The sequence below is a fragment of the Ruditapes philippinarum genome, unplaced genomic scaffold (assembly GCF_026571515.1).
Source record: "Ruditapes philippinarum isolate M1 unplaced genomic scaffold, ASM2657151v2 ctg7183_1_1_1_1, whole genome shotgun sequence".
Lineage (NCBI taxonomy): Eukaryota > Metazoa > Mollusca > Bivalvia > Venerida > Veneridae > Ruditapes > Ruditapes philippinarum.
Genome location: NW_026857026.1, coordinates 1 through 56,133, shown reverse-complemented (window position 1 = coordinate 56,133; position 56,133 = coordinate 1). Strand labels below are relative to the sequence as shown.

Sequence of the window (56,133 nt, the reverse complement as noted above, 5' to 3'; positions counted from 1 at the left end):
TACTCCTAACTGTGTAATGAAATTATCCTAAGTGTGTCTATCTATGACTCTGGTTAACTCATTTACGAAGAAAATTTACCAATTTGTAGCTTTTTGTAAAATTATAGATGAAGTAATAGAAAGAGCATCGAAACACGAAGCTATCTGATTTGTACGAGAGGGGAAGGTGTATGTATACGATTTGACTCTGACAGATTCTCAACAGAAAACTATGATACAAACATCTGTTTATGCGTAAGCAAATGATAAGAACAAATACATTTTACGATTCATCTTTATCCGTATAAGTATATATACATTGTTCAAAGAGCCTCTACTAACATTGTACTTATAATTAATAACCACATTAATTCTTATTAACATGAAAAGGAAATTTGTCTTGACTTTCACATTTAGAAACAAGCTTATGTCCATGTAGCTGACGGTATTTTAGTCAACAAGAACAGATTATCTAGTGTGTTTATCTATTATACAAATACGAGAAGTTTGTCAAACAATCAATATTCAACAATAATGTTTACTTTTGTCGGAATTTTATTATAAGCTTAGTTACCCCGATTTATTGCGACATAAACTTTCTACAACATTCTTGTTGCAATAATTGAATTTAAGTAAAACAGTTACTTTATTATATCAATGTTTAACAACAGATAATTCACTAGCAATTCAAACATTTCACAGAAATATATAAACAGAACAATATTGATTTTGTATATATTAGATCCACACAATGAATATAATATTATATACAAAGGTTTATTATTAGTAATTTGGCACTATGTGTTATAATAACAACACCAATATTGCATGATGACTTAAAATAGACACTAAATTTACAAGCAATATAAAATTTATTGTAGCACATTATTTCAGTATTTGATATCAATTATACTCGTACTTGAGTCTATTTACGTTGTAGCACATTATTTCAGCATTTGATATCAATTATACTTGAGTCTATTTACATAGAAGCATATTATTTAATTAATGATAACAATTGTATTTGAGTCTATTTACATTGTAGCGCATTATTTCAACATTTGATATCAATTGTACTTCAGTCTATTCAAATTGTAGCACATTATTTCAGCATTTGATATCAATTATACTTCAGTCTATTTACGTTGTAGCACATTATTTCAGCATTTGATATCAATTATACTTGAGTCTATTTACGTTGTAGCACATTATTTCAGTATTTGATATCAATTATACTTGAGTCTATTTACGTTGTAGCACATTATTTCAGTATTTGATATCAATTATACTTGAGTCTATTTACGTTGTAGCACATTATTTCAGCATTTGATATCAATTATACTTGAGTCTATTTACATAGAAGCATATTATTTAAGTAATTGATAACAATTGTATTTGAGTCTATTTACATTGTAGCGCATTATTTCAACATTTGATATCAATTATACTTGAGTCTATTTACATTGTAGCACTTAATATCACTTTATATATGATACTGTTTATAACGATATTTTTGTTTGTATGATGTCATTATATATAATAACACATTGTATAGATATCTATGTTGATATCATTATAGAATATCAATTATAAGATATCTGTTTAGTTACACACCATTAACGCTGTCCAAACTATCAGCGTAACTGTATTTTCTCGGCATTTCTCCTAGATTATAATTCATCTTTCTCGATGACAATGGTGTATCGGATGTGACAATACTGTCCTCATTAACCCCAGGTAACCAAGAGAACATCGACTTTAAGCTTCCGCGAAACTTTTCAGACATAAATCCATAAATAAACGGATTGATGAAATTGTTAATAAGAAATAAGCAATCCGCGATTTCACCGAAATGAGTTCGAAAATCACTAGGTGGATATACATCTCGTCCAGCAAGTTTTAGGCATTTATGTATAAGTCTTGGTAATGGAAGAACAGCCGCCATTACAATAACAACAACAACTATTTTTGACATGCGCTGTATCGACTTCCGGGTGGCGTCTGTTGTCGTGAAAGAAATAGACCCTTTGACCATACATATTTTCAAAATATGAAGGACGCACGTTATAACTAACGGCAGAAAGTACACCGATAACCATAAATACAGCAAAAATTCCTGGGATCGTCCGGCCAGAATAATTTTTGCATTTATAAGTGCTGTTAGACTTCCTGTTATTATCATTCCAATTATCCACACAACTATAGACGATATTATCACCTTTTTAATTGTTAGATAGGCATTAGCTCTTAACGGATAAGCCAACGTGATATACCTCAAAACAGCTAACAAAGCCACGTGTGTATTTGCTGAGAACCAGAAAATGGATTTCAGAATATAATATGGTGAACTTATTATAACTGGAGATGAGCACGTGACAGATAAGATAACTCTTTCAAATGATGTTGTCAGGTTTAGAGTAAGAAACAATAAATCAGCAATAGCTAAAGCAGCTATAGCAACGAATGTCGGGTCATGCAAGTTCCGGTCACGAATGACTCGTGTTATTACAAACATGTTGGCCACTATTCCAATGATAAACAATGTCTCAATGGCGCTGTATATGCATGCTGTGTCGCAGTAACCACATGAAAATTTTTGATAACTACCGTAACTTCTCCAGTTACCACCAGCACGTGAAGAATTTCCCACAGTGACGTCATCTTGTGTTAAATTTCCACGTGAAGAATTTCCCACAGTGACGTCATCTTGTGTTAAATTTCCACACGAAGAATTTAATACATCCATCGCGTTCTCATTCATTGCCAAAGTAACATTGTCCAAGAAACTGTTTGTTTCACACATTGTTTGTTAAATGTCTGTGGACAAGTATGTTAATACATAGATATATACTAGTTACACATGTAACAGTCACCCACTTATAACCCTTCCCTAATGCAGTATAGGTCCACTTAAGATTGTTTATACCAAACCTTATATAGACAAGGCATCTATGTTGTCTTCGTAAACAAACATTTTTAATCCAAAACAATTTTTAAACTTTTTTTTTAAAGCATCTCCGTCTTCCGACAACATTTATAAACAACAAACTAAACAACCTCCACCATTTTTTAACACCGTTATATCTCAATTAATGTAAATACTACATTAATTAACGAAATGTATATACTGTTCATTGACCGTATAAAACATTTGCATAAAAACATAAGAAAATAGGCCAGAAATATTCTCCTTGTTACTCTTTATAAAACACGCGTAACAAGTTCAACTACTGACAGATAAGAATGTGAGATCTATCTAACGCGCTGTAAAATCTTGTTCAATTTGCGAATTATTGTAACGATATAAATGTTTAAACAACAAAAAAGTTCCAGATAAGTTCAAACATCTGGAAGTGTAATAAAGCAGCATATTGCTGGTAAATTAACATAGATCTCTACTACTTGAAACTGAAGGTAATTGTTGCACTACAGCTGACGTTAACTCATCAAATGTGCAACAACATGTTGATAGTAGAAGATTCGTTTACTGCCTAAAATTTAATCATTTGTTTTATGTTAAGATTTCTCATCTTATCGCTACATGGATTGTTTATACCAAGCCTTATATAGACAAGTCATCTATGTTGTCTTCGTAAACAAACATTTTTAATCCAAAACAATTTTTAAACTTTTTTTCGAAAGCATCTCCGTTTTCCGACAACATTTATAAACAACAAACTAAACAACCTCCACCATTTTTAACACCGTTATATCTCAATTAATGTAAATACTACATTAATTAACGAATTGTATATACTGTTCATTGACCGTATAAAACATTTGCATAAAAACATAAGAAAATAGGCCAGAAATATTCTCCTTGTTACTCTTCATAAAACAGTCAAGAACTACTAAAAAAATTTTAAATCAAAGGTGTAAAATCGTTAAATTTTGCGAATTTTTGTAACATATAAATGTTTAACCCCCAAAAAGTTCCGATAAGTTCAAAAAATCGGAAAAGTGTAAAAAAAGAGAAAATTTGTGGTAAATTAACTAATTCTCTATTTTTAAAACTGAAGGTAATTGTTGCACTACAGCTGATGTTAACTCATCATATGTGCAGCAACATGTTGATAGTAGAAGATTCGTTTACTGCCTAGAATTAATCATAAGTTTTATGTTAAGATTGCTCATCTTATCGCTACATGATAATTAGCAGTAAAATTTGTAATCATTAAATAGTTGTTTGAATCTCGAGCCAACTGCAATCCTCAAATCCTCACTGCTAAAAATTTATTCTATTTTTGACCTGTAAATAGGGGCTGTTTTGTCCATTCGTGTTTTGCCCCGACCCCCCAAAGCGAAAAGTGAAAATTAAAATTTAAAATGGGGGGCAGGGAGCGAAAAAAGCAAATTTAAAGGGAAAACCGGGGGGAAAAAGAAAAAAACTTCGCCCGCGGGTGCGCGGAGCGATATTAAAGAAATAAAAGGCGGGAGCTCGGAGCGGAAACACGATAATTAGCGACCCGCCATTTAACTTATTTATTATCGACTTTTCGCCTGGCGGGGTTGCGGGACGAAAACATGATTATAAGCGAGTTCTCGTGGCGAAGTTTTAATTATTAAACTTAGCCCCGCGCCTCCGCAAATAAGCCTGTTTTCGTCCCGCGACACCACCGTTTTATTTCTTAAACTTCGCCCCGCACCCTTGCTAACTAGAGTGTTTTCGCTCCACGCCCCCGCCATTTTAAATTTTTGGCTTGGGGGGGTCCGAACAAAACACGAAGGCACAAATCAGAAAGTTTTAAGTTTTTAAGAAACACATTCAGGTCTTTCCCTAGGCCCAAACGAGTCTGTTTTGAAGTAAATTTTATTAAGAAAAAAAGGATAATTGTTTAAAAACTTTATCTTAAATACGTAAATATACCAAATTATTTTGGGGCAAAAATATTTATTTACAGGATCTTCAGTATTCTTTAATAAAAATAATTTTACAGAAACATGCAATATATTTTGATCAAATACCCCCCTTTTTTTTTTTTTGTATTTCGTTTTTTTTTTAACCTATAAAAGAAACCCTTCCCCCCAGTTTTTCACAGTGTTTCTCCCAATATATGTCAGTATTGGGATAAAACTATATCAATTAGTTTTTTTCCATTTTGTCAGTAAAAAAATCCCATAAAACCCATTATCGTACTCCATCTGCCAAAAAAAAATTCTTTTTCAAAAATTTATTGTACTCGAAGAATCAAAGTTTGTCAAATTTAAAAATTTTAGGTTTTGGAAAAAAATATTTTTAAAATGCATTTTTGTTTTCTATATGGCTTTTAAAAGCTGACAATATTTTTGAACTGCCCTAACCCTCGTCCAATATATTGGACAGCTGTTTTTCCGTCCAATAGAATACTATTGACTTCAAAAAATTAAAAATTTTTAACCAAAAATAACTTATTTTTAAAAAAAAAGTTTATTCCGTAATTTTTTATTATCTGAAAGGCCCCTTATTTTACTTTTTTTTCTTAGAAAATGAACGTTAAAACATCAGTTTTTTAAAAAACCATTTGATGTTAAAAGATAAAAACAAAAAAAAGCATAAAAATTGGCAACACTTCCATCCTTAATCTAATAGATCTAAGTTAGATATTTTTAAAGATAAAAAAGGCAAAAAAATATAATGTAAAAACTTAATAAAAACACTGTTGTAAACAAAAATTGTATAGTTATTTTTGGGAAAGTTATTTTGGGAAGTAAATATTGAAGCTTTATAATGCAGTTTTACAGGGCCCTTTTTTCTCGTTCTGTAATAAATTCAACAAATTTTCAGGCCGTTTTTGAATAACATTAAAATAAAACTTTAAAAGGGCCGTGTTCTTAAAAACTTTACATTTATAATTTTAAATGGCCGTGTTTTTTAAAATATCAGATAACTTTAACATGGGGTTTCTGAATAACTTTACATTATAATTTTAAAAATTCCGTTCTGTAATAAATTAAAAAACTTAACAGGGCGGTTTGTAAACTTTAAATTCAAAACTTTAAAGGCGTGTTCTGTAAAAAACTTTAAACTAATTTTAACATCCGTGTTCTGAAAAAAACTTTTTAGATTTTAAAAACATCCGTGTTCTTTTTAAAACATTAAGTACAAACTTTTTTAAACTGGCCCTTTTTCGTAATAACATTACGTACCAAAATTTAAAAAAGGGCCTTTTCTGTTAAATTAGAGTATAATTTTAAACATGCCGTTTTTTTAAAAACCATCTAAACAAATTAAAAACCCTTTTTTTGAAACATTAATTTTAATAACTGTAAGGGTCGTGTTTTGTAAAACTTTTTCAAAAAAACTTTTCCACTTTGAAAGTTTTTTCCCATTTTTACTAAAAAGTTGAGTAAGTTTTAAATTAATTTTATTTTAAAAATTTTTTTTACGCCCAATTGTTTCCAAATACTCTCCGGGCCATTCGAATTTAATTTTTCCCACATATAATTACGTGAGGTTATTTTTCAGATTTTTCCAAAAAAGCTAGTTTTCAAAGAAATTATATATATAAATTTTTTTATTTATTGTAAAATACTGACTATAAAAAATTCTTTTTGATACTTTATAGAAATATAAAATCATATCTAGCCACGATAATTATGTTTAAAAACATTTCGAAAAATGTTTAAAAAAAATATTTAAAATTTTTGTAAAACAAATTTATTTTTTTTTTTTTCTTTCGTTACACTTTATAGAAACAATAAAAAATTAAGGTAAGAATAATTTGCCAAAGAAATTTTTATGATCTTAAATCACATAAAAAAAATCTTAATATGTAAATTTCATAAAAAAATAATTCTATAAAAAATAAATAACACTGGCCTTAACAAATATTTTCAGAGAACTTTCCTTTTGGTTTTTAAGTAGAAAAATTAAAACAATAAAACACGGAAAATAAAAAGATGATCCAATTTCCCGTAAAAAAAAAAAAACCCCTTCTCCCCCATCTAAATTTTAAATACAAGAAGTTAAAAAATCATTTTGAATGAACGGAAACAAACCATTTAAGTAGTCATACTTGAGAATTTGCGATAAAAAACCCAGATTTATTAATCATAAATGTATAACCTGTTGACGATTATACATATGTATTTGCGACTATAAAATGAAAAAATTATAAAATCTAAATTAAGGAAGGGAGCAAGTGAGTAAAATAAACAGTCTAAGCCCTGAGTTTTTAGGGTTTCAAATCCTAAATAAAAATTAATAAGTAATAGTCAAAACATCATCTCATATCATGTTCATCATAAATTTATCAAATTCATCATCATCATCGTTTATCAATGTTTTTTCACATCAACATCTCACATTATTCATTTTATCATCAGTTCATTTAAAACATCAAATCCTATCATTATCATCATGTTTTTATTTTATCAATTTCATCATCATCATGTTCCATCATCAGTTCTTATCATTAAAAATCTCATCATCATTTCCATTTCTCATCATGTTTACATCATCATCATGTCATCACAAAAAATTTTTTAAATTTCATTTCAATTTAATGTCATATCATTTCATCAGTTTATCATAATGTTCATCATCATACCATGTTCTTTTCCCTCATCAAAGTTCCCTCATCATCATATCATCATCATCATCATCATTTTTCATTATCATCATTTCTCATCATCATCAAAAGTCATCACAATTTTATCATGTTACATATTTCTATCATATCTTTTTCATCATCATATGTTCATATCATATGTTCATATCCACCCCAAATTTTTATTCATCATCATCAATTTTTCTCACATTTTATTAACATCATGTTTATCATTTCATCTTTTAATTAAAAGTCAAATCATCATCATGTTCATCATCTTTCATCATCAACAGCAACAAACCCAAAAAAACAACCGCAACACAAGAGTCGAAACACTATTTTTTACGAATCAAAAGTTGTCCCAAACGCTGTATCACGTTTCTTTACACCCCTTTTTTTCATTTTTTTTATTTCTTCCTTATTGAAGGATGGTATCTGTCCTTATATTTTTTCCATAATATAATTGAGACATGTTGATACTTGTTCACTAAAATGATAATATATTCTTTTTTTTTTTAAATTTTATTTTTACGTTTTCCTTTTAAAAATTGGGGGTAAAAAAAAAAAATTTTTGGTAAACTTAATTTATAATTTTGTGTTTAAAATTTTAAAAATTTTGGGGGGGGGGGCCCCTTTGGGAAACCCCATTTTTTTTTGGGGAAAAATTTTTTTTTAGCCTTTTTTGTTTTATGCATGGGCATATTGCCCGAATGTACTTGAAATAAACCTTAAAAAATCTTGGGGAATTTATGTTTGTCTTAAGCATAAAGGGAAAAAATAGAATAAAAAGAGCGCTATAACATTTTTTTTTAAATATAAATTAAAAAAATCTATCTTGCAATCAACGATACTTATATAACCGCAAAATATTTAAATGGAAACAACATTTTTATTATAAGCGATTACTCAAAAAACTGAAAATTAAATATGTAAAAACATATAATAAGTTAAAAATAGATTTTAAAATTTTGAAAAAACATAATTTAAAAAAAGGGGGAAAAAACCATTTTTTTAAATCCTTTTTGGTTTTGTACAATTATTGTAAATTTTTCGTTCAGGGTATTATTTTCCCATAATAAATATAATTTAAAACCCAACGAAAACCATTACAATGTCTTTTATTTATTTAAACCCCTTTTTAAATTTATTTGAACAAACGAATCGAAAGGTCCATTAACCCCCCCCAAAAATGCCCCTTATTTTATTTTTTGGGGACAGAAAAAAAAAGGGAAAACCGTGCCGGATTTTTGAAAACCGGGAAAATGCCTTTTTTTAAAATACCCGGGAAAAAACCAAAAGGCCCCTTTAGGGGGAGCCCCCCAAAAAGTGTTGTTTTTGCTTTTACATTTTTTCCCCTTAAATAAAAGTAAAAAGCAAGTTTTTCCAAAAAAAATTTTTTAACACTGCTATTAATTTTGAAAAAATAAAAAAAATAAACCCTAAAGAAAGTCCCCAAAACGGGGAAAAAAGAAAAAGGTGCAGGGTCGGTTGATTTACCTTTTTGCAAAGAAACTACATCCACCCTAACCCTGACATTTTCAACTTTTATAGGGGGTTTGATAAAAAGATAAATTAAAAATATACTGATTATCAGAAAGTGTTCCCACCTAATTTTTAAAATTTTGTGGCATAGAAAAAAAACCATAAAATTAAACCCGGGAATAATTCGTGATATAAAATTTGGGAAAATTGGTATAATTAATCTGGCTAATAAGTTTATTTACCATTTAAAGTTTTTGAAAAAAATAATTAACATCAATTTTTCTTTTTCCCGACTTTTTTCTGCAAAAAAAGTCATTAAAGGGAATTAAAAATAATGATATAAATTTGAAAAATAACATACATATACATGTTTAAAATTTTTATATACAGTTTTTATATAAATTATCATATAGAAAAAATTCAAGTTTTTTTTTAAAAACGGGGTTTATTTTCCCTCGAGTGGGATGAAAAAAATAGTTCATGGTGGTGGTAAATGGAAAAATGTAATTTTTATATCCAAATGAAAATAAATTTGTATGTAAAGAAAAAAAAAAAGAATTTTCTGTTAATTATACATTTTTTGCATTTTTGAATCACAGTTTGAAAGATATTCCCTTAAAGTTTGTAATTTTGGGTAATTTTTCAGAAAAAAAGTTCCGGCAAAAAACACCAGTGAAAATACGGGAAAATATGTTTTTACTGCAGTTGAAATACGGAAATAATAAAAAAACAATATTATTTTTATCAATATTTCTGAATATTTCATTTATAGATATTTAAAAATACAGTCATCATATACAATTAAAAAAGGACAAACACATTGATATATCTTACAAAACACGTAGTTAGAAATCGTAAGCTATTGAAAAAACAGTGTTTATTCATTATTTGACACCATAATATGTTCTTAATTTTCGCTAAATAACAAACTTGGGCAGTTAAAAAGTCAACACAACCGTTGAATATTCGCCACCATTTGCCCCATGTGAACACGACGTTGAAATGTTGGCACGACTTTCCCCTGTCAACACAACCGTTGAATGAGGTACGGTTTTCCCCTGACAACACAACCGTTGAATGTGGCACGATTTTCCCCTGTCAACACAACCGCTGAATGTGGCACGATTTAACCCTGTCAACACAACCGTTGAATGCGGCACGATTTACCCCTGTGAACACAACCGTTAAATGTGGCACGGTTTTCCCCTTTCAACACAACCGTTGAATGTCGCACAATTTTCCCCTGTCAACACAACCGTTGAATGTGGCACGATTTTCCCTGTGAAACACGACTGAATGTGCACGATTTCCCCCTGTAACACAACCGTTGAATGCGGCACGGTTTTCCCCTGACAACACAACCGTTGAATGTGGCACAATTTTCCCCTGTCAACACAACCGCTGAATGTGGCACGATTTACCCTGTCAAAACAACCGTTGAATGCGGCACGATTTAACCCTGTCAAAACAACCGTTGAATGCGGCACGATTGTACCCCTGTCAACACAACCGCTGAATGTGGCACGATTTTAACCCTGTCAACACAACCGTTGAATGCGGCTCGATTTTCCCCTGTCAACACAACCGTTGAATGTGGCACGATTTTCCCCTGTGAACACAACCTTTACATGTGGCACGGTTTTTTCCCCTGTTGAAACACAACCATTGAAATGTGGCAACGATTTTCCCCTGTAACCACAACGTTAAATGTGGGCACGATTTTCCCCCTGTGAAAACAACCGTTGAATGTGACACGTTTCCCCTGTGAACACAACCAGTTGAATGTGGCACGATTTTCCCCTGTGAACACAACCGTCATTGAATGCTTGACATGATGATTTCCCCTGTCAACACACCGTTGAATGTGGCACTATTTTCGCCCTGCCACACAACCGTTGAATGTTGGCACGATTTTACCCCTGTGACCACAACCGTTGAATGTGGCACGGTTTTCCCCTGTCAACACAACCGCTGAATGTGGCACGATTTCCCCCTGTGAACACAACCATTGAATGTGGCACGATTTTCCCCTGTGAACACAACTGTTAAATGTGACACGGTTTTCCCCTTTCAACACAACCGTTGAATGTCGCACGGTTTTCCCCTTTCAACACAACCCGTTCAATTGTTGCACGATTTTACCCCTGTCGTCAAAATGCCGCAACACGCACCATGTTATGTTGTTGCAAGATGATATAAAAAGACAAAAAAGTAACTGGCAAATAAGATTGTCTATGAATTGTAATTTGTTTGTTGTTATTCGCATTACCAGCAAAAGAAAAAGTAACTCTTGATCGGATTGTTAATGTCGTTCTTAGTTTAAATTTTGGTAAACATGTTAATTTTATTTCATTGAGATGGCTTAATCAGCTTTATACACGGAACTTACCGAATGCTCAGTCAGCTTGATACACGGAACTAATTAAATAATGGTTTTAGAGCACGTAAGATTCTTGGAGAATGTAGCTGTAAATATGAAATTATTTGTCATAAAAGTAGGAATAGTACTTTGACTTCCATACAAAGTACTAAATTCTTTATTAGACTAATTTCCAAAATGCCACAGAAGACAAAGTAAGGTTAGATAATTGGCAATTAAGTAACATTTTGGAACGTAAAAAGTATAAAAGTTCACCAGAAACAAAAACCTTTTTAGAAAATAGAGCATTTCTGGGTCATTAGGGGCCTAATGATATGTCAATTTGTAAATAAAATATGTATGTGTTCGCGTATTTTATATAGATCCTCGTAGACCGCCAATGCTGCGACATTTAACAGCACGTGCGATTTTTGGCGACATTGTGACATTTAACGTTGCAACATTCAATCATGTGAAAGACTATGATAAAGTGGATCTAATAGCAGACGACAAGTTTGCCTTTGGTATTCACGACACTGGCATTAATTTGAATTCATCAGGCTGGAATTGTCTTTGGAAAAAGTTACAATTTACCGAAGCTTTCATAGATAATAGAAATTTACTAACAATTTCAAACTAACAAACCTTTTATCTGACTAATACATAATATTTTATTTACAACGGTGGGCACACTGAAAAAAAAGCATAAGGTCGTTACTAATATATTTTTGAATATACATTTTACAATTGTAGTATATATATCATACATTGTATTCTGCACAAAATAACTCATACAAGAGGAATAACTGTAACAATTATAAAAAGCGACGGTTATAAGGATTTGCTTCCCTTTGATTTAAAATAACATGACGTATGTTTTTATTAACATGTTCTAGCTTGTATATATATAAACCAAAACGCTTTGCGATGGTTATATTGCAAACAACCATTTTACGTAAGGCCATATAACCTGTCAAGAGTCTTAATACTGAATTCAGTACTAACTAACTTGGTATGAAATAAATGGTTTTAAGAATTTAAGAAAAACATTAAAAGGTTTACACGCAACTAAGAAAGAAAATAAGAATGAAAGAAAGAAAACAAAAAGAAAGAAAGAAAGAAAGAAAGAAAGAAAGAAAGACAGAAAATTATCTAAACATATGCTATATTGCGTGTTATATGTGCTGTCGCACTTCTAGAAACTGTTATCCCGGTCTCCACACCCGGATAGGGCGAGGAACCGGGTCAATGTTGTGGTATTGTTTTTGCGCCGCAACAGTGGGGGTTTGTCCACTGGGGGTTTGTCCAGCGACGATTTGTCCAAAGAGGTATTTTAACATCTGACTATCATGTAAAAGAGCAAGGCCTTTACAGGGGAACTAAAAATGTAACAGCTAAAGTCCCTATTATTTCATGTTGGTAGGGCGGGTTACAGTTCAATATTTCATTGTAAGTATCATCAAATTTCAGAGATTTTCCAAACTTAATACTCAACCATTACTATAATGTGAGGCTAACCTGAACTCACACACCAGTCAGTACGGGTTTATTGCGGAAAATAATTATGCCAAGCTAGCTTTTACATTCTGTCTATCCCCACAGTACCAGATCAATGTTGTGTGTGAGGAGTGCGTGTGTATGTGTGTACATTTAAATAGCGGAAGGTGTTTTCAACTTGCATTACGGAAGTGTTTATTAAAGAAAATTTAGATACAAAATATAAATAACTCAAAATGTTTCTAAGAATTACAATTTAGAACTTATATTTTTGTGTTTAACCTTTTCCCTCATACGGCTTTTTGTCCTTTAGGCCCCATACACTGTTTTTCGTTTAAAAAATGTTGTTAAAAAGTGACCACTTTTTCGGCGCCGCCCCCCATCCAAATGTTACATCAGGGGGTTGCCAGAAGGGGTATGTGCCCCCTTCTGTTTGGGGGGTTTGAAGGGGGCGGTAGTCCCCCTCATCGCCAAGAAAATTTTGGACATGTGACAGGCAGAAAATGGCCTCATGTCGATCTTAGGGTAACTAGTAAGGATAACTAGTAACCGACGCTGAAAAGCCTTTTACTCTATCTCAATTCATTGAGAAGTTGCAGCACTATGAAATCCGTTTTGATGGAAAAAACAATGCAAAAATAGTGATTTTTGGCAATTTTGAGACGTCCCCCGTTGTCATGGTGTAATAGGGGTGGTTCGGCGCAATTTAAAATATAACTATCCGAGCCCCTGAGGGTCAAGTAAGTTCGGGATTATTAAATCATTTCAACAAACAGCTTTACAGTTATATCATTTATATATTCCAATCCATTCTTCAATTACTGTATGGTGGTTACATCAAGTTAAGGTACAAACCAACAACACTCTGAAATAAGTATATAACAATATGTAAATATAAAGTAAAATAAAGTAGAAACAATGCATTAATTATTATCATATCTTACATAATCAATTACATGTCTAGTGGCCAATTTAGTTCGTTACACTCAGCAACAGTCCTTAAATATCATATCATAGCTTATGGAATTATACACACAATTAACATATTTTATCTTTTAAACAATTCACAATACATCACACATGTAACTTACCATCTGAGGGATGAGTGTAGTACATCAATCTATAACTAATACCTTCTCTTACTTTCACACCAGTGACTGTTAACTGCAAGGTTAAATATTAATAGTGAATAAAAGATGAAAGGTGATTTGATAGATACATGTCATTCTGAAACTCATACTTATTTACAAATTTCACAATCAATGGACTGATCCAAAATACAACAGAATCACAATAATGCAATTCTACATATTTACAATAAAGCATTTAGCAGCAGTCAGGATAAATACATACCAACTTAGGAAATAAAGAACTTGACCACAAACACTAATTCTTCTGACCTCTCTTTTACAACATAACAAAGACACAATGACTTTTTCCCACCAATAAGTCACATGACATAAAAATAACTTAAAACCAACGATCCGTGAACCAATCATTTGAATTCTTAGAATACTGACCAATGTAAACATAAGATAAAATCAGTTAAAACCAATAGAGTAGTCTCCCTTGAAAAGTATCAGACAAGACCGACGGATTTGTCTCCCTTTGCTAAATTATAAAATCCAACAGTAAAGCAAGAGTATTGTCCCTTGGACCTGATCCTAAAAATAAGACCCTGTTACATACTTCCCTGGTCTGAAAAAATGACGTCCCGTCATTGGTCATAAATGTCTTCAGTCTTCAGTCTGGTCTTTCTTTTAAATTTACAAACAATAATAAACATACAAAGAAAGTTTTTATCTCGAAAAAATCTGTCAGTGTGTTACACAATAATTGTTACATTACAATTACCTTTCTATTTTACAAATGTATAGTTATATATACATTATAACATTATTGTCATAAGCATTTAATATCTGAAATAATCAGATATCAAGTGACACTCATTACTTTAATGTTTACTTGTTTGTATAACATTATGTAGCATTTAATATCTGACATAATCAGATATTAAGTAACATTCAATACTTTTAATGTTTATTTGTTTGTATATTTATTTATATTATAGTTAATCATGTTCCATGTTTAACTATTATATATCTCTCCTCCCCTCTTTTTTATAATGAAGACATTAATATACATTAAAACAATGGTTTTCATTTTAAAATACATAAAATCAGAATTAAATGTTATAACATTTCAATACAATGAAGTAATACAACAATTCAATTCAAATCATTTCATGATGGCTTCTAGTAGTTTATGAGCAACGGCTGTGTCCACTTGATTTAAAATACCAGATTTCATCAAAACATCCACAGCTTGTATTTTAGAATCATATGGTCTTGGTACCACAGCATTCATATAGTAGTCTTCATATTTTGATGGAGGCTTCTTATCTCTAGTAGACCTTCTTGGTGCTGGTTTAGGTGCTGCAGGTACCTCTGGTGTACATTCTGCACCTTTATTTTGATTTGTCTGTACTGTGACTAAATCTGTCTCGTCTGTTGTTATATGTGTCTCTCCTGTGTCTATTACATGTGTCTCTCCTGTGTCTACTATATGTGTCTCTCCAGTGTCTACTATATGTGTCTCTCCTGTGTCTACTACATGCGTCTCTCCTGTGTCTACTATATGTGTCTCTCCAGTGTCTACTATATGTGTCTCTCCTGTGTCTACTACATGTGTCTCTCCTGTGTCTACTATATGTGTCTCTCCTGTGTTTGTTACATGTGTCTCTTCTGTGTTTGTTACATGTGTCTCTTCTGTTGTAATATCTGTCTCTTCCGTTGTTATATGCATCTCCTCTATTGTTTTCTCTGTCCCTTCTGCTTTATCTGTCTCCTCAATGTTTGTTCCTGTATCCATATTTGTATTCACTGAATCTATCATATTGATGTCTTCTTCCTGTCCAAGCTCATGAGCAATATCTTCCTCATTCATTTCTATGTCGTCATCAATAATAACTGTTTCGTCATCATTTATATCTGACTCCGGTTGAACATGTTCATGAATTTCATCTTGATTTATTATTTCAATTTGTTCACTGTTCTCACTATGAACACTATTTCCGCTTGATTCAATACTATTACTTCCTTCACTGTTTCCACTTGTTCCACTGATTACACTTGTTTCACTTGCTTCACTTTCTCCACTTGCTCCAGAGACATGTTTCACAGTAGGAAAATGGGCGTCCCCACTATCATTTGTATGTAATACAAATTCCTCTTCCTCTGCTTCATTCTCCGAATCATTTCCGACGTCGGCTTTCTCTTTTCTCTCTTTCTTTTCTCTTATAACTCTATTTTTGTCTCCTTTCTCTTGTATGTATTGCTCTCTATGATCTTCTTTCTCTTGTGTGTATTCCTCTGTGTCAGCATCATCTGTTATTTTCCTATAATTAACAGGATGTAGATGATTTCTGTGCAGAGTTTTTTCCTTCTTGGACTTTACCGATCTTAACTTGAATACAGGGACATCTGGTATTGGTTGGTCAATGACTTCGTAGACTTCTTCTTCAAATTTGTCAGCTATTTTATGCTTCCCTTCATATCTTAAAATTTTAACCAAGACTGTATCGCCAATGTTGATTCTTGCTGCTTTAGCTTTGATGTCGTACTGTTCTTTTTGTTTAGCTCTAGCTTTGTCATTGAATTCTTTTACTATTTCTCTTGTTGATGCCATTCTTGTCTTTAAATCTTCTATGTATTCGTTTACACTTTTTGTTGTTTCTTCTTCTTCTGTCACTTGTTCAAACATAGAGTCTATCGGAAGCTTAGGTTTTCTACCAAACATGAGTTCAAATGGTGAAACGTTTGTAGACTCATGTGGTGTACTATTGTATGCATATACTAGTGATGGTACATATTTCTTCCAGTCTTGCTTCTGAGATGCATTGAGTGTTCCTAGCATGTTGAGTAGTGATCTATTAAATCGCTCAGGCGTGGAATTTCCCATAGGATGGTATATCGTGGTGCGACTTTTCTTTGTGTTTAGTAGATGACAGAGTTCTTGAATAATATCTGACTCAAAATTTGCTCCTTGGTCTGAGTGTAATCTGGTCGGAATACCATAATGAACAATGAAATTGTTGAATAAAGTTTCAGCTGTTGTTTTTGCTGTCTGGTTACGAGTTGGAATTGCTAAGGCATACTTGGTGAAGTGATCTGTTATAACTAAGATGTTTGATATTCCTCCTTTTGATTCTTCCAGAGTTAAAAAGTCCATGCACACTTATTCAAGTGGATAAGTTGTAGTTACATTCACTAATGGTGCTCTGTCATTGGTTTTACTTTTTCTCCATATGCATCTCTCACATTTGCTGATATATTCTTCTGTATCGGTGAACATGCCTGGCCAAAAATATCTTTCGCGAAGTAGCCTAAGAGTTCTATCTCTGCCAGGATGACCAACATCTGTATGAAGACCTTTTAGTATTTCCTTTCTGTACTTTTCTGGTATAATAAGTTGTTCTCTTTCTGTATCTCCATCAATAGTTTTCCTGTATAGTACACCTCTTTTCATTGTAAAATTCTTAAAATATCTTTTCATGATTATGTCTTCTTTGGATAAGGTTTTTGGAATTCTTTGATCTAAGTAGGCACGTCTCCATCTATCTATGAGGATATCTTCTCTTTGACTTTTTCTTAGTTCTCTTAATTCTACTTGTGCTATAGGTTGTGTCAAGTCTTCTGTGGCTTCAAGAATATTTAAGTTTTCACAAGGGATTGTCTCAATGTATGGTGGTATAACAGTTGTTCGACAAATGACCTTGACCTCGTTGTTGTTAATCTTTCCCATGTTATCAGGTGTTTTCTCTTTGTCAAATGGATATCTGCTAAGACTGTCTGCATCTGCATTGTTAATTCCAGCACGATAGTAGATATCAAAACTGTATTGTCCCAATGCTGAAGCCCACCTTTGACCTGTGGCGTCAAGTTTAGCTGATGTAAGAACATAGGTCAAAGGGTTGTTGTCTGTTAATACCGTGAAATGGTTCATTTGTAGATAGTCAGAAAATTTCTCTGTTACCGCCCATTTAAGTGCTAAAAATTCTAACTTGTATGCACTGTAATTCTTTTCAGATTTGCTGAGGGATCTACTAGCATATGCCACTGCATGTTTGTTGTTGTCATCTACCTGGTATAAGACTGCTCCAAGTCCTTTTGTCGAGGCATCCGTGTGTAATTCGAAAGGTTTTGTGAAGTCTGGATAAACTAATATGGGAGGCTTTGAAAGTATTTCCTTTAAATCATCAAAAATCTTTTGTTCATTATCTGTCCAATTCCATTCTTTTGTTATCTTCTTTTGCCTTTTCTTTGTTGATGTTGGAGGAAGTAAGTCTGCTAGAGGTCTTGTAATTTTACTAAAGTCTTTTATGAATCTTCGGTAGTATCCAGCGAAAGCCAAAAATGATCTTAATTCATCAGAATTTGAAGGAGTAGGCCAGTTTTTAATTTTCTCAATTTTAGCTGGATCTGTCTCAATGCCATCCTCTGATACCACATGTCCTAAAAAGTGTACTCTTGGTTGGATGAAGAAACATTTCTCTGGTGACAATTTCAGTTTACATTCATGAAGGCGTGTGAGAATCAAATCAAGTCTTCTTATGTGTTCTTCAAAAGTTTCGGCAAAAACAATGAGGTCATCCAGATAAATAACACAAATAGTCATATTGTAATCTCCAAGGCACTCCTCCATAAGTCTTTGGTATGTTGCTGGGGAGTTACTAAGACCAAAAGGCATTTTCACATACTCGAAGAAACCGAAGGAGCCTACTGTGAATGCCGTCCTTTCTTTATGACTGTCTTCAATTTCAACTTGGTGATAACCAGCTTTCATGTCAATAGTTGAGAAATATTTGCTGCCTTTCAATATATCAAAAACTTCTTCAATCCTTGGAAGAGCATAAGCGTCTTTAACACTTCTGTCATTCAGCATCCTATAATCCACACACATGCGTAGTTTACCATTTTTCTTTCTTACTAAAACAACATTGCTTGCCCATGGTGATTTTGATTTCCTTATTATTCCAGATGTCAAAAGTTGATCTAAATGTTGTCTAACTTCTTCGATCATCATTGGTGGAATCCTGCGATGCCTTTGTTTGAATGGTGTTTCATATCCCGGAAGTAAATCAATTCTATGTTTAATTTTATCACATTGTCCTATATCTGTGTCAGAAGTAGAGAAGATTGACCTATGTTTTTGAAGTAGTTCCATTAATGTTTCTTTTTGTTTATCACTCAATGTTCCACTATTGTCTACATGTACTTGATCTAAGACATCTGTTTTGTTTAACTCCTCTGAAAGTTTATTCATGCTGTCATGGTCTATTGTTACTGGCTGAAGTTCACAGAGTATAGATTTTGGCTGAATGGTGATTGTATTTGTTGTTAAGTTTGATAAGTTCACAGTAATGTCTGAATTTTCTCTGTACTTGTAATTTATAACTGATGGAGCAATATCAATGAAGGCAGGAAGTGTAGATTCTTCACATTCATGAACAATGGCTAATGTGTCATGGTATCTCAATTCTCTATCCGAATATCCTTTTACATTTATCGATTCATTTGGTCTTAAGATGATTTTGTCTGGCACAGCACTTCTTACAATTGCAATCCTATCTTTGTTCTTCTTTAATTCCTTTTCTCTAATAACAAAACATCTAAATGTCAAAAACCAAGGTGTACTTATTCCATTTCTCTGAGCTTTTTGTAAAAATTGTTCTCCGTATTGTTCTTTGTAATCACTTAAAAGTTCCATCAGTATGTTAGTTCCAAGAATCACTGGAGTTGTTGTAGAGAATTTGGTATCTGGACTCACTAGAAAAAGACCTAAGTATGTTTTAGAATGTGGTAGTCCATCTGTAATGCTTATTTCAAGATCAATGTAGCCATCATAAGGTAGTTTGTTGCCATCCGCACACTCAATGTTAATATCTGTCAAAGGTTTAAGTCCTAAAGTTCTAAAGTTTTCTTCATAAAATGTTCTGGAAATGATGCTTACACAACTGCCGGTATCTAATAATGCTTTGCTTGGTATGTTGTTTAATAGAATTTCTGTTTCGTTGGTGTTACCAATAAGCATGGGATCTTTCTGTGTGCCCTTGTTCAATCCCACAACAGGAGCACTTACACGTTTTTTGGGCAAAATCTTGCGATGTGTCCTTTTTGATGACAGTTAAAGCATTCTGGTGCCATTGTAGTTTGTCCAATTGGTCTTCTTGGTCTATAAGTTCCTCGACCTCTGCCTCTATCACCATAACCTCTAGTGGTGTCTCCATAACCTCTACCTCCAAATCCATTATAACTTTGTCTTGGCCAAGGTGGTTGGTAATACCCTTGGTTGGATGGTCTGTTTGCCTCATCTTGCTTCTTTTCTAAATTATTAATCCTTTCGTTTAGCTTCTTTAACAAGTCTTTTACTTCAGACATCTCAGTGTTTTCTTTCTTTTCCAGGTTTACAGCAGCATTGCACTTTCTAACTTCCTTCTCACTATCTTTCAGTTCTGCCTCGATCTTTCTTAATTCTATCTTGAACTTATCATAATCAGTGACCATTTCATTCTTAAATGCAGCGTGATGTTTAATTTCTGCCTTTAAACCTTCATATAAAACTCTTTTTAATTGTTCAGTGTCTGAATGATGAAGTCCTTTTAGTTCCACAGCTTGCGAAAAGAGTTCTTCCAATCTTGAAGTATATGCTGCGATAGATTCAGTTGGTTTCTGTTTACATGAATAGAATTTACACAAAATGCTTTCTTTAGTTTCGATGTTGCCAAAAGTACTCTCTAGTTTGTCTAACACTTGTTTCACGGTAACACCTGTCCCTAATCGCCGAACAACATCACTTGCATTCCCCTTTAATGCTCTTCGTATTCCCAATAATATCTGCTCATCCCTGTAAGCCTTCTCCACAATTAATGCTTCAACCTCAAACTTAAACGTAGCCCAACTCACATCACCTTTGTTGTCTTCACCTTGAAAACTAGGAAGTTTTGGAAAAGGGAATGACACTGAATATTTTGTTGATGAAGATGTATCAGCACTAGTAGTAATTCCAGGAGTAGAAATACTAGCAGTAGTTTCAGAAGTTGAAATGCTAGCAGTAGCTCCAAATGTAGGGGGTGTTGGTAACTTCAAACTATAAGTTTCCTTCTCTGTCTTTATTGGTGGTTCCATAATTCCGAATGATGAGGCTTTGCTTTTGATTATATGAATCAAATCATCTGAGTTTTCGACTCCAAGTGTCTTTAAAGCTGACAATAAAGTCTCCTCCTCCTCTGTTATAAGTCTAGGACCTTTTGCAGCTTCATAAGTTTTTCCTTCCTCTCCGTCCGACATCTTTGGGTAATTTCACAAAGAATGTTTGTGACACTATATAAAGGTATTCACCTTTTTTGTAGAAATATTCAAATTCACAAAGAATGTTTGTGACAATTGTTCTCCGTATATGTCAGAAACTGCAGTTATGAATAAATACAAGTGACAATACTATAATATATAGTCTATCTGTACTTTACAACAGTAAATGAAAAGAAATTATATCAATTCAGTCTTACATCAATTTATGAAATAAATTTAGATAGTTTTAACTGCAATTTATGAACATATAACAAAAATTTGTACTCACACTCTGTTGAAATGTATATTCTGTTACAACAAAACCTTTGGCCACTAGCACAATTCAGTTAAAACAACAATATCCACATGGATTACGAATGTAAAGTCCTAAATGTCTTGGATGTCAATCACTTCTACAAATAATATGGTAATGTTAACAAGTCCTAATTCTCCTCACTCCTCCTCCTTGGAAAATCTGTCCTCAGATGTTGATATAATCGAACGGTTTGATCGGAAGCTTCCTCGTCTACCAGCCTAGTATGATGATGGTTCTACTCCAGAGTATATCCTCGTGCCTTCGATGATTTCACCTTAATATATTGATTACGGTAAAATCCATGTACACATGTAAAGTTAAAATGATGGACACATGTAGATGTGTACAAATAAATATAATTGTACACAAAGTAAATCCCAAATTAATATATTCCACATATTAGTAAACAATCCTGTTGCACACAGAAATAAACCACAATTTTAAATAAATCCTTTTTGTTCCAAATTATGAAACAAAATAAAACTGGTGTGTGTCACTATTCACTGGTTGTAAATTCACTTGCTGTTGACAATAGTTGAAATATCCGTTGGGCGCCAGATGTAATAGGGGTGGTTCGGCGCAATTATATATAAAGCTATCCGAGCCCCTAAGGGTCAAATGAGTTCGGGATTGTTAAATCAATTCAACAAACAGCTTTAAAGTTATATCGTTTATATATTCCAATCCATTCTTCAATTACTGTATGGTGGTTACATCAAGTTAAGGTACAAACCAACAACACTCTGAAATAAGTATATAACAATATGTAAATATAAAGTAAAATAAAGTAGAAACAATGCATTAATTATTATCATATCTTACATAATCAATTACATGTCTAGTGGCCAATTTAGTTCTTTACACTCAGCAACAGTCCTTAAATATCATATCATAGCTTATGGAATTATACACACAATTAACATATTTTATCTTTTAAACAATACACAATACATCACACATGTAACTTACCATCTGAGGGATGAGTGTAGTACATCAATCTATAATCTAATACCTTCTCTTACTTTCACACCAGTGACTGTTAACTGCAAGGTTAAATATTAATAGTGAATAAAAGATGAAAGGTGATTTGATAGATACATGTCATTCTGAAACTCATACTTATTTACAAATTTCACAATCAATGGACTGATCCAAAATACAACAGAATCACAATAATGCAATTCTACATATTTACAATAAAGCATTTAGCAGCAGTCAGGATAAATACATACCAACTTAGGAAATAAAGAACTTGACCACAAACACTAATTCTTCTGACCTCTCTTTTACAACATAACAAAGACACAATGACTTTTTCCCACCAATAAGTCACATGACATAAAAATAACTTAAAACCAACGATCCGTGAACCAATCATTTGAATTCTTAGAATACTGACCAATGTAAACATAAGATAAAATCAGTTAAAACCAATAGAGTAGTCTCCCTTGAAAAGTATCAGACAAGACCGACGGATTTGTCTCCCTTTGCTAAATTATAAAATCCAACAGTAAAGCAAGAGTATTGTCCCTTGGACCTGATCCTAAAAATAAGACCCTGTTACAATGGTAACAGGAAATTTACGATTTAGCATGCTGTAACAGTAGTCAAAATATATTGACGTGCCAAAGCTTGATTCTGAGATATTTTCGTTCTGGGGCAGAATCTCGCTTTAAAGGCGAGATATTGCCCAGACACGAAAATAGCACAATATCTCGTCGCGCAGTACAATTAGTTGGACTAGCTGTAACAGAGGCTATGGTCTAGTCAACACTTGTGCCAAATTTCATCAGTATTGAAGCATTTTTTTTTAAAGTTTCATAGCAGTTTGAACTTGTTACAGGAGGCTTTTCAATGAAAACGGCCATTTTTTGCAATATGCTCATGGGGTAAAAGTTTATAGAAGAGTACATAACTAAACGTTTCTTGTACGGGAAATGTTGATTTTTATGCTAGTGATTTTTGTAGAAATTGACCATGGAAATGGTTTTTTATGTGTAAACGCGGAAAAAAGAAAGTCAACATTTTAAGAAGACATCCTGCAATCCTGGATCTTGGGAAATTCGAACATTTAAGATATTTAGGTACTAGTATAGTGTGTTTGGTGGCCGAGGGCATTAATTACGACCGCGTGCTGCTAATAAGCCATCTGTTTATCCAGGTAAACCCCAACCCCCTCCACCTATACCCCCGGAGCAGGGGACAATATAACATTAAAGGTGAGCGTTACCTAGTTCCTCTCTTAACCCAGGGATCTTGGGTTCGAGCCCTAATCGGGTCACCACCATGATTCTTCATATGACACCAGTACTGGTTGGTTCCAGGAAACGGACTTGAAAGGGATTTATATAAGTTGCAAGAACTTGTTTCGCAATCGACCTTTAATAGATTTGTTTAAACTATATAACATTAACTAGAGCTTTGTCAGTGCGTTTTTTACAAGTGCGTATGCTCACACTGGTCATACTTTCGCATTGTAACATCGCCAGCGATTGGCTGAAAAAAGTGCAGGGAAAACCGTAAGATTCAATGGGACGTGAGGTGATTGGAAGAAAATTGAATGTTTTTAAGTTTTCATGTATGAAAACTAATTTAGAAACTAACACTACTAGTATATTGTTTTCTAAAGAAAATGAAATATTTCCTAAGTCTCTATTTATAAACAGTGTATGTTTGTTCAGTGATCAGCAGAAAATTTCAATGAAAAGAGTGGTAACGCTCTTTTAAAGTTATTTTTCCAAAAAATGGTCGGCTACCCCTATATAAGAAGATCATTTTTATGTGCCAGGCATTTCATTCTCCTAGAGGAAAACTCAATTTTAAGGTAGGATAAGGGACCATTTCTCATAATGTAAGTCTATTGGAAATCAATACGAGCGTGTGACCGGTACAGTTTTAATTTAGTGCTGTAATACCTTTATGATAACGTGTAACACTGGTTCCCGAAACGTAAATTAAAGGATAGAAACCAGTCCAGCTGATAACATCTCTATTTCTTTATTTTGTTTGTTTATTTGTTGTTTTTGCATTGCAGGATTCTTGCAAAAAAGTTGCAGCGCATGATATGTTCTACGTACATACTAAAAAATAATTTGTTTGTTGACACTGAAAGCGGCGTCTAACATAAACGGAGCAAAGTGTTGAAAATGAAAGTACCGTAAAATCTCGCGAGATAAAAACTTGCCAACAAACTGGGACGAAACAATTTGACAGCCGTATGCAGCTCGGAAGATCTAGCAATTTTGGAGGTAATATATGTTAAATTTAAACTTTTATTTTATTAAGCAAAGATATTTATCAAAATTGATTCTTATTTTTTGGTCGATTGCTCATGATAATTGGTTTTTATCTGCGCAAGAATGCTAATTTCTCACCAAGTTTCGTACTCACACATGTTCGGTCCAATTTCAATGTACACAGAAATGAAAATTTGTAACTTGATATTTGTGTTTATTTGGAAAAAAATGTCAAATATAGTCTCTTTAAATTATAATGAAAACATGGAACAGAACTTAAAAAGTTTTCTTGTGGTAATCTGGTTATTTAAAGAATAAATACTTAAAATTTATTTTGGACAAAGTTAGAAAAAGTCTACACCCAAGTCTAGCCACTTCCAAATGTCTAAGTTTGTTAAAACCGAAACTTTTTTTTTGCGCAAATGCTTACCCTAACCCTTGATGCTAACACATGATGCTTAATCCTTAACTGAACCCCTAATCCTTGATCTAACAAAAATGGTTGCGAAAGTCTGAGAAAACAACAGTGTCTATTGGGTAAACAGAAATGGTGTGGACTGTAGGACAGGTTCAAAAAAAGGACACCCAACACTTTATCTTGTAGAATAAAATGATTTTTATTTTTTAATTGCCATTTTTATCATGGCATGGATGTGACATAATGTTGTACTGGGGTAAATTTGCCTTAATCTTGAACAATCTTTGTATGTTATTTGGTACTGAACCACAACCAGAAACTTTACTGAACCACAACCAGAAAGTTCAGATAAATTGTTTTGCTTAAAATGTGTTCAGTAGCAGTAATCTGACCTATTATGTACCAAGTATTTCAAACTGTCAAGAGGTTTAGTTTTCTGACGTATGATTAGGAATAGTACTGTGACTGCTGTAAGATGGCGTACCTGCCAACACTGCAAGAATGACATATTTTCTAAACGTAAAAAACAACAACATGATATATGTGCCAACTAGGGTTTGATACCGATAACCGGTACTTAACCGTACCGAAAACCGTTTCATAATTTACCAGTAAATACCATTTCAAAAAGTAACTTATTTTAAACGGTATTTTAAAAATTAAAAGCAAAGAATATATACAAAAATAGAAAGGAAAACAAATGAATTCAACGATTATTTACATCAATAATATCACAAAAAGAATGTGAAATGGTCTTGGTCTTGGTCCGAAATATCCGTAACCCAAATCAAGGGAGATCACTACCTTAGAAGTAGCAGTAGCGGGGATATTTGTATTTATGAAAAACTTTACTAATAACATGCTGCATAGATTTAAATACTTAAAACATACATGTCGTTGCTGATGTCAACATCATGGTGGGCTCTATAGAAGAAAGCATTTCTCTCGTAAAGACGGAGGTGGAGTTTGTATATATTGTCAAACTTTCTGTCTTAGCCAGAGCAATTTGTTGAAATATCTTAGACTGATAAGTTGATAATAAAACAAATAGAAATAAGATTCCTATAGAAATATTAATGAGTACATAATGAATAATGCTGCTCAAACAACTTAAAAAGTATCCAGTATCAGTAACGATAAAATACCTAATGAAATACCGTATCGTTTCACAAGGACCGATATCGTATGATTTCGTTCTTATCCAAACCTAGTGCAGACTTAAATATGATAGAAATTTTATGGGATTAAGAAATTTTATGGGATTAATTTAACAGCTGAGTGGGCAAGTCTGCTCTAAAATACATTATGTACAAGTTTATATCAAATCCATGCAATGACAGCTTCTATCAATAGTCAGGCTTTGAATAAATGTTTTAAATAATAATCACTGATGCAGTGTAAGAAATTAGGATTTGAATCGACTAGGCTGGTCGGACTACCAGATTAGAATATTCACTAGCCCAAAAGACATTTCACTAGCACGATTCATTTGTTCAAAACAGTTGTTTATATTGCCTCTGAAAATACAGTAGCCTGGTCGGGCTTGTTACTGTGAAAAGTTGGTAGCCCGAGGAGAAATTTAGTAGTCAGGGGCTATCGGACTACTGCTAATTTCAAACACTGCTGATGTTGTTATTTTGCAACATTAACTTTAAACACACCATCACATTTATAGAGCATTTGTGTAAAATTTGTGCTTTTTATGAAATTAAACAAGCAGGACAAAATATCGTGTCTCTGAGCTAAATACATTGTTGTATATTAAAAATTTCAGCATGATCTGCCTAGCCTATATTGATATAATTATAAGACCATTTTTACATGCACATTAGAATATAGGATTCGTTAAGTGTATTGTAAATCTATCCCGTATTTGACAAATTCTATGATAATGTAAAGTAGATATATAATTATATTCTTATTTTAAGATAATGTTAAGTAGATTTATCCCGAATTGACAAAACTGGGCAGATAATTATTTTCCCATTTGCAAAGCAACACTAATAGATAGGAAGACCTTAAAACAAAATGTTTGAATCTAGAAATTATATTAATTTTGTATCCTGAAAAAGCCTCTTGTAAAAAAAAATTATTTTTTTTAACCTCTGAACTACAACAAAATTGTTATTTTGAAATTCTACTGGCATCGATAATGCGTAACAGTTACTGGCGGTCAATGGTCTTGGTCAAGGGTCCTTAATTTGAATTGTGAAAATTAGCATTATGCATGCCACTAATGATTTATTTATAATACTATTATATACTGTTTTAATTTTAAAAAATGGAATATTATATACATGTAGTCTTCGTGTTGGAAAATGCATTGATTGATGATGAATATTTTATTTAACAAAGTCTCATATGTTTAATCTGTTTCTCATATATTTTAGGTATTATCATTTATAACATTTTTGTCAATGACTTCAACTTGACATTTGTAAACTTTTATAAAACAATAATTTTGAAAAAAAAAGGGATACATTTTGGCTTTGTGAGTGGAACCCTATTCCGGCTCAAAAACAGTGATTCTTTGTCAAATGTCAAAAACATAAATTGGCAACTTTGATTTAATGTGAACCGAAAATATGATACAGTTTTTGCTGTTGTGCCCAGGTATTTTATAGGTTAAAACCATATGCATTGATGCATAGTTAAGTAGGAGAAGAGAGGGGATTGCATGGGGTGGAGAAAAAATTGGGAAGGGCATCAGGGGAGGAGAAGAGAGCAAGCCATAAAAAAGTGAATATACTAGTATTTAGCTTAATTTCCCTTCTCTTCCATTAACTTTGTGATTACGAGAAGTTCAATATGTAAACATATACCATTGATTTTTTATTGGAAAAGCAATATATATAATAAATAAATTAAGCTTTAATAAGGCATGATCATTACTTATTTACAGAATTTATCTTTTACATTTATTTATAGAGTCTGTTGTATATGTTCAGGATTTCACATAAATTTTATTTATACATTGTGTTCAGTTTTTCTTAGATAAAAATATTTTGTCCATATGTTAGATATTAGGGCGACGATTCTCATAATTAGTTATCAATTTAAGGGTGAGGATCCTCATAATAAGTTATAGATATAAGGGCAAGGATTCCCATAATTAGTTATAGATATTAGGTTGAGGATCCTCATAATTAGTTATACAGTACAGCTCAAGCATTTTTTCCTCTTTCCACTCAGTCACGGCGGACACTTTTAACGGCGAACAGAAAATCGCGGGGGACATACTATAGTATGCCACGGCGACAAATCACCACGGACGGGTAGTAAAAAAACCCTGCAATCCGCGGTGGAAAATCACAGAGATTTGCAGTGATTAATTTGCATATACACGTAAATGTTCATGTAAATGTACAACGTAGTCTTCTTTTAAAAAATCAAAAAGACTTACAATGTGACTGATGATTTAAATCATTCAATAAAATTATTTAATTAACTCGGCGATATTAATGTACATTTACCGGGGAAAATCACATCACAAAACAGTTCAATGAAAAAAGTTTCAAGAAAACGGATTAACAAAATCGGTCAACACTTTCAAGAAAATTAAACGCTGTGATGTTTCTGTGTAAAAAGTTGAAACGATAGCTAGAACACTTAAAATATTTTTTTTCATAAAATTCATATTTATACTTGAAACAATAAAGCCACTTACTATATAATATACATGTACATATAATAGCGGCCAATCTTTAGAATTTGTATGAAGTTATATTTAATTCCAACTATTAGTCTTCAAGTTATGCTCCGGACAAGGAAAATGCAACGGAATGCTGGACCGACCGACCAACCACCTGGTGACTCCTATATACCCCCCCCCCCCAACTTCGTTTTTGGGGGTATAATTAAGCAATTAGCACATACACCTAATAGTGCAGCCGTGGACTAGTTCATGTACGTAATTATATATAATAGTTTAACAAACCTTTCCTTAACATAATTATGTTTTTACGTAAACTTTGCAAGATGTCATCAAAAGCCACATTTTTTAGCTGTTAAATACGACTGTGATGGGAAAATGCAATTAAGAAGTTGAGGATTACTTCAAAATGCAATTAAGAAGTTGAGGATTACTTCTCCATAATGGTGAGGTGAGTGTCGTAGAAATAAATTAGAATCTATCTCATTACTTATTAAATAACTACAGTATTCCACGGTATGCGCTATCTAAAAATTTAGATCTGTGATCATGATGAAATAAACATATTTGTTACATTTTTTTTTTCAGATCATAACCGTAAATGCGACATTAAATATTTAAAATAGAGAAATGTTTAGTTCAAAAGTAAATTTGTGTGTATTATATGCTATGACCCACTTAAACTTTAGTTCTCGTCAATATTTGGAGGGAAGGTAATTTACACACATAAATTTAACAGAAAAAATCATTTAAATGGATCAAAGAAATAATTGAAAATTCTTATATGATTGTAGCACTGTAAAATCAGAAAGGTTAAAATGGCTTAAAGCAGTTGAAATTAATTATGATCAAAGTTACTACATATTAGGGTTTTAATTTCAAACGCAAATCATTAAATTTTGTAATTATTTGCATACGACAGGTGTTACGTCTTTTAAATACATAACATAAAGATTTTCTTCTATAAAAAATGTGTTTGAGTTCATTATATTTTACAGACATACAGTAATAGTAATAAATGTCCCCGTGTTATAAATAAACTAATGGTCACCCGAGAGAGCGAAATACCGCTGCAATATTTCACAGTGATCCACGGTGACAATATCCCGCAGTGCAAATTTCCCCCCTATCGAGTAGACGAGCGGAAAGTCACAACTATCGCAGGGACATCGCGGTGACAGTCCACCCATAAACAAATCGCGGGGATCGGCGGACTTTGGAAAAATTGCTTGAGCTGTACTGTAGATATAAGGGTAAGGATTCTCATAATTAGTTATAGATATTAGGGCGAGGATTCTCATAATTAGTTATCAATTTAAGGGTGAGGATCCTCATAATTAGTTATAAATATAAGGGCAAGGATTCTCATAATTAGTTATAGATATTAGGTTGAGGATCCTCATAATTAGTTATAGATTTTAGGGTGAGGATCCTCATAATTAGTTATAGATATTAGGGCTAGGATTCTCATAATAAGTTATATATATTAGGGCAAGGATTCTCATAATTAGTTATAGATATTAGGGTGAGGACCCTTATAATTAGTTATAGATATTAGGGTGAGGATTCTCATAATTAGTTATAGATATTAGGGTGAGGATTCTCATAATTAGTTATAGATATTAGGGTGAGGATTCTCATAATTAGTTATAGATATTAGGGTGAGGTTTCTCATAATTAGTTATAGATATTAGGGTTAGGATTCTCATAATTAGTTATAAATATTAGGGTTAGGATTATCATAATTAGTTATAGATATAAGGGCGACTAGGACCCTCATAATTAGTTATAGATATATGTATTAGGGCTTGGATCCTCATAGTTATTGATAGATATTTGGTTGAGGATCCTCATAATTAGTTATAGATATTAGGGCGAGGATTCTCATAATTAGTCATAGATTTTAGGGCTAGGATCCTCATAATTAGTTATAGATATTAGGGCTAGGATTCTCATAATCAGTTATAGATATTAGGGCGATGATTCTCATAATTAGTTATAGATATTAGGGTGAGGATTCTCATAGTTAGTTATAGATATTAGGGTGAGGATTCTCATAATTAGTTATAGATTTAAGGGCTAGGATTCTCATAATTAGTTATAGATATTAGGGCGATGATTCTCATAATTAGTTATAGATATTAGGGTTAGGATTCTCATAATTAGTTATAGATTTAAGGGCAAGGACCCTCATAATTAGTTATATATATTTAAGGGCGAGGATCCTCATAACTAGTTATATTTATTAGGGTAAGGATCCTCATAATTAGTTATGGATATTAGGGCGAGGACCCTCATAATTAGTTATATATATTTAAGGGCGAGGATCCTCATAACTAGTTATATTTATTAGGGTAAGGATCCTCATAATTAGTTATACAATGTAGATATTAGGGTGAGGACCCTTATAATTAGTAATTTCTATTTTAAATGCTTTAAAATTACTCTTGTATTTTAAAGCTCTATACTGTACAACAGTGTCGAGTGGATAATAGCCATAGTATATAAACATATAAAAAAACTGACTTTAGGTTCACTGTGAATGTCCAAGCATTCAGATATTAAGGAAACAAGTAATTATTTTTAATTGTCCCTGGGCTATATTTGTATAATTATGTAAATGATTTAAAGTTTTAACTTGACTGGACATGTATCATGTTTTGACAGTTGTTTCTTGTAATTAAACATGCATATATAGTACATCTTACAGGTGTAAACTTATGTCATTGTTATAATATGTAACATTATAACTGTACAGTAATACATTTAAATGATGTGATTTATTTTGTTATATGAACGGAGTATAAAATGTTTAAAAGGTTTGTTTTAATAAACAGCATATTTATTAAAGAAAGCTAAGTTTGCACAAATGGAGGGGTATGATAAGTACATTTATAGGTTAAAATCGCGCGACCAATTTAATTTTGTAAATAGGTACTAGTAAATTTTAACCGGCTTAGTGTTTTAAATTATTTTTTATAAACAGTCAATTTACTAGAATGATTAACAGTTTGCTGATTCACCAAAGTAAATGTGTTACGATTCATTTGAAATACTGCAATCCTATTGGACAAAACATAATTTCAAACACTAATATGAGGTTAAACCTGGCTCAGTGTACAATACTGAATTCTGTTGAACAAGTACACAACTGTTAAGACATTATAATATTCCACGAGGCGTTGAGTAATTTGGGATTGGGACATCCCATAGATTTGGCTTCAGTCCTGAAGACTTTAGTCTGACTCTCTTCAAACATTATGTTTACGTTAACTTTTAGTCTGAATTGTTCCGGAATTTTATTCGTCGCTCACATTATCAGGTGATAATTTGGAAATCTGTCAATTGTCACCGTGGGAGTTCTGCGCACAAAGAATAACAAAAAAAGAACATGTTCAATCCTGTAAATCTAGTGTTTAGGCCTCTCTGGCATGGGTTCGATCCCCAGGAGATGCTTAGGTACTTTAGCACGGAGGAAGGTTAAGTCTAGTACTGGTGCAACTCTCCTGAGGAACGATGGTTAGGAAACTACCTGCCTATATGACTGAAATACTGTTGGATAAAGGCGTAAAATGAAACAAACAAACGTCATAGTATTAAGGTTTATGAATCAAAGAAATAGTAGCTTTCACACATTAAGATTTGCTTGTACATTTAAGATTTAAGTTGTGTTTGTACATAATAATCTTGCTATCTATTGAGGTCTACTGAGTATTTTCCTAGTTTAACATGGTCACTTGTTATATGAACAAATTGATTACAAATATTTGTTAATTAAGTAACATAATATTTAAAGAATACCAATTAAGAGAGCAGTATATTGGAAATTGAAAAATCAATTAAGTTATTGATTTCAACATATAGCGTATACTATAATAAATTACTGTGTGTAGTTGAAACTGTATACGGATTATACCTTTGTATGCTGGTCATTTCTTATTAAATGACACATGGCCTCTTTTATTTTGAAACAGAAAAAAGCAGAAGAATTTTACTTTAATGTACTATATAGATATAAAAGATATCATGTATATAATATGTACAAAGATGATTCGATTATAGTTGTATGGTTGTACCAACACAGTTTATAATTATCATATAACGACTTTCTACCTTTACTGATGGAGAAAGACCTTAGGTGCCACTCTGTGTGTTATGAGTTTAAAAATTATCTGTTAAACCCCTGTCAGACTAGGGCGTGTTCTCACGGCATCCAGTGAAAATCCAGAAAGCTGAGGTGAGCGCAGTAAGATCGCAAACAGCCACAGCATCGTAGTGGCATCGCATAGAATGCCGACTGACAGGGTGCATTCTGAGCATGCTTAAAAAAACACTGTCGGTCAACGTTCTGGTAAAAGCTCAGTCGAGTTGCAGTTAGGAGTGGTAGCAAGTTAGTGGCATTTCCCACAACGCAACAGGAGGGCTGTGAAAGCGTTAAAGGAACGCCAAAATGAACGCCGTGGTTTAAGCCACGGTGCTTGTACGGATATTGTGCGGCGTCCATACCACGCTTAAACTATGTGTGCATCGCGCTTTTACAGAACTTTTTAATAACTCTCGAGTTGTTTACAATTTGATAACCCTTGAATTGTATACTATTTAATTTAAAGTCCTGTTTAAAATTATAGCCCTTTAATGTTGTATTACTGTAATAAACCTGTCTACTCCTACACAAACATATGATATAAAGAATATTGACAAAATTGTTCACAATGTTCTGTAACTGTAAAGTTATCAATTATGTAGTATTCTAAAACAATTTGTTTACTATATTTTTTTAAATTAATGTTAAAACAGATAATGTCACATGCATTATAAGTTTATCATGATTTACAATTTTAACAGATTTGTTGCTGAAATTGCCACATTAAAAGTATATTGATTTACAAAGAAGAGTTACAACCACAAATAGTGTAGTTGGGCTGTATATATACCAAGATATAAGTATGTTCACCGAAATATAAGTATGTTTTCACCGAGATACAAGTTTGTGTTCACCAAGATATAAGTATGTGTTCACTGAGATATGAGTATGTGTTCACTGAAATATAAGTACATGTATGTTTTCACCGAGATACAAGTTTGTGTTCACCAAAAGCATATGTTCTGTGTATATAATATGAGATAAAAGCATATGTACTGTGTATATAATATGAGATATAATCATATGTTCTCTGTATATTAATATGAGATATAATCATATGTACTGTGTATATAATATGAGATAAAAGCATATGTTCTGTGTATATAATATGAGATATAATCATATGTTCTGTGTATATAATATGAGAAATAATCATATGTTCTGTGTATATAATATGAGATATAAGCATATGTTCTGTGTATATAATATGAGATAAAAGCATATGTTTCTGTGTATATAATATGAGATATAATCATATGTACTGTGTATATAATATGAGATAAAAGCATATGTTTCTGTGTATATAATATGAGATAAAATCATATGTACTGTGGTATATAATATGAGATAAAAGCATATGTTCTGTGTATATAATATGAGATATAAGCATATGTTCTGTGTATATAATATGAGATAAAAGCATATGTTCTGTGTATATAATATGAGATAAAAGCATATGTTCTGTGTATATAATATGAGATAAAAGCATATGTTCTGTGTATATAATATGAGATATAAGCATATGTTCTGTGTATATAATATGAGATATAAGCATATGTTCTGTGTATATAATATGAGATATAAGCATATGTTCTGTGTATATAATATGAGATAAAAGCATAATTATGTTCTGTGTATATAATATGAGATAAAAGCATATGTTCTGTGTATATAATATGAGATAAAAGCATTTGTTCTGTGTATATAATATGAGATATAAGCATATGTTCTGTGTATATAATATGAGATAAAAGCATATGTTCTGTGTATATAATATGAGATATAAGCATATGTTCTCGTGTATATTAATATGAGATATAAGCATATGTTCTGTGTATATAATATGAGATAAAAGCATATGTTCTGTGTATATAATATGAGATATAAGCATATGTTCTGTGTATATAATATGAGATAAAAGCATATGTTCTGTGTATATAATATGAGATATAAGCATATGTTCTGTGTATATAATATGAGATATAAGCATATGTTCTGTGTATATAATATAAGATAAAAGCATATGTTCTGTGTATATAATATGAGATATAATCATATGTTCTGTGTATATAATATGAGATATAAGCATATGTTCTGTGTATATAATATGTATAATTTATATTTCACAGATTTATTCATCAATGGCTAGATGATTGTAAAAGTGGTGGTTCTAGTGTGTACAGACAGACGGACAGAATGCGTCGCAAACATGTTATCTTCTTTGTTGTGGTGATGTTTCTCACGTGGAACATGTTGATGTATGTTACCCTGGTAACGAAGTCACCTAATGCACTGGTACATATTTTATAATAGTATATAGAGGATATTCAAGTTTTTTCTATAAATACATGATTTATTTTCATCGAGTGGTATGAAAATAAATATTTCATGAGTGGCAGTAGCCACGAGTGAAATATGGTAATTTTTATGCCACAAGATGGAATTAAATCGTGTATTTAAAGAAAAAACTTGAATTTTCTGTTTATTATATACATTTTTCTCTTTTTTTGACATTAAAATTTGAAAGACTTTCCCTTAAATTGTGTGTACTGGTAGAATTTAAAAGAAAGTAGTCCGGCAAGACACCAGTGAAAATATGGAAAATATGTTTCACTGCAGTGAAAAATAAATTTTTACAGTGAAAATACGGAAAATGAAAATACGCATTTTATTTCATCAATATTTCTCAATATTTCATTTATAAGTATATAATAAATTATACTTACTTTTCTACCAATGCAGGCAGAGAATTCTTTTTAAATTTTCTACATTAAAACACTATTTTAAATTATATAGAGGATATTGAATGAGTGTAGTTTAATACTAAATTTATTGAATGAGTTGAAGAAAATAATATTGTTTTATTCAACAATTCAATAAATTTAGTATTTAATCTACACAAATATAATATTCTATTTATCACATATATAAAATAAGAACAGTGAAACTGTTAAAATGAGTCTTTTTTTTCAATGACGCACCTATAGTGTAACACTTACATTAGCGCGCTTTAACGCTATGTTTCTATATTGCGCAAATGATGTCACGTCAAAGTGTTTATTAACTAGTTGTAATATCGTTTTTATTAACTTTAGATAAGTTTAAACAAGATTTCTCATAGAGTAGACAATACAACATAAATTAAGGGACTAGTAAAAAGTGCAAGACATTAAATTATTTCACAAATTGTTTAAACTGCTCCATTCATTTTTTGTTATTTATGAGCTAGTAATGTATTTTAATTAGTTTGTTCCTATTTATCACAAAGTTTTATAACTAAAGTAAATATTCAGGTATTTTATTAGATAGTATATTCACCAACTTCAAAGTTATCTAGGTAGATATTTAAATCTGTCTTTTAGTTGATTTAATGTTAAGCAGTGTCTATTTTTAGGATTCGAAAAACAGGGGATTTTTTTTGAAAAGTGATAACTTAATACATTAGATTTGCTTTTTTTTTTTCTTTCTCTATGTAATCTATGTAAACTCCCCCCCCCCCCCCGGGCTCTGAAAAAAAAGAAAAAAAAGGGGGTGGGGGATTCTCAAAAAAATGAGTGAATCCCCACCCCCATCCACCTTCCTAGAATAGACACTGGTTTAGATACTATGATATATTTTATCATCTTTAACTCGCTAATCAATAAGTTTAAAACTTATAGATATAAAACAGGAACATATATTGAGGAATGATTCTCGTTAATATACAGTGACATTATCATATATTATATATATATATATATATTTCTTCTTTACCTTGTGTCATATCTACATAAATATCTGAGCTGTTCTCACCATTACCAGACATGACAAAAAAAACAAAAAACATGTTTGAGTTTGAATTATGTGTTTTGTATAACATTGCTGTTATATTTTTTGGTGGAAAATTAATGATAAAATGAGTGTTATCTGCCTTTAAGATAAATTCATCCTGCATGTAGTGAATCTTATATGATCAATCTTTCTTTTCCAGTTTTTCCAAAATCATCGTTATTCAAGTTATTTTTTTAAAACTTCCAGCAATGGTATACACACATTGCACTAAATACATACACAACTTTGATACACTAATGTTAAGTATGCCTGACATTACATAGATAAATTTTCTTGTTTTTATTTATTTTTACAGCAACATCACCATGGAGATGTCAAGGTCAAACTTAATGACCTTCAAGAGCAAATTGTTCTTCAGATTCAAGAAAATGAGAAAATTTTACACGATCTTCGTAAGTTGAGGAGTGAGACAGGTAGAGTAAATGTTGTATATAGAGAAAGGTCAAAGGTCATTAATTATAATGTTGTATATAGTGAAAGGTCAAAGGTCATTAATTATAATGTTGTATATAGAAAGAAAGGTCAAAGGTCACTAATTATAATGTTGTATATAGAGAAAGGTCAAAGGTCACTAATTATAATGTTGTATATAGAGAAAGGTCAAAGGTCACTAATTATAATGTTGTATATAGAGAAAGGTCAAAGGTCATTAATTATAAAGTTGTATATAGAGAAAGGTCAAAGGTCATTAATTATAATGTTGTATATAGAGAAAGGTCAAAGGTCATTAATTATAATGTTGTATAAAGAGAAAGGTCAAAAGTCATTAATTATAAAGTTGTATATAGAGAAAGGTCAAAGGTCATTAATTATAATGTTGTATATAAAGAGAAAGGTCAAAAGTCATTAATTATAAAGTTGTATATAGAGAAAGGTCAAAGGTCATTAATTATAATGTTGTATATAAAGAGAAAGGTCAAAAGTCATTAATTATAAAGTTGTATATAGAGAAAGGTCAAAGGTCATTAATTATAATGTTGTATATAGAGAAAGGTCAAAGGTCACTAATTATAATGTTGTATATAGAGAAAGGTCAAGGGTCATTAATTATTATGTTGTATATAGAGAAAGGTCAAAGGTCATTGATTATATTGTTGTATATAGAGAAAGGTCAAAGGTCATTTATTATATGACATATAGTAAAAACTTAAAAAATCTTCTTTTAAAGAACTCAAAGAGCTAGAGCTAAAATATTTAGTATGAAACATCTTCTAGTGAGTGTCTACCAAGTTTGTTCAAATTAAAGCCCTGGGGTCAAAATTGGCCCCGCCCCGGGGGTCATTGATTTTCCTTACATCTGTATAGCAAAAACTTAAAAATCATCTTTGAAAAAAACCCAAATAGCTAGAGTTTAGATATTAAGCATGAAACATCTTCTAGTAAGTGTCTACAAAGTTTGTTCAAATGAAAGCCCTGGGGTCAAAATTGGCCCGGCCCCAGGGGTGTCATTTATTAACTATATGTGTATAGTATAAACTTAAAAAAACTGCTTTTAAGAAACCCAATGAGCTAGAGCTTAGATGTTTAGCATGAAACATCTTCTTATGGGTGTCTACCAAGTTTGTTCAAATAAAAGCCTTGGGTTAAAAATTGGCCCTGCCAGGGTGGGGGGGGGGGGGCTATATACAGGTGAGCGACTTCAGGGCCATCATGGCCCTCTTGTTGCATCTTGAAATATGAAAGTGGTCACTTAATGTCTATTAGAGTTATTTTATCAATATTGAGGAAAATTTCATAATGACAAAAATGAAATATTATTACATAGAATTTGAAGAGAAGCATGCTTGTTTTATCTTGTTCTCATTTATTATAAAAATCAAAAGATTATGTACGCTGATTAATTATACTTCCTCTTTATTTAGATTATTTTATCAAATGACTCAAGATAACCAAATTGAACAAATACCTTGCTATATTCTTTCAGTGTTGGCAAATGATAAAATTTCTTCAATCTATTTAAACATTTAAAGACTTTGTAGATTTAGTTTTTCAGTGATATTACAATCAGTTTAAATAGAAAAAAAACATGTTCTATTGCATTGATAAGATACATGTACAATATTAAAACTGTTTTGTTACTTTCAGATTGCATTATTTTGAAGTTGTTGTTAGCTCACCTGTCACAAGGTGACATGATGAGCTTTTGTGATCTCTTGTCATCCGTCGTCCATCCATCATCCGTTCGTCAACTTTTTCTATAAACAACATCTCATAAACCGTTTAGCCAATTTCATCCAAACTTGACAGGAATGTTCCTGTGGTAATCAACTTTAAAATTTTTTCAAAGTATTTAATTCCATGCAGAACTCTGGTTGCCATGGCAATCGAAAGAAAAAACTTAAAAAATCTTCTTTTAAAAAAACGAAAGAGCTAGAGCTTAAATATTTAGCATGAAACATCATCTGGCAGTGTCTACTAACTTTGTTCAAATAAAAGCCCTGGGGTCAAAATTTGCCCCGCCCCAGGGGGTCATTGATTTTCCTTATTGGTTTATAGTAAAAACTAAAAAAAAATGTTCTTTTAAAAACCCAAATAGCTAGAGCTTAGATATTAAGCATGAAACATCTTCTAGTGGGTGTCTACCAAGTTTGTTAAAAAAAAGCCCTGGGGTCAAAATTTGCCACGCCCCAGGGGTCATTGTTTCCCTTAATGTATAAAACTTTTGTATAAACTTTTCCAAAGCAGGGCAAAGTCATTATCTCATTTTAGCAGGTTAAGTGTTAAAGAGTTATGGCCCCTGTATTTATTTTACTGCAATGTATAATGATAATTCAAACAATATTATTGAAAAATTTAAAAGAAAAAAGATTGAGCATTAATTTGCTAACATTAGTTGTTGTAATATGTGGACACATTGGCTGGGTTGTGTTTATAACAATTATAAATGTTAGATGATGTAGACATGCCCATTTTTAACAGTCTTTTAATAATAGACTATCAGTACCAGTAGTAGCAAAATTTTGTAAGAGTAATTCAGTATCAGTACCAGTACTTGCAAAATTGCTGCAGTACCAGTACCAGTAATGCAGCTCTGTCTATTATACATGTATCATCACTAAACTGGGAAGAGGCCTAAATAGCCACTTTTTTTTGGGGGGGGGGGGGGGGACTTATTGTTAAAATTGTTAATTTGGGAAGTAAAAACTCAGGTTTGTTTTACATTTTTGGGAAAACTGCATGATTTTAAAGAAAAAATCAATTGGGAAGAGGCCTTTTATTGGAGTCTGTTATATAAGCAGAAAAATCACTGATCATAGATATCATATATTTGTATATGAATTATTTTCAGAACAAAAGCAGAAGCAGCCAAGTAATGAAGTAGTCAGTCAAGCTGTCCCTAAGATTGTAAAACCTAATAACACAGGTGGTCTAGAGAATAAACTCAGTTATAACAAAGTGAAAGCTGATAATGTTATACTTCCTATCTTAATGATTGCCTGTAACAGAGCTGATGCAATACAACGAAGTTTAGATCTTGTACTGAAGTAAGTGAACATATAGTATTAAAGTGAACATATGGTATTAAAGTGAACATGTAGTTTTAAAGTGAACATGTAGTATTAAAGTGAACATGTAGTCTTAAAGGGAACATGTAGTCTTGAAGTGAACATGTAGTCTTAAAGTGAACATGTAGCATTAAAGTGAACATGCAGTCTTGAAGTGAACATGTAGTCTTGAAGTGAACATGTAGTATTAAAGTGAAAATGTAGTTTTAAAGTGAACATGTAGTCTTGAAGTGAACATGTAGTATTAAAGTGAGCATGTAGTATTAAAGTGAGCATGTAGTATTAAAGTGAACATGTAGTCTCGAAGTGAACATGTAGTCTTGAAGTGAACATGTAGTCTTGAAGTGAACATGCAGTCTTAAAGTGAACATGTAGCATTAAAGTGAACATGCAGTCTTGAAGTGAACATGTAGTCTTGAAGTGAACATGTAGTATTAATGTGTGCATGTAGTATTAAAGTGAGCATGTAGTATTAAAGTGAACATGTAGTCTTGAAGTGAAATGTAGTCATAAAGTGAACATGTGGTCTTAAAGTGAACATGTAGTATTAAAGTGAACATGTAGTCATAAAGTGAACATGTGGTCTTAAAGTGAACATGTAGGATTAAAGTGAAATGTAGTCTTGAAGTGAAATGTAGTCTTAAAGTGAACATGTTGTCTTAAAGTGAACATGTAGTATTAAGGTGAACATGTAGGATTAAAGTGAACATGTAGGATTAAAGTGAACATGTAGTATTAAAGTAAGTGTTAATATATAGTAAGTGTGAACATATGGTATTTAAGTAAGTGTAAACATAGTCTTAGTGTGAACATATAGACTCGAATCAACCTCATGATACAATTCACTGTGAAATAAGAAAATATTTATTTTAGATATTACTGAGATGCTACAATTCTTTATATAGATAATGCACGGATGCTACAATTTTTTCTCTGAAATAAGATGATATTTATTGTAGATATCGACCAGATGCTAAAAGATTCCCTATTATTGTAAGTCAAGACTGTGGCCATGAAGAGACTGCAAATATGATACAGAAATACGTCACAGAACATGATGTCATACATATTAAAGTAAGTTTCTATGTCACAGAAAATGATATGAAATCTATTTCACCACCAGGAAAGGTAGGCAATCTTTTTTCACCACCAGGAAAGGTAGGCAATCTATTTACCACCAGGAAAGGTAGGCAATCTATTTCACCACCAGGAAAGGTAGGCAATCTTTTTTCACCACCAGGAAAGGTAGGCAATCTATTTCACCACCAGGAAAGGTAGGCAATCTATTTCACCACCAGGGAAAGGTAGGCAATCTTTTTTTCACCACCAGGAAAGGTAGGCAATCTATTTTCTACCCACCAGGAAAGGTAGGCAATCTATTTCACCACAAGGAAAGGTAGGCAATCTATTTCACCACAAGGAAAGGTAAGCAATCTTTTTCACCACCAGGAAAAGGTAGGCAATCTTTTTCACCACAAGGAAAGGTAGGCAAATCTATTTCAACCACAAGGAAAGGTAGGCAATCTATTTCACCACAAGGAAAGGTAGGCAATCTTTTTCATCACCAGGAAAGGTAGGCAATCTTTTTTCACCACCAGGAAAGTTAGGCAATCTATTTCACCACCAGGAAAGGTAGGCAATCTTTTTCACCAAACCAGGAAAGGTAGGCAATCTATTTCACCACCAGGAAAGGTAAGCAATCTTTTCACCACCAGGAAAGGTAGGCAATCTTTTTACCACCAGGAAAAGGTAGGCAATCTTTTTCACCACCAGGAAAGGCAATCTTTTTCAACCCCAGGAAAGGTAGGCAATCTATTTCACCACCAGGAAAGGTAGGCAATCTTTTCACCACCAGAAAGGTAGGCAATCTATTTCACCACCAGGAAAGGTAGGCAATCTATTTCACCACCAGGAAAGGTAGGCAATCTATTTCACCACCAGGAAAGGTAGGCAATCTTTTCACCACCAGAAAAAAAGGTAGGCAATCTATTTTCACCACCCAGGAAAGGTAGGGCAATCTATTTCACCACCAGGAAAGGTAGGCAATCTTTTCACCACCAGGAAAGGTAGGGCAATCTTTTTCACCACCACGAAAGGTAGGCAATCTTTTTCACCACCAGGAAAGGTAGGCAATCTATTTCAACACCAGGAAAGGAAAGGCAATCTTTTCACCACCAGGAAAGGTAGGCAATCTATTTCACCACCAGGAAAGGTAGGCAATCTATTTCACCACCAGGAAAGGTAGGCAATCTTTTCACCATCAGGAAAGGTAGGCAATCTTTTCACCACCAGGAAAGGTAGGCAATCTTTTTCACCACCAGGAAAGGTAGGCAATCTATTTCACCACCAGGAAAGGTAGGCAATCTTTATCACCACCAGGAAAGGTAGGCAATCTTTTCACCACCAGGAAAGGTAAAGGCAATCTTTTTCAACCAACCAGGAAAAGATAGGCAATCTTTTTACCACCAGGAAAGGTAGGCAATCTTTTCACCACCATGACAGGTAGGCAATCTATTTCACCACCATGAAAGGTAGGCAATCTATTTCACCACCAGGAAAGGTAGGCAATCTTTTCACCACCAGGAAAGGTAGGCAATCTTTTCACCACCAGGAAAGGTAGGCAATCTTTTTCACCACCAGGAAAGGTAGGCAATCTATTTCACCACCAGAAAGGTAGGCAATCTTTTCACCACCAGGAAAGGTAGGCAATCTTTTCACCACCAGGAAAGGTAGGAAATCTTTTTCACCACCAGGAAAGGTAGGCAATCTATTTCACCACCAGGAAAGGTAGGGCAATCTTTTCACCACAAGGAAAGGTAGGCAATCTTTTTCACCACCAGGAAAGGTAGGCAATCTATTTCACCACCAGGAAAGGTAGGCAAATCTTTTTCACCACCAGGAAAGGTAGGCAATCTATTTCATCACCACAAGGAAAGGTAGCAATCTTTTTCATCACCAGGAAAGGTAGGCAATCTTTTTTTCACCACCAGGAAAGGTAAAGCAATCTTTTTCACCATTAGGAAAGATAGGCAATCTTTTTCATCACCAGGAAAGGTAGGCAATCTTTTTCACCACCAGGAAAGGTAGGCAATCTATTTCACCACTATGGAAAGGTAGGCAATCTTTTTCACCACCAGGGAAAGGTAGGCAATCTATTTCACCACAAGGAAAGGTAGGCAATCTTTTTTCATCACCAGGAAAGGTAGGCAATCTTTTTCACCACCAGGAAAGGTAAGCAATCTTTTTCACCATTAGGAAAAGATAGGCAATCTTTTTTCATCACCAGGAAAGATAGGCAATCTTTTTCACCACCAGGAAAGGTAAGCAATCTTTTTCACCACCAGGAAAGGTAAGCAATCTTTTTCACCTTCAGGAAAGGTAGGCAATCTTTTTCACCACCAGGAAAGGGTAGGCAATCTTTTTCACCACCAGGAAAGGTAGGCAATCTTTTTCACCACCAGGAAAAGGTAGGCAATCTTTTTCATCACCAGGAAAGGTAGGCAATCTATTTCACCACCAGGAAAGGTAGGAAATCTTTTTTCACCATTAGGAAAGATAGGCAATCTTTTTCACCACCAGGAAAGGTAGGCAATCTTTTTCACCACCAGGAAAGGTAGGCAATCTTTTTCATCACCAGGAAAGGTAGGCAATCTATTTCACCACCAGGAAAGGTAAGCAATCTTTTTCACCATTAGGAAAGATAGGCAATCTTTTTCATCACCAGGAAAGATAGGCAATCTTTTTCACCACCAGGAAAGGTAAGCAATCTTTTTCACCACCAGGAAAGGTAAGCAATCTTTTTCACCTTCAGGAAAGGTAGGCAATCTTTTTCACCACCAGGAAAGGTAGGCAATCTTTTTCACCACCAGGAAAGGTAGGCAATCTTTTTCACCACCAGGAAAGGTAGGCAATCTTTTTCATCACCAGGAAAGGTAGGCAATCTATTTCACCACCAGGAAAGGTATAAAGGATATTCCGAGATCCAAGGTGACAAATTAATCAATGGATTTGGACTTATTTAATGTGTTCTAATTGTATTCTTTACGAATCACATGAAAACATCGACACATTGATAAAAAATGAACACATAAAAATTTGAATATAAAATAAAATGGTGAGAAAAATAAAGAATATATATTGTGAAAAGTAAGGACTTTCATTTTGACAAATCAAAAATTGTATTTTCAAAGCTTGACACATAGAAATTCTTCTATTATAATTAAATTGTTGTGTTTTTAAATAACTGCTGTAGGACATTAAATTTATTTACTCTATCTTCCTACATGGAAACACTTACAAACATAGAAACTTGTAAATATATGTTGTATAATGTAGGTACCTAATTTTAAACTGGAGGTAAAGGTAGGTAAAAAATGCACTAATATTGTTGACAACAATCAAATGTTTTAATGGTCATAAATTGCACAACATGGTTAAATATCTCCCTATATAGTTTTGTACCTCTATCGGCATATGATTTCAGCAGAATATTTATAAAATTATATTTTTAATTTGCTTTCCTGTTATGTATGAATTTGATGAATGCTTTACTAAAACTATTATTTTTTAGAGGGAAAAATATTTTATTTGAAACTTTTCACATTTATTTATTTCAAGGTATTATTATGCACCTGTATAATTAACTCATTATTATTGCCGTAACAAGGAAATATTTTGTTCTACAACTTGATAATTAACTCATTATTGCCGTAACAAGTAAATACTTTGTTCTACAACTTGATAATTAACTCATTATTGCCGTAACAAGGAAATATTTTGTTCTACAACTTGATAATTAACTCATTATTGCCGTAACAAGGAAATACTTTGTTCTACAACTTGATAATTAACTTATTATTGCCGTGACAAGTAAATACTTTGTTCTACAACTTGATAATTAAATAATTATTGCCGTAACAAGGAAATATTTTGTTCTACAACTTGATAATTAACTCATTATTGCCGTAACAAGGAAATATTTTGTTCTACAACTTGATAATTAACTCATTATTGCCGTAACAAGTAAATACTTTGTTCTACAACTTGATAATTTAACTCATTATTGCCGTAACAAGGAAATATTTTGTTCTACAACTTGATAATTAACTCATTATTGCCGTAACAAGGAAATACTTTGTTCTACAACTTGATAATTAACTCATTATTGCCGTAACAAGGAAATACTTTGTTCTACAACTTGATAATTAACTCATTATTGCCGTAACAAGTAAATACTTTGTTCTACAACTTGATAATTAACTCATTATTGCCGTAACAAGTAAATACTTTGTTCTACAACTTGATAATTAACTCATTATTGCCGTAACAAGTAAATACTTTGTTCTACAACTTGATAATTAACTCATTATTGCCGTAACAAGGAAATACTTTGTTCTACAACTTGATAATTAACTCATTATTGCCGTAACAAGTAAATACTTTGTTCTACAACTTGATAATTAACTCATTATTGCCGTAACAAGTAAATACTTTGTTCTACAACTTGATAATTAACTCATTATTGCCGTAACAAGGAAATATTTTGTTCTACAACTTGATAATTAACTCATTATTGCCGTAACAAGTAAATACTTTGTTCTACAACTTGATAATTAACTCATTATTGCTGTAATAAGGAAATACTTTGTTCTACAATTTGATAATTAACTCAATTCTACAAGGAAACCAGTGTTTTTAGTTTTATTATAAACCTTTAATTTTTTTCCCCTAAAATACACGTAAATTATCAAACACTAATAAAATATGATTCAACAGACAGAAAATTCCATATTATGATAATAACAAATACGTCACCATTTAAAGAAGTGCCAGACTATTTTTCTTCATTGGTTCCCATCTTACCTGTGCATTATGTAGCTTTTGGAAACGGGAACCAATGCTAATGAGGGCATTGTGGTCTCTTTAGTTAAAATTTTGCATTCATGAATTTCATTTCTTGACAGCTATATTTCCATTTCCGAAATAACTAATAGAAGTTCAGTAAATTGATTTTTTTTTTGTCTTAAAATTAATAGATATATAATAAGAGGATATTAAAATTATGTTATAGAAGTTTTTTCTAGGGCCATGACATTGTACTGTGCTACTCGCAGCTTCAGTCACCCTGGATATCTATTCTACCAATGGTCCTTGTAGCAAAATACAAAGCCCCGGAAAGCTGCTTCAGCATAATATTCAGTATTTATATTAAGGTCATGTTCCACTATAAATGATGAAGATATTATATGAATTATAACTTAATGATTTGTTTTTGTATTTTAGCAACCAGATTTGGGTAAAGTAAATGTTCCATGGCCACAGAGAAAGTTTGAGGGGTATTACAAGATTTCCAGGCATTATAAATTTGCATTAAATCAAGTGTTTCATACTTACAACCACTCAGCAGTAATTATTGTGGAAGGTACTTCTATATTACATTTTTCTATAGCTCGTCATTTACAGTAAGTTAGTCAGTATTAAGTTACCAATTTCTTTAACCTGATAAAATTGAAGCATTTAAGATTATATTCTAACATTGATAGTTGTTAAAAAATTCTGGAAACGAAGTGCTCCATCGGAAGCATTAATCACAGCGAAATAACATTAAAATTGCAGACACTGTTTGTGAGAGTCACACCGGCACTGTGATAGTCATACCACCACTTTTCAGCTTAACTTGTAGATAAAGACCTCTGGTGCCCCTTCAGGCATTATTTCAGGCACAGAGGGGCACCTTAGTGGAAAATATTCTGTAAGCCAGCTGGATAGATTCATACTTGAAATAAGTTTACTTGTAGGACTAAGCACCCACAGCAGTGAGGTGCAAGTGAAAGAGTTTAACCACTTGGTCACCTAAGCCTACTGGGTTCATATCCCGACAGGGACTTTGGATTCTTTCATTTGAGGAAGCTATCCAGCTAGCTTACGGAACGTTGGTGGTTCTACTCAGGTGCGGGTTCGTGCCTAAAATAATCTAGCTTTGAATAGAATATCATGGTTATGTAATAATTATACTTGTGTTAATTTCAGATGATTTGGACATCTCACCAGATTTCTTTGAGTATTTTGCTGCCACATTTAGAGTGTTAATGTCAGATAATTCACTATGGTGTGTATCAGCGTGGAATGATAACGGTAAACGTGGAATGGTGAAAAATGATCCAGGTATAACTTGTAGAGGATATTGAATGAGTCTAAGTTCAATACTGAATTTATTGCATGAGTTGAATAAAATTATATTATGCGAGCCTCTGGCGAGCATAATATTATTTTATTCAACAAGTGCAATAAATTCAGTAATGAACTTACACGATTTTAATATTCTATTTATCACATACCCAAAATAAAGACCATTTAAAGTGAAATAAGAGTCATTTTTCATTGACGCGTCTATAGTATAACGCTAACATTTAGTGCATCTTTACACTATGTTTGTATAACGCTAATGACGTCACGTCAAAATGTATGCACGGCCGTGCAATACCATAATTACAGAGTCGCAAAATTGGCACGGGTGTGTGATAAAATATTTTACTTTACTTCCTTGTGTTATCTTGGCACACTACATTGTAATAATATACTCTACATTGTAATAATATACCCCCTCCGTGGTTAAGGGGTTAGAGTTGATGACTTCTAATCCAGATACCTCTCTGGCGTGTGGGTTCGATCCCCGGGAGATGCTTTGGTAGTTTAGCATGGAGGAAGGTACTTCTAGTACTGGTGTAACTCTCTAGAAACAATGGTTAGGAAACTACCTGCCAATATGACTGAAATACTGTTGGGAAAAGGCGTAAAATGAAACAAACAAACTTTAATTATCTTGGTTATCTTTAATTGTCTCAATAATCTTAAATTATGATATTGCCCACATCATTTTGTTTTTGTAAGTAATGTCTCTTTAAAAAGCAGCATTTTCCTGTAGAACTTTCAATATAAATTTGTTTTTACAATAATGTAAATATCTGGTTATTACAGAGGACAAATTTTACAATAATGTAAACATGTGATTATTACAGTTATTACATAGGGCAGCTTTTACAATAATGTAAACATGTGATTATTACAGAGTTATTACATAGGACAGAATTTACAATAATGTAAACATGTGATTATTATATAGTTATTACATAGGACAGATTTTACAATAATATAAACATCTGATTATTACAGAGTTATTACATAGGACAGATTTTTTCCCTGGACTTGGTTGGATGATGGAAAGAAACATGTGGCTAGAGCTTGGTCCTAAATGGCCAGATGCGTAAGTTAATTTTATTGAAAGTTTTTCTATGGGGCTAATTATAAGAATCTTACACTGGCTGCTGGTATAGATTGGAATATCTAGCTCAAGGGCAACTGTTTACTGTGGTAACGAGGCTCTGTAGTTTACGCTAAACAGTTACCTGAGAGCTAGATATTCGCGTCTGTACGACAGCCGTTGTTTGATTCTTTTTCTTGCATATTACATATCAATTATTTTCAGATCAGAAATTACGAAAAACTAATATTCTTATTACGCATTTTTTTCTTATAGTAGTGTATGAACTTCATTTATAACTGTAAAATGACATCATCCTTAGAATGCAATTCATTCATAAAAGGCACGTGGCAATGACGTCATTGAAAAAAATGGGACTTGTATTACATGGGGGTGGGGTGTAAGACACCTTTTTCTAGCACTGGTGTAAATAATAGATAATCCTGTCTGATAAGCAAGAAGATTTTTTATCCATCTGTCGGGTGACCGAGTTGACTTTATATTTTATGCCCCCATTTTATGCCCCCATTTTATGCCCCCATTTTGCAGGAGCATATAGAATTGTAAGTCCTTCAGTCTGTCATTATGTCTGTAGAGGGAGCATATAGAATGGTTAGTTCCAGGCTTTCCTGTTGTCTGTAGAGGGACAAAACAGTGCAGGCATCCACGTCCTATGATATCCTTTGACAAACTGTCAACAATACCCTCAGCATAATGTATCAAAACCTTGTTTATCAGTCGATGAATTTAAGATTTCGAATTCCAGATTTGAATTTATTCTACTATATATTTAACTAAATTTTCTTAAAATTTTCACTGGCCATAACTAATTTTAACTGGCCATGGGCCACCGAGCCAAACTTAAACATTATAAAGAGGTGCAAGTGAAGTTTTTTTTAGAGGAGATACCAGTTATAAGTTACCTGATACATTTTATATAAATTTTTAATAAATGAAGATATTTTATGTGTATGAGAATGTTGCAATTGATAAAGTTTTTTTTACTGTATTTGATGTAGGAATTTTATATTTGTCTTAGTTTTTATATATATATACATGTATATATTTTATATAGGAAATACTTGCATTTCATAATCCGTGAATGTTTTTATATATATTTTTATAGATATATCAAAACCTTAATTAATTTTTAATGGATTTTGATATAACGTAACGTCACAATGTATATTTCTCTTCATCTTTGACGTTGGTGTCGTGTGACGTCACTTCCTGTTTATTCTCTGACGAAGAACATACCAGTTCGTAATCGATATGAATAATAAATAATTAAATGTTCGCGTGTGGTTGCTCTTATTGGAATCATATTTGTCTTACGAAGTTTACAGTTAATTAAGTTGAGTTTTATTTGCAGGTTTTGGGACGACTGGATGAGACATCCGGATCAGAGAAAAGATCGTTCATGTATACGTCCTGAGATTAGTAGGACTAGTACATTTGGTAAAAAAGGTGTAAGCAAGTAAGTTTAATTACTGTATTAGTGGTTAATTTTGTGACCTGGAAATATTTTGCGATTTTTGCAAATTGGAATTATTCACAAATAATTCATCACGCAAAAATTATTTCTTTTTTTAGGCAAACTTTATTTTATCGTTTGAAAACACATTTTCATACAATATCTTACATGAATAAGTTTGACTGTTCAGGTACTGAGATTAATTTTTCTCATTGCCTGTTTGTTTGGTCTTGACAAACCACAAATGTTTTAATGAAATAATATGTGTTAATAACACAAAAGGTTATTTATATAACAAAAGAATGTTTCAAAATATGACAAAGATTTGTGTGATCAGATCCTTTATCAAACTAACTATGTATATTTCAAACAATTATATAAATAATAAATTAAATAAATAGACAATTTCAATAACGACATTTTTAGCTCGACTATTCGAAGAATATGAGAGCTATTGTAGTCGCCCCGGCGTCGGCGTCGGCGTCAGCGTCCGCGTCGGCGTCTGCGTTGGTTAAAGTTTTTTGTAAATTCAAATATCTCAATTATTGCTTGAGATATTCAATTGAAACTTACAATACTTATTTATAGTAACAATGTACATCAGATTGACAAGTTGGATAACTCTACCTACAATATTGACAGAATTATGCCCCTTTTTAACTTAGAAGTTTTGGTTAAAGTTTTTTGTAAAGTCAAATATCTCAATTATTGCTTGAGATATTCAATTGAAACTTACAATACTTATTTATAGTAACAATGTACATCAAATTGACAAGTTGGATAACTCTACCTACAATATTTTCAGAATTATGCCCCTTTTTAACTTAGAAATTTTGGTTTATGTTTTTTGTAAATTCAAATATCTCAATTATTGCTTGAGATATTCAATTGAAACTTACAATACTTATTTATAGTAACAATGTACATCAGATTGACAAGTTGGATAACTCTACCTACAATATTGACAGAATTATGCCCCTTTTAACTTAGAAATTTTGGTTAAAGTTTTTTGTAAAGTCAAATATCTCAATTATTGCTTGAGATTTTAAATTTAACCTTACAATACTTATTTATAGTAACAATGTTTATCAGTTTGCAAAATCGCATAACTCTGCCTGCAATATTTGCAGAATTATTTGTTTTGAAACTTAGAAATTTTGGTTAAAGGTTAAAGGTCTTCAAAGATACTTGAGATATTCAATTGAAACTTACAATACTTATTTATAGTAACAATGTACATCAGATTGACAAGTTGGATAACTCTACCTACAATATTGACAGAATTATGCCCCTTTTTAACTAAGAAATTTTGGTTAAAGTTTTTTGTAAAGTCAAATATCTCAATTATTGCTTGAGATATTCAATTGAAACTTACAATACTTATTTATAGTAACAATGTACATCAAATTGACAAGTTGGATAACTCTACCTACAATATTTTCAGAATTATGCCCCTTTTTAATTTAGAAATTTTGGTTTATGTTTTTTGTAAATTCAAATATCTCAATTATTGCTTGAGATATTCAATTGAAACTTACAATACTTATTTATAGTAACAATGTACATCAGATTGACAACTTGGATAACTCTACCTACAATATTGACAGAATTATGCCCCTTTTAACTTAGAAATTTTGGTTTATGTTTTTTGTAAATTCAAATATCTCAATTATTGCTTGAGATTTTCAATTTAACCTTACAATACTTATTTATAGTAACAATGTTTATCAGTATGCAAAATCGCATAACTCTGCCTGCAATATTTGCAGAATTATTTGTTTTGAAACTTAGAAATTTTGGTTAAAGGTCTTCAAAGATATTTACTTGAAACTTTACACATGTACATTGTACTTAGGGTCATAATTGGAGGGTCATAATTGTTGTATGTCACTGACCAAGTTCCATAACTCTACTCGCATTAAGGCTGATTCATCTCCCCTTTTCTACTTAGTCTCTTGGTTTATGTTTACATGCAAGTTTTACATATCTCAATAACTATTAAAGATATGTATTTAAAACTTCACATATGCATTTAGAATCATAATTGTAGGTCACTGACCAAGATCCATAATTCTATCTTGCATTTAGGCTGATTTTTCTCCCCTTTTTCAACTTATAAATTCCTGGTAAAGTTTTGCTTGTAAGCTGTTATGTCCATAACTACTGAAGAGTTTGTGTCTTTTTGGGACATTTTTATGCATTCATAATAATAAAGCAGTGATTTACTTGATAAAACATCTTAATAACAAGCCTTTGTACCTTTTTCAGTCAATTTTATGTATTCATAGGAAATTAGCATTATTAGCATTATTATACTCAATAAAACACCCTTGTGACAATTTTTGGATAGTCAGTATTGGCTTGACTATTCAAAAATTGTCACAAGGGTGAGTATAATAATGCTAATTACTGACTAAGAATTTACGTTCAAGTTGCATACCACCTCAGATATTTTCCTATTCCATTGACATCTCGCTTTGAAACAAGTTGAAATTTTATGCACTTCTTTGAGAGCATAATAGGACTCTCCCGAAGACCTATAGCCGTAACATGGATTTAAAGAAAAATTTGGCCCTTTTGTTAATTTAGAAAATGTTACATTATCAAGGCTCTTTTAATATCAAACACTTAGAATAGTCGAGCATGCTGTCCTACCGACAGCTCTTGTTTGAACATGTACCTGCTTTAATTAAAGATATCACAAAACAGTATCAAATTCAAGAAATCATATTTCCGCAAATATTTCCACATGCAATAAGTCCATTTTTTGACATTCGCAAAATTATCAACTTCTACCGTATTAAGTTGAATTAATGTAAGCAAGTAAGTTGAAATATCAAGTTGAATTAACTTTTGCAAGTAAGTTTAACTATCAAGTCGAATTAATGTTAAACTTCTGTGAAAAATTCTTTTGAAATATACAAGCTACAATCTTTATCTTATAAACTTAAATATCATTCCAATATAAGAATAAATCACCATAGAAACTGTATCTTTTTTAACACCTTTACTGTATAGAAAATATTTCATATAAGTTTTGTGTTAATTGTTTGAAATGTTTTTTATTGTCTCCTTATTTAATATTTCCACCTGTTAATCATATTACAGTAATAAAAACAACAATTTTCTTTGCGTGTTTGCACAATATATTTATATACATTTTATCATTATAACCTCACCAAGAAATATTTATATACATTTTATCATATAATTTCACAAAATGATAATGTTGTTTTTTTTTCAGGGGACTATTTTTTGAGAAACATTTAAAGTTTATACAGTTGAATGAGAAATATGTGGCTTTTACACAGAAAGATCTCTCCTACCTAATTAAGGTAAACAGTTATTTATTATGTTAACACTGTAGCTTTCTGTACCATACCAACAAGATAAAACCTTGCCAAGTACATAGACATTTTGGTGTTTTGACCTCACCAACAGGCCTACCTAGCCAGGTACATAGACATTTTGGTGCTTAGACCTCACCAGCAAACCTACCTCTTTCTGTCTTTCAGTGACAGACTTTGTAATCACTTAGCTTAAATATATAGTTCTTTAAAACTAGTTATGATGAGTTTGTAGCTTAAAGATCAAGGTCACCCTGGTAATTCTAAGATTTATAGTTCTGTAAAAATACATTATTAGTTATATCCAGTCATCAATTTTGTCATCCATGAATGCATGAAGAAAAAAAACTAGGCATACCTTTGTGGCACATTAGGAAAACTTGTCACATACAAAAGCAAGGTCAACAGAATAAAAGGTGAAGGTTATACTTGAATGTCAAAATAGTACATTGATAGTTGTGTCTGGTTTTATCTTTGTCATTCATTCATGGATGCTTTTTGTAATAATTAGGCTCACTAAGAATATGAGAAAGTATTTGTTAATGTCTCTATATTCTTGTTACACTCTTTATATAGTAACTATGCCTTTGATGCCAGTCTGAAGTCACGATTCTTCTACTGGGCCCTGCATTTGTTTGTTTCCAATAACAATTATTGTTGTTAAGTGTATTACAAAGTGTATTACATAGTGTATTTTATCACATTTACAGAGTGTAATAAAGCCATTTAATAAAAATGATAAAATTACACTAGTGTAATAACACTTTGACGTCATTTGCTCTATATAGAAACATAGCTTTATAGCACTCTAATGTTTGCGTTACACTATAGGAGCGTCATTGAAAAATTACTCATTTTAACAGTTTACTGTTCTTATTTTATATATATTTGATAAATAGATAGAGGATATTCAAGTTTTTTCTATAAATACATGATTTATTTTCATCGAGTGGTATGAAAATAAATATTTCATGAGTGGCGGTAGCCACGAGTTAAATATGGTAATTTTCATGCCACAAGATGAAAATAAATCATGTATTTATAGAAAGAACTTGAATTTTCTGTTTATTATATACATTTTTCTCTTTTTTGCGATAAAATTTGAAAGACTTTCCCTTAAATTTTGTGTACTGGCAGAATTTAAAAGAAAGTAGTCCGGCAAGACACCAGTGAAAATACGGAAAATATGTTTCACTGCAGTGAAAAATAAATTTTTACAGTGAAAATACGGAAAATGAAAATACACATTTTATTTCATCAATATTTCTCAATATTTCATTTAAAAGTATATAATAAAATATTATTTTTGTGTAGATTCAATACTTAATTTATTGAACTCATTGAATAAAACAATATTATGCTTGCCAGAGGCTCGCATAATATGATTTTATTCAACTCATTCAATAAATTTAGTATTAAACTACACTCATTCAATATCCTCTATATAAAGTGTTTTATATAGTGTATTATATTGTGTATTATTTAGTGTATTATATTATATATTAATTAGTGTATAGGGGCGTCCGTGGCCGAGTGGTTTTGACTTCAAACCACTTGCCCCTCACCGCTGTGGGTTCGAATCCAGACAGGGACTTTGGATTCTTTCATGTGAGGAAGCTATCCAGCTAGCTTACGGAACGTCGGTGGTTCTACTGCCTGAAATAATGCACGGAAGGGCACCTGAGGTCTTCCTCAACCAGTAAAGCTGGAACGTCGCGATATGACCTATACTGTGTCGGTGTGACGTAAAACCCAAAACAAACAAAGTGTATTATATAGTGTTTCATAAAGTGCATTACATAGTATATGGCAAAGTGTATTATATAGTATATGGCATAGTATATTATTTTATTGTAGGAGAATTATGACCCAGCATTCCACAAGTTTATTTATGATTTACCTGAGGTCTCACTGAAGGAAGTTGCTACAGATAATACTAAACATTTACCTGAGTTAGGGGTTACATACAGGACAAAACCTGACTTAAACTATAGGCAAACATTTGGGTATTATGGATGATTTTAAGGTAAGAAATGTTGATATTTGTCAAACTTAAAGGCACTCCACTGAGGTTTTAAAGCTTAAAAACATAACATCTGAATTTCTTACATACATGAGCAGGGGCACTTTAAACAGAAATATATGCAAAGATAGTTAAGAAATATACTTTGAAATAAAATGAAAATCCTATTTTTATGCTTTTCTTAGACCGTTGTTAGTGAAATATGTTTAAACGTCTGTCATTTTTGTGTATTTTTTTTTACAATTTGAATAATTATTCCAGAAAAATGAAATGCGCGAATGATTTGAAATTTTGCACAAAAATTAGTGGTCTAAACCTACTTCAAAAGGTCCATTTTTCTGGAAAAATATTTTCAGTCCCATCATGTCAAAAAACTTCAGTGCCCTTTAATATCTGTATTTTTACGACTGTACTACAACTATAAATAAAACCTCTGCTTGTCTTAGAAAGAACTTTCTTATATATGTTATCCTATCTGGTATTTTGGGTCTCTTTATAGCTGCATGCTCAAGATGAGCCATTAATGTTTCAAGAAATTCAATTTTTAGAAAAAATGTATTTAAGTCTTTCAGAGAAGTCAAAAAGATTGAATATTTAAATAATTATTTACATGTATGTGCAATTAATGACTGATTTTGCAGTATCAAGCACTATAATTCTACTCCGTTACTAACACAGTAAGAGGTATTTATTATATTATGACCACTTTTTGGGAATTTACAAATTTTCCCC

The 56,133-nt window shown here is 32.2% G+C and overlaps 2 protein-coding genes and 1 pseudogene across 5 annotated transcripts; 1 reads left to right on the top strand and 2 right to left on the bottom strand.

Moving 5' to 3' along the window:
* Nucleotides 1-1,585: 1,585 nt before the first annotated feature.
* Nucleotides 1,586-2,782, bottom strand: LOC132748507 (melanocyte-stimulating hormone receptor-like). The gene has a single exon (XM_060738160.1). The coding sequence runs from the start codon at nucleotides 2,780-2,782 to the stop codon at nucleotides 1,586-1,588; it is 1,197 nt and encodes a 398-aa protein (XP_060594143.1).
* Nucleotides 2,783-13,532: 10,750 nt separating this feature from the next.
* Nucleotides 13,533-23,070, bottom strand: LOC132748508 (uncharacterized). 4 transcript variants are annotated; one of them, XR_009628264.1, is made up of 5 exons: nucleotides 22,743-23,070; nucleotides 22,480-22,553; nucleotides 21,484-22,253; nucleotides 13,938-14,010; nucleotides 13,533-13,711 (listed from the first exon to the last, which is right to left on the bottom strand). XR_009628264.1 is itself a non-coding variant. In XM_060738161.1 (2 exons), the coding sequence occupies exon 1, from the start codon at nucleotides 17,074-17,076 to the stop codon at nucleotides 15,085-15,087; it is 1,992 nt and encodes a 663-aa protein (XP_060594144.1). In that variant the 3' UTR covers nucleotides 13,533-13,711; nucleotides 13,938-15,084. The 4 variants fall into 4 exon arrangements, 1 of the variants encoding a protein (XP_060594144.1); XR_009628262.1 differs by having other exon boundaries at nucleotides 22,480-23,070; XR_009628263.1 differs by having other exon boundaries at nucleotides 21,484-22,553.
* Nucleotides 23,071-24,451: 1,381 nt separating this feature from the next.
* Nucleotides 24,452-55,404, top strand: LOC132748509 (alpha-1,3-mannosyl-glycoprotein 2-beta-N-acetylglucosaminyltransferase-like; annotated as a pseudogene).
* The last annotated feature ends 729 nt before the right edge of the window (nucleotides 55,405-56,133 follow it).

Bases quoted from the DNA above. Each gene is read 5' to 3' on its own strand.
- LOC132748507 (XM_060738160.1), bottom strand. From the start codon at position 2,782: ATGTGTGAAACAAACAGTTTCTTGGACAATGTTACTTTGGCAATGAAT.
- LOC132748508 (XM_060738161.1), bottom strand. From the start codon at position 17,076: ATGGACTTTTTAACTCTGGAAGAATCAAAAGGAGGAATATCAAACATC.